Source organism: Colossoma macropomum, unplaced genomic scaffold (genome assembly GCF_904425465.1).
Source record: "Colossoma macropomum unplaced genomic scaffold, Colossoma_macropomum, whole genome shotgun sequence".
In the NCBI taxonomy this organism is placed as follows: Eukaryota; Metazoa; Chordata; class Actinopteri; order Characiformes; family Serrasalmidae; genus Colossoma; species Colossoma macropomum.
Window position 1 is genome coordinate 15,075,217 of NW_023494801.1, and position 72,089 is coordinate 15,147,305.

At 38.0% G+C, this 72,089-nt stretch overlaps 4 protein-coding genes across 5 annotated transcripts; all 4 read right to left on the reverse strand.

Annotated features, from left to right (window-relative positions):
- Nucleotides 1–2,512: 2,512 nt before the first annotated feature.
- On the reverse strand, nt 2,513–8,372 carry LOC118821203 (immunoglobulin lambda-1 light chain-like). Of its 2 annotated transcripts, XM_036589706.1 has the most exons (4): nt 8,238–8,372; nt 7,813–8,146; nt 3,804–3,844; nt 2,513–3,068 (listed from the first exon to the last, which is right to left on the reverse strand). In XM_036589706.1, exons 1-4 carry the CDS (start codon nt 8,275–8,277, stop codon nt 2,746–2,748), a joined length of 738 nt encoding a protein of 245 aa, XP_036445599.1. In that variant the 5' UTR covers nt 8,278–8,372; the 3' UTR covers nt 2,513–2,745. The 2 variants fall into 2 exon arrangements, 1 of the variants encoding a protein (XP_036445599.1); XR_005008321.1 differs by lacking the exons at nt 7,813–8,146; nt 8,238–8,372 and adding an exon at nt 4,578–4,674 and having other exon boundaries at nt 2,945–3,068; nt 3,804–4,466.
- A 13,007-nt stretch (nt 8,373–21,379) lies between these two features.
- LOC118821798 (immunoglobulin lambda-1 light chain-like) lies at nt 21,380–30,404 on the reverse strand. The gene is made up of 6 exons (XM_036590526.1): nt 29,744–30,404; nt 28,545–28,631; nt 28,329–28,453; nt 24,483–24,691; nt 22,636–22,676; nt 21,380–21,875 (listed from the first exon to the last, which is right to left on the reverse strand). The coding sequence occupies exons 2-6, from the start codon at nt 28,582–28,584 to the stop codon at nt 21,553–21,555; spliced, it is 738 nt and encodes a 245-aa protein (XP_036446419.1). The 5' UTR covers nt 28,585–28,631; nt 29,744–30,404; the 3' UTR covers nt 21,380–21,552.
- A 2,988-nt stretch (nt 30,405–33,392) lies between these two features.
- On the reverse strand, nt 33,393–37,334 carry LOC118821526 (immunoglobulin lambda-1 light chain-like). The gene is made up of 4 exons (XM_036590190.1): nt 37,238–37,334; nt 36,793–37,126; nt 36,451–36,491; nt 33,393–35,733 (listed from the first exon to the last, which is right to left on the reverse strand). The coding sequence occupies exons 1-4, from the start codon at nt 37,275–37,277 to the stop codon at nt 35,411–35,413; spliced, it is 738 nt and encodes a 245-aa protein (XP_036446083.1). The 5' UTR covers nt 37,278–37,334; the 3' UTR covers nt 33,393–35,410.
- A 9,035-nt stretch (nt 37,335–46,369) lies between these two features.
- Nucleotides 46,370–54,419, reverse strand: LOC118821760. The gene is made up of 4 exons (XM_036590489.1): nt 54,286–54,419; nt 49,563–49,713; nt 48,091–48,214; nt 46,370–47,999 (listed from the first exon to the last, which is right to left on the reverse strand). Exons 1-4 carry the CDS (start codon nt 54,417–54,419, stop codon nt 47,662–47,664), a joined length of 747 nt encoding a protein of 248 aa, XP_036446382.1. The 3' UTR covers nt 46,370–47,661.
- Nucleotides 54,420–72,089: the final 17,670 nt, after the last annotated feature.

The following is a 72,089-nucleotide window of genomic DNA, read 5'->3' on the forward strand; positions in this document are numbered from 1 at the left end:
TAAAACATGAATTACATTAAATGCAACTCAATTCTCACTTAAATAGTTTAGACTGTTGTTGATGATTTGTGTTTCTACTGTTGTCTGAAAGCAGAAGTGAATGTGAGCAGTGAGGAGGTTTTTGTCATGGTGTGAATCACTGTGATACGTACTCACTAACAGAGCTGTCCCATATCTTACAGTAATACACTGCTGAGTCTCCAACCTCCACATTACTGATGATCAAATTACAGTCTGAATTAGATGAACATGTTGATGTGAATTTAGGAGAGGAGAAGCCAGATCCATAGTTAGGAGAGCTATAACTAAGGTGATTCATTAACATATACTGTGGAGCTCCTCCTGGAACCTGTTTATACCAACGAGCAGCTTGATTAGTAACAGTCCCCAGATTACAGTGCATAGTGGTCTTCTCTCCTTTAGTCGCTGTGAGAACAGGAGGCTTCTGTGTCACCACAGTTACACCACTGACACCTGCAATAAAAGCAGCATCCATGTTACATTTGTTGATGCTCACATTAGATGTAGGCGAATGCTGAGGAGCTCCAGTGTTGTGAGATCTTACATGAGAGAGCAGTGAAGAGAGAGCAGAGTGCTGGCAGCATCTTGTCAGCGTGTGATGACTCTCTGTGCTGAGTGAAGAGATGAGCAGCTTGAGGAGCAGATAAAGGAGAGAGTGCAGGGATGTGCTATAAGAGAGACAGGAGGGGGCAGAGGGAGGGGTCACTTAACAACACTCATCATATGAGACCACCTACATCAGATTAATAACCTAGAAAATACATTGAGATATCATCTACAAATATCTGTTAAACATTTTCAAGTCTTTTAGCAAACCATCAGCACACTGATAATCTTGACACCTTTATGTAATACTTTAAGTTTCTGTATTTAGTTTGTACATTCTTTGTTTAATTCACAGCAAAATAATTATAACTCATTTTCTTCGCATAGAATTATTTTAAATGTTTTAGCATTATTCATTTATTTATATGGAGATGCTATTTTAATACATTGACATACTGCATTTGTTTCTCTGTTATTCTGAAGTGACTCAGAGAAACTTTCTCATTTACACAGAGCTAAAATGACAGAGTGGTGCAGCAGGTGTATCCTGAGTGAGAGAGGAGGTTCACACTGATTAGTGGACTGAATCGTCTCTTGGGGAAATCTCCACGTCAGTGCAGCTCTCTCTGATCCTTCACTGCCACCTACAGTCTCTCCTCTCACACTCACTTTAACACAAACACTCTACAGAGTCTGACTGTGAGAGAAAGCAGGAGAAGAAAATTTAGATATAAAAATCTGATTAATTAAAACAGCATCATCATTTAAACACTGTGTAACAGGATTAAGCAAATCAAACTGCTGTAGAAATATTATTTAATTCAATAAGAAAATATGTGACTAACATCACAGCAGAGCAGAAACTCTGACCATCAGAACAGAATGAAATTAAACACTAAAAAAAGCAACTACGCGTGACTAAAATTGAGCTTAGAAGCAAGTGAACTGTTTTACAAATGAATACTTCAGTGTAATTAAAAGTGTTTTCAATTAAAAATACTCAGAAAAGTACAAATCCACCAAAATTTCACTGAAACTCATCAAACTCTGGTCTTCTCGCGCTACTGAGTGATCCTCTCTCCTGCTGAATAGTAGACTGCAGTTCATGCTTCTGCTGACAGGTGGCACAACATTCCCAAATCCCGCTCCACATCCACTTTACTCCGCTCTCCATACGAGGCCTTATTCATTCACTCCTTTAGTTACAACTAACTGCACATCGATCAGAAACTCTGATATATTTTAAATCAACCACATACATTTTCAGTGGCATCAACACTGATGATAAACACACAATATCTCACTGTAATTTAGTCTGAAACGTCTTCCACTAATCAACCTCATCATCTGTTCATCATTCTGTAGGAGCCATTTTCCACCTTTATCTCTTCCTGCTGTCTGCAGATTTCCATTTGAACCGCTTCCTTTGAGAAATCTCCTCACTCACACACATCTCTATGAGCTCCTTCACTTTCTCTCATATTTTAGTGTGTGTATCTGTTGTGTCAGTGCCAGTAAAACCTCAGTAAAAGCTCCACAGTGGTTTGATCTGAACTTCAGTCTTTTTGCTCTTGTTCAGTTTAGTTTAAGCCTCAAGATCTGAATCTCTCACAGGAGAATTCCATTAGAATTCCCTCTCTTTACTGCACTTGTCTGGACAGTGATCACTGACTCTGATCTGCTTTAGATCATCCTTTTACATTTTCAGTGGCATCATCAGTAACCATAGATATCACACCATCTCCTTATAACTGAGTCTCCAAAGCTCTGTTCACTATACAGCCAGAATAGAATCTGATCATTTTATAATGCTGTATAAACCTGTTTCACTCTTTTAGTCGTTCTCACTGTTATTCTTTACAACTACATTTGTTTCATTATGCTGGTTCTGTGCTGAAGTCTCTCTGATTTAATGTCTAGAACATTATACTGGTTCTCCATCACCATGAAAAATGGACAACAAAGTTTTTTAAGTTATGCATTTTATTAAAGTTCATCAAACAGCTTTGTTCATAAACATAAAAGTCAAATGACTCCATAAGCAGGAAATGATCCAGTTGTTGTTAATGAAATCAGCATCTTTCACTACACATTAAACTACTGTTTCTATGAAGCTCTGCCAAGTAGTAACTGTTAGTTTGCATGAAAAGAATGAAAATGTATCAGATGTGATCAGGTTCAGTCGCTGCATTCAGACTTCTTAATCTCTTTAGTTGTGGCTTTTGAGGCAGCAGACACTTCACATGTTATGGCTTTATCTTTATCCCACTCTGATCTCTCAATGGTCAAATAGCTGCTCAGTCTGAATTTCTTATTGGGTTGCTGCTCTGCAGAGCCAGTGGTCACTCCACTGCTGACCGCCTTTCTGTCCACCAGCCAACGCACATCAGCAAAACCACTGGACATGTCATTGACCAAACACACTAGAGTGGCTTTGTTAGACTTCAGCTCTTCACTGGATGGAGGGAAGATGGTCAGAAAAGGAGCCGGGAGAGCGGAGTCTGATTAGAGAGACAGATAAATTATTCACTAAATAAGATACAAATAATGACACCATGAGAAAGTTTAAATATATGTTTAGACATGTTCAGTTTGTTGATAATTAAAGTATATTTCTGTGATATCGGAACAAAAAAAAAACAGCTTCTTAAAGCCTTTATATTGATTTTATAAAGAAACATGGAGCAAATTAAACTTTCTTGATTTCAGATAATCACAACTTTCTCTCAGTGACTGTATATTGAATTTTCCAAATGACTCACAGTTACAGTGAGAAACATGAAGATAAAAACATGGTCTTTCAGCACAACATTGTATCATTAATCAAGTCATTAAATCAAGTACATGTTAAATATTAAAATTTGTTTTACGAATTAGTTTACTTAATTATGTACATATAGAGTAAAATGTGACTGAAGTCATGGCTGGCGTAAGGCTGATTTTTCAAATATCAAGTATTATGCCATTTTTCACAGTTTCATTTTGCTACCACAAAAAAAAAAACAGAATAGAGAAAAACATGAACATGATTTAATAGAAGTACATTAATTGATAATTGAATTGAATTTTTATATGACTGTTAGTAACATTAATACTGTCAATACTGAATGTTTTGGATAAACAATAAAAAACACAACAAAATCCTTATTCAGTGTTATAATGTAATCATTTTTCTCTTAAAGATGAGTTTCAAACATTAAAGAAGTCTAATGTAGATGAAGAGAAAGGTTTCTTACCAGTGACGATCAGCTTTGTTCCTTGGCCGAATACCACAGTGCTTCATTTCATATCCTCACCCGTACAAAAACCTCCTCAGTTTCAGAAGTGAAAGTAGCGGAACTGAAACGTCGTCTAGACTTCAGCTCTCTCTTCTACTGTCTATGATCAGCACTGAGTCCTTACACATCCCATTCCAGTCTCTGTGAATTCCACATCTCTGTTATCCTGTGATTTCTTCACACGTCCTGCTGAAGAGAACTGCAGCTATTAACTCAGCTTTTCTGCTCCAGGTGAGAAATGAGCTGAATGAAATGGAGAAGTGAATGTGAGCAGTGCAGGAGCTTTTTGTTATGATCTACATCACTGTGATACCCACTCTTTAGCAGAGTTGTCCCATGTTCCACAGTAATACACTGCAGCGTCTCCTACCTCCACATTATTGATTATTAACTAGTCGATGCTTGAAGAGGCTTTAGATGTGAAGCGTGAAGATGGAAAATTATCTCCATTTTGTTTAGGAGAGCTGTGAGAATAATCAACACAAACTGAGGAGATGCTTGTGGAATCTGTTTATACCAGAAGACATATTTATTTTCATCTTTTGCGATGTTACAGTCCATGCTGACAGTTCTGCTGTGGTCAGTTAGGGGTTTGTGTCAGAACTCTCTGTGAACTGACCCCTAAAACATAAAGCAACATTGGAGTTCATGAGCATCAACATCATTTTAAACACAATCCTAATCAAACAGATCTCATCAATGTACAGAGAAAAGCAGGAAGAGAGATCTTACATGTCAGAGCAGGGAGGAGAGCACAGAGGGTTGGCAGCATGTTGTCTGTGTGATCAGCAGAGTGATGAACAGAGTGGAGGATGAAGAGAGGAGAGAGTGGAGGAAGCTTTCACAAGGAGCTGAGGGAGGAGCCTGGATCTCTAACCAGCCAATCAGCTGATACTTTGTTTTGAGACAGTATGTCAGTCACATGATCGTATCTAACATACTGAAGAACAAATATGTGTAGAATGTGGACTAAACTGTTGAAACTATTTAGTTTGTCTTTACTAAGAGTGCAATGTATGCAGATATTGATGAATGCAAACCCAAAATATAGAGCGAATATTCGAATGAAATCTCTGATGTCGGTTGTCGGGGCTGGCTACCAGTATTGGCCATTTAAAGTATCCCACCACACTATTAGAACTCGGTGGAGGCTGACTTTTTAAAAATGGGGTGGCAGACGTGGGCTGGAGGTTTGGGAACCAGCACTATGATCAGACGGCATCTGTTTTTGGCGCCAGTTGGGGAATGAGCTAGAAAATATGCTTAAACGTCTGTTTTCCTTTCCTTTTCTCACTTTTATAGAGCTATGGGCAGTTGCAGCAAAAATAATCTTAAAACGGATTGTGTATGTGTGTTTGCAGGTATGTTGTAGTCATATTGTCTTGGAATTAGTTGTACAAATGTATTATCTGTTCTGTGAAGCTTCCCCACTGTGCTAGGTACAGTTCATCCACTATACGATCACATATAACTAAATGTACTATATATGCTATATGTTGTTTTTGCTTTATTTTATTTTCATGAGTAAATATGCACTTGTAGTCAGCCCCAGCAGCACTTTATACTGTGTTGGAGAGCTATGGGCAGTTGCAGTAAACATCTTAAAACGGATTGTGTGTGTATGTATGTATGCAGGAACAATAAAGAGACAGACAGAGAGGGAAGCCATCGAGTCAGCCATTTTCTGTGTGTCCATCCCTTTAATGCAAGCTCTCCGGTATCACCCGACCGTTACATAAGTACTTGTTTATGTCCCGCTCCAATCTTTCCTATCAGACACACTGGCTGCTTGCACTAGTAGGAGATACTCTACTCTAAGTCATGCTTACTCTTGAAAAGGTAATTTTATACACCTCAACACAAAACACCATCATGGTGAGAGTAACAAAAACATGTAAAATGCATGAAACTTTACATTTAACAGAAATAACATTTCCACACTCTTTTCCAAATGAACTAATCTGAACTAGATTTACCTCAGTAACTCAGGATTATACAAGAAATAATAAGTGTTACTAGATTTGTATGAGTAATTTTAACAAATTAGTAAAGAAAACCAGAAACAATTAAGGTAGTGCAGTTATTATAGTGTGTCTTATAGTGTGTGGTAAACCACTCAGACCTGGATATTTCCATCATCCTATAATTGGGTGAAAGGTCACCTTTGGCCCAGCAGAGAGTGACTCTTGCTGACATCATGAAGAGAGACACCGTCTTTGTTGACTGAATCTCACCAGTGAGACTGTGTTCAGTTTTGTTTCTCAACTCATACAAATCTGTATTATATAATATTTGAATTGTAATGATGAATCAGCTGTTTTTAGCAGACATACTGGAACAATTCAGGGCCAAAGAGCTGAAAAACAGATGTTTGACACTGTTCCATTGTCTGTGATGTTTAATGTCATCCAATGTTCTTTTATCTAGTCAGTGGGATTAAGTTTTGATAAGCCTTCATCACCAATTGTAGAAGATAAAGAGAGTATTGATTTTAATATAGCAGATCAGAAGTCATGTATTTAATTATGTGTGATTTAAATATAATTTGCATAAAGGTATAACTGCTTTGACCAGTTCTGTATTAGATGGGGAAGACACCTGTGGGTACTCTAACCCCAACCCTTTTCTCTTTCTTTGTTTCTTTCTCCTTCTCTCTCTCTCTCTCTCTCTCTCTCTCTCTCTCTCTCTCTCTCTCTCTCTCTCCCCTTCCCTCAGTTTTCTCTCTTTAAGATTTTGCCTAATTTAAGTCTTTGTATGTGAGATTTTGTGAGTTTGTATGAATGTTTTGACCTGTTGAGATTATTTTACTTCTGGAATGCAGTATGTGCTCTTTACCCCTTTTATTCTCCACTGACAGAACCAAAGGTACTGTATGAGCACAGTTTTGTTCACAGAGGTACAAACAATGTAAATGTATCCTCAAAGACCTCAATGGTCATAAGATTCAGTTGTGTATGTTAAATGAGGTTTAAAGGTACACTACATTCACATTCCCCAAGGAAAAGGGCATCAGTAATTTTATACTGATAAAAAATGCTTTCATAATCTAATAACATTGTGTAATATTTTAAAATAGAACAATACACAAAAAGCCTGGAGTCAAGACAGAGTTGATTGGGGTAAATGTAGTCTAAAAATATATAACTTCAACATAATATGGTACATTTATGTTTACTAACTAACTGTATTTAGTAGTTACCATTGAAGGTACCATTCCAGTGAACTAATAACTAGAAATATAACGAGAGGAATAAACCTCATATATCAAGAACAGAAGTAGATTTACATTTTGGTCTTAAAAATGGTGATTTCTGATGATGATATTAGGTCCTAACAACATGATGAAATAAAGATGAGCAATATTTGTTAAAATATTATCTAGTCTAAATATGATCTTCATCTGATCAGGTTATTCTATTATTTTCTTCAGTGCAGTTGGTGTGTATGTTTCAGCAGCTGTTCTTTTGTGCTGGTGTGCAGGATGTTGTATCTCCTCACACTGTATGGAACCTTCTGCGTGTTATAAAGCATTTGATGTGGTAGAGATTCTACACAATCCTATAGACAAACACTTTCAGTATCCACTTCTAATTTATTATTTGTTGTGTGAAGTTCTTGTGTTGAAGTTCAAAGATGAAGAAACATCACTCTGTTGCTGAATTTGTTACATTGTTGTGTAATCAAACAGCTCTATGTGCAACACAAACAGCAGGAAGTTTCTGATTTAAACTTTTACAAATTACATGTAAAAGCAAGGATGAAAAGCTTACACAGCAAAGTCTCCTACTGTCACATTATTAATGATAAATGTGTAATCTGATTTAGATTAAAGTGTACACTGATGCTTTCTCCATTATTCACTGTTAGAAAAGGCTTCTGTGACCATGAGGTTTTTGTTATTCTTGTGTTGTGTGAAAGCAGAAGTGAATGTGAGCAGTGAGGAGGTTTTTGTCATGGTGGGAATCACAGTGGTACGTGCTCACTAGCAGAGCTGTCCCAGGTGTTACAGTAATACACTGCAGAGTCTCCTACCTCCACATTATTGATGATCAAAGTGTAATCTGATTGAGATGAATGTGTTGATGTGAATTTAGGAGAGGAGAAGCCAGATCCATAGCTAGGAGAGCTTAGGCCATGATAATTCCTTAATACATACTGTGGAGCTTCTCCTGGAACCTGTTTATACCAACGAGCTGATTGATCAGTAACAGTCCCCAGATTACAGTGCATGGTGGTCTTCTCTCCTTTAGTCAGTGTGAGAACAGGGGGCTTCTGTGTCACCACAGTCACACCACTGACACCTGCAATAAAAGCAGCATCCATGTTACATTTGTTGATGCTCACATTAGATGTAGGCGAATGCTGAGGAGCTCCAGTGTTGTGAGATCTTACATGAGAGAGCAGTGAAGAGAGAGCAGAGTGCTGGCAGCATCTTGTCAGTGTGTGATGACTCTCTGTGCTGAGTGAAGAGATGAGCAGCTTGAGGAGCAGATAAAGGAGAGAGTGCAGGGATGAGCTATAAGAGAGACAGGAGGGGGCAGAGGGAGGGGTCACTCAACAACACATATGAAATGAAACCATCTACACAGCCTCATGTGCTTATAGAATGCTAACAAGTTCATACACATTTTAGAACATTAGAGTAGGTACAAATTCATACAGATAAATATTTTCATTTATAAATATTCATTATCTAAATATTTTCTTTTCAGAAACTTATTTCAAATTAATTAAAAATGTATTCATATAAATGAAAAACTGTATTGTTTAATTTAATCACTTACAGTATGTGTTTTTGTTCCACTCTAAGAAGAAACAGCATCATCTTCATTTGCGTAAAGCTAAAATTACAGTCTTGGTCAGCAGGTGTTTCCTGAGTATGTCTCTCATAATATATGAAGTATCAGTGTCAGTGCTGACCTATGAAGACTGACAGAGTCATGCAGTCGTATGTAGTACAGCTGCATCTACAGAATATCCACCTGAGTGCTGCTGATTCTGGTGCTGCAGTCTTGAAAACAAGACTTTAAAAACATGATTTATCTTAAGGATGTTTAGAATTTCAGCCCAAGTTCTGCTCTGTCATTCAGCTGAGCTGCACGCTTTTTGTGCTTGGTATGGCCTTGAAACTTAGAAGGGACATATACAGTAGAATTTGTTTTGAGGGGGAAAAACAGAGTTGTACAGTGAACTTTTTTCCAGTCATGCTTTGCATTGTGTTTACATTTCATGATGAACAGACTGATAGAAATCAATGACATTTACTTTGAATAAAATTAACCGCTTCGACTGACATTAAAAGTTAGGAATATTTTTTTTTCTCCTGTAAAAGTAGCAATTAGAGATATGAGATGTTGTTCTGACAGTATCAATATCCAATTTAATGATTCAATTAAAATAAGATCAAGCTGTACAAATATGTACACTAACTGTATTTGTTGTGTATCAAACACATTTCTACCCTTTCATGAACATTTTGCACAGTCATACAATTTTAAAATCACAGAGTTTAATCATCCTCTTAAATAAAAGAATATAAACAAAACCTTCCTACTAAACATAACAGTGGTTTATTTAAGGGTTAAGAAAAATAGTCATACTTGACTGAGGATGATGGCTAAAAAAGGCTCATGAATTTACTCATGAACAACATCTCTGAGGACAATTCTTGATGTTTCTGAAGGATCAGGCTCATGTTTTTTTATCTGTTGCACAAACAAAGAGAAAACATACCAAAAGTACTTCCCCTTTTCTTATAAATCATTTATTCTCCATTCACCATCATAAAACAGCCTTCCAACTAACCACAGACAGCCTAGAGGGATTTATGACATAACGTTTGACAGAAGGGGCCGATAAACTGACATGCAGATTCGAGTGATCACAGTTTTAGTGTGAGCTGTGGAGGCAGTTGAGTGTTTAAATAGTTTTACAAGAGAAACAGACTTACAGAAAAAAATGGTAGGACACCATCAGGGAACAGTTCTTATACAACTATGAAATATCTTTTTTCAGTCAGCGTTCTGTGACTATAAGCCGGAACCAAAACAACAGTTAAGAAAATAAAACATTTACACAGTAGAACTGTTGATAGTGTCTAGGAGTAAATCTGGTTAAAAGATGTAACATTGTATTACTTCTTTAATCAGCATCAGATAATCTGTGTTTTGTAGTTGTATGAATTATAATGGGATGAAGAATTTGAAGACATGAACACCAAAAATAGAAAACTGTGTTTAACACATTACAAGGGTTATTAATGTTGGTGAGTTCATAATGATTTGTAATCTATTTGTCATTCTCTAGCACCAAAATGTGACATTGAAACTGATCTACATGATCTAAAATAACTTTAATGAAATTGTGAAGGCAGAGTTTAGAGAACAGCTCACTCTGTTTATCTTTCAGTTTAATAACTGATCAGTCAAATGACACTGCAGGCAGCCTGAAACTGGTGTTCCATAATCATTATACAGAGAAAAATAACAGCATGTAGGATTTCTAGTGAGAAAAAATAAGAAATTGAAACAACAAAAAAAATCTGTTTGACTAAGTGCTCTAGTCATGGGCCCACTTTGGCAAAAGTTATGAGGGTGAAATTATGAAACATAAATGACATTAAATGCAACTTATTTTCTTCAGTAGTGCAGGTTGTTGTTGAAGTTTCTGTGTTTCTGCTGTCTGAAAGCAGAAGTGAATGTGAGTGGAATTTGTTTTTAGATATTATGTCAGGCGTATAATCTTATCTAACATGCTAATGAACAAATATGTGTAGTATGTGGACTAAACTGTGGAAACTGTTTAGTTTTCTTAAAACTTTACAAACATTGCAATGTATGCAGATATTAATGAACATAAGCCCAAAATACAGGGTGATACAAAAAGATTCATCCGATTTCAAATTGAAGGCGCCTAGGAAACAATCACATAGCAATTGAAAGAGGGAGTCATAGAGTTTCTGACTGTCACCCGAAGATGGCTCCTTTCAGTCTGCGAGGAGATGGCGACCCCTGAGCAGAAAGCGTTTTGCATTCTCCACATTAATAAGAGTGAATCCGTCATAACTGTGCAACATGATTTTCGTCAGCAGTGAACCTCCAACAGCTCAGAGTGTTCGTCGTTTGTTCCACAACACTGGATGATGTCCAAAATTGCACTGAAAGAGCTGTGAATACAGTGACACCCAACATGCTCAATCGAGTATGGGATGAATCTGTTGATGTTGTTCGTACAGCAGGATGAGGTTCATATTGCGCACTTGTAAAATTACATAATAAACTTTATGCTCACTTAAACCATTTACAATGTACTGCATTGTTCTGTAATGATTTACAAGTGAAATAAATCATTTTGAAATCGGATGAATCTTTTTAAATCACCCTGTACATAGTGCTTCATATGAAATCTCTGATATTGGTTGTTAAAATCTCAGATGTCTTTTTTACATTATTTGAAGATTTTCACCCTGTTGACCAAGTCTTTATTGCTCACATGAGAAATAAAATGCAATCAGAATCCAGTAATTCAATGACACAATCATATATTTACTGAAATGAGGTCTGTAAACATTTGACTGTGATTGATGTAGAAACATAGATTTACATATATGATATGTATTTTTATGTATTTTATGACAGCACTGATTTTAATATAGCAGATCAGAAGTCATTTATTTAATTAAGTTTGATTTACATATAATTTGCATAAAGGTATAACTGCTTTGACCAAGTCTGTGTTAGATGGGGAAGACACCTGCGGGTACTCTAACCCCCACCCTTTTCTCTTTTCCTCCTCTCTCTCTCTCTCTCTCTCTCTCTCTCTCTGTCTCTCTCTCTCTCTCTCTCTCTCTCTCTCGCTGCATGCTGGGAGTGGGCGGAGCGTTGGCGAGTGCGTGTGAGTGAACGGTGGTGTGTGTGAAGGAAAGTGTGCCTTTTCTTTTTCCTAGTTTTCCCTGGTTTTGGGGGTTTTCTATATTTCTGACTGGTCACTCTTCACTGTAGGCCGTTTTAACCGCCAAGGGCGGCGAGTGGGTGGGTCATGGCGTCTCGCCTTTCGGGGGGGACGCCGTCTCTCTCCCGCTCGAACGGGTTCAGGTGTGTCCCGCCGGCTGAAGCAGCAGTCGAGGACGTGCTGCTCGCGGTGGGGGAGAAAGTTGGTTACGACCAAATCTGCTCTGCATCTAGAATGAATAAAGCAGTAGTGGTGTTTGTGAAGGAGGCGCGCTTAGTGAATGAACTGGTGGAAGGGGGAATCTGGGTGTTGGAGACTTTTGTGCCGGTGTCTCCGTTAGTGACGCCGGCAACGAAGGTCACCGTCTCCAATATTCCTCTTTTCATCTCAAATGAACTGACTGCCAAGGTGCTGAATCGCTTTGGAAAGTTAGCGAGTGAGATTAGGTCGATTCCGCTGGGCTGTAAGAACGCGGCACTGAAGCATGTCCTGTCCTTCAGGAGGCAGGTGTTTATGTTCCTGAATAGCGCGGATAAAACACTCGAGGCCGCGTTCCGTGTGTCTCATGGCGACGGGTCATATATGGTGTACGCCAGCACGGACGATCTGAAGTGCTTTAAGTGCGGGAGCGTTAAGCATAAACGGTTTGAGTGTCCGTTAAATGAGCGGAGGAGCGCGCAGGAGAACCGGGCCTCCACTGCAGCGGAAACGAGTGGGGCCCCGGAGGGGGGTACTGAGAGTACCGCTCCTGAGGAGCCAGGTGAGGGTTCATCCACTACTGCAGCGTCAGGAGCAGAGCGTGGACAGGAGGTGAGTGAGCGCTTGATGAACAAGTTTTCAGATGATGTGGGTGTTCAGCAGCAGGCTGACCATGGTGAAAGGGTGGTTGATGATGGGGTCAGGGGTCAGGTGGGTGCTCAGGTGAGTGACGAGTTTAGTGCTCACTCAAGCAGAGGAACAGGTGAAAGTTCAGATTGTGGGTTTCAGAATGGTGCTCAAGTGAGCGGAGAGGCTAGTATTCAGGTGTGGGGCAAAGTGGGTGCTCTGGTAACTGGTGAGGCTGGTGATCAGGTGTGCAGAGAAGATGGTGCTCAGGTGCAGGTTGGATTGAAGGTAGGGGGGAGCAGTGCTGAAGAGCAGGAATCTGAGCCAGTGAGTGATGCTCAGTAAGGTTTACTTGTGTCTCAGGAGGAGGGTATGGAGGAAGACAGGATGTCTGAGGTGTCTGATGTGGGAGGAAGTCAGTACAGCAGTGAGATATTATACTCTGTTGATCAGATTAACTCTTTCTGAAACCAAAACCAAAGGTAAGTCTGTAGATGAAAGAGACTTTTTCCCTGATTTGGATAGATTTGTGTGTTCGGCATTGAAGGTGCAGAAGAGTGTTGGTTATGACATTCTCCCAAAGCAGAAGCGGTTCCATTTAAAAAAGCATATAACCGCAATCAGAAAGGCAAAATGTGTAAAGATGGGCGTGCAACCCGTTTTGGACCAGGACAATGTATGAGCACAGTGCACGTAGGGGGAAGGTTTTTCCTGCTTTCTCAGCCTGTTTTCTGCTTTACTGCTTTCTCTCACTTTTCCCTGTCTATATGGGGGTTTTTAGGGTAGACTCCTTAAATGTTAATGGGTTCAGGGACAGATGTAAACAGGCCCTCTTTTCTGAACTTTGTAGTTTAAAAAAAGTTAAATGTGTGTTTCTTACAAGAAACTCACAGTGATGATAATACAGCTTCTGAATGGGGTTTATGGTGGGAGGGGGAGTTTTTTCTGAGTCACGGTTCAAATGTTAGTGCTGGTGTTGCCATCCTGTTCTCACGATCAGCTATGGTTAATGTACTGTCTGTTAAGGAGGTTGTAGCGTGATGCTTACTAATGCTAAAAGCAAAGGTCTATGACCATGTCTTTGTTTTTATAAATGTGTATGCCCCAAACAGGGGACCAGATAGAAATGAGCTGTTTATTAGACTGAACCAGTTGTTGCAGTCACTCCCCCCAGAAGACACTGTGGTGTTGGGAGGGGATTGGAACTGCACTTTAGACTTTGTTAAAGACAGAAATGGAGAAGAGCCACACCCTCAATCTGCTCTTACTCTAGCTAACATTGTGTCCCATTTTGATTTAATAGATGAATGGTGGGAAAAATACCCTTCTGTGAAACAGTATTCTTGGGTTAAAATTGTTGAAGGGGGAGTTTATGCAGCACGCTTGGATAGATTTTATGTCTCGAAGGGTGCCCGGAATATGGTAAGTCAGTCTAGTATTCAGCCCACTTCTTTCTCGGATCACCACTTGTGTACCGTGGAATTTTCTTTTACATTTCACACTTCTGGAAGTTGTATGTGGTATTTCAATAAGGTACTTTTACAAGATAAAGGTTTTTGTGAAAATTTTAAACTTTTTTGGGGGGAATGGGTTGGAAAAAACAAGAGTGTGAGAGTCTAATGCAATGGTGGGAAGTGGGGAAGGCTCAGATTAAGGTATTCTGTCAAGATTTTACGGCTTATTCTACTTCCAAACTGAGGAATGCAGTTGGTGCTTTGGAAAGAGACATTACACGGATACACAATGAAATGATAAATCAAAATGTTTCTGATTTGCGGACAGAGCTCACAATGAAGTTACAGGAGCTGAGTGACATTTTGTATGAGAAGGCAAAGGGAGCTTTGGTTAGATCCAGGTTCCTGTCTGTGAAGGATATGGACGCTCCCACGGCTTTCTTTTTTAACTTGGAAAAGTCTTCCACCCGCAATAAGACATTGCTGTCAGTTCGTAGAGATGATGGTACAGTCACAACAGACCCAGTTGAGGTGAGGAAGCTGGCTGTACAGTTTTACTCTGAACTGTTTGCAGCCAGTGCCCTGGATCAGCAGTTTTCCCAGGCCCTGCTTGAAGATCTGCCTCAGCTGGATGAACAACACAAGCAGGAAATGGACAGTCCATTGACCTTTGATGAAGTCACCAAGGCTGTTTCTCAGCTCACTTCTGGGCGAGCGCCTGGTGTGGATGGTTTGCCAGTCGACTTTTATAAGGCGTTCTGGGGGATCATCGGGAGGGACTTGTTTGAAGTTCTGCTGGCTAGTTTTAATGCTGGTGTGCTTCCGAAAAGCTGTCAGCGTGCCGTTTTATCTCTCATACCAAAGAAGGGAGACCTCTGAAGAATTGGAGACCAGTGTCACTTCTATGCTCAGATTATAAGATTCTGTCACGCTGTATTGCAAATAGACTAAAAAGAGTTCTGGGAATGCTGGTAAATGAAGATCAGTCCTACTGTGTACCAGAAAGATCTATTTATGATAATCTGTTTTTAATCAGAGATTTATTTGATTATGGTAAAATGTCTGAATTGGAGTTTGGTTTAGTCTCCCTTGATCAAGAGAAGGCTTTTGATCATGTAGATCATAACTATCTGTTCGACACTCTGACGGCTTTCGGGTTTGGGAATGTTTTTATGTCTTGGGTCAGGTTGTTGTACACAGGCGCCTCTTGTCTAATTAAGGTGAGAGGGGGTTTGAGTGTCCCTGTTCTAGTGCGCAGGGGGATTAGGCAGGGCTGCCCATTGTCTGGACAGCTGTACTCAGTTGCAGTTGAGCCCTTACTCAGTTTATTTCGGAAAAGTCTGGCAGGTCTACAGATTGATAATAGTCTAATTAAGGTCTCTGCATATGCAGATGACATTACTGTAATAATATGCCACAAGCAAGATGTTGTATCCCTGAAAAATGTTTTAAATATTTATAGTTTAGCTACTTCAGCAAAACTAAACTGGGAGAAAACAGAGGCTCTTTGGTGTGGTGCTAGTAGTAGGAATTTTACATTACCTTCACATCCAGGTGGGGTTCAGTGGAATAGGACAGGGCAAAAGTTTTTAGGGGTATGGTTGGGCACTGATGAAGCAAAGGCTAGGAACTGGGAAGGGCTAGTGGAGAAAGTCCGTGCCATGTTGTCAAAATGGTCTTGGATGCTACCCTGGCTATCCTATAGGGGTCGAGTCCTGGTCGCAAACAACCTCATTGCATCTGCTTTGTGGCACAAGCTCACTGTCCTTAATCCACCAAGACAACTGATCCACGATGTTCAGAAGGAACTGTTAAGCTTTTTCTGGAATGGACAGCACTGGCTGAGAGCTGCAGTCCTGTATCTTCCTGTGCAGGAGGGAGGACAGGGACTAATAGACATTCGGTCCAGAGTGGCTGTTCTGCGTCTGCAGGCGGTGCAGTGGTTGCTGTATCATGGCCGTCACAGCTGGATGGATGTTGCCTGTGCTCTCCTGAGGGCTGCTGGAAGACTGGGCCTGGACAGACACCTGTTCTCTCTTTCTTTGAGAGCAGTGGATTTAGGTGGACTGACTGCTTTTTACTCAGCTGCTGTGGAGGCATGGCAGCTCTTCTCATTTTCTAGGGACAGTGGTGCTACACCGTCTATGTGGATTTTTGAAGAGCCTCTGTTTTTTAACCCGGTGTTTCCAGCGCTGAGCCAGGTTTCAGGGGCTCTGAGAGTGGCCCTGCTGGAAAGAGGCATCTCCAAAGTCCGCCACTTACGGAGAGGTGTGGACTGGGTGTCAGCAGCACAGCTGGCGGAGATGGGTGGCTTCAGGTCAGTGCGACTGGCGCTACAGATGTTGAATCGGCTGAAGTCTGATCTGTCTTCTCCTGTGCGGGACTACCTGGACATGACCCCTGTAGACCAGTGCCAGAGTGAAGAGCCTGTGTTTCCTGAACTGGAGATAGATTTGAGAGATTCGGAGATGCAAAACTGGCAGGAGGGTCAGGGGAAGCTCTTGTCTTTGGGAACCCTGACTCTTGGTCTCTTTAGCTCTCTCACCAAGAGGGCTTTGTACATTGCATGTACTAAAGTACTGCACTTTCACAGCTTGAAAGACGTGCGAGAGTCTAAATGGACAGAGGTTGTTCAGGCTGGCTCTTCCCCGAAAGGTAGCTGGCGGTCCCTGTACAAAAGACCCATCGAGAAGAGGGTGGGTGACCTCCAATGGAGGATTGTACACGGGATTTTAGCTACAAACAGGCACACGGCGCGGATTGATCTATTAGTGGGAGATGGGTGTCCTTTCTGTGGGACGTCAGAAACAGTTTTTCATGTCTTTCTTCACTGTACATGCTTGGGCCCCATTATGGGTTTAATTAAGGAATGGGGTTTGAAGTTTTTAGGCTTTTTTAACAATGTTTTATTTATTTATGGTCCAAAGTACACTGTTTCAAAAAGAAACACGGTAGTTCTTTTGAATTTTTTGTATGGTGCTGCTAAGTTAGCGATCTGGTGTACTAGGAGGAATAGAATAGAGAACCGTGGGGGTACTGACCCAGTACTGATGGTCAGAGGATTGATCTTGAAAAGACTCCTTGTTGATTTTACCTACTACACTCTTATTGACAATGTGGACTATTTTTTTGCTGAATGGGGGGGAGGGGGGTTGCTTTGTGAACCTGATGAACTCAGTGGGTTTGTGTTGAATGTGTGAACTGATCTCTGCAGCTCCGCTGAGCTGGTTTTTGTTTTATTTGCTTTTTATTTGCTATTTGTGATTTTATTTTGAGCTGGTTGTGATGCTCTTATGCTGTGGACAATGGTTGATTAAAGGGGTTTTAAAGTCAAAAAAAGTCTCTCTCTCTCTCTCTCTCTCTCTCTCTCTCTCTCTCTCTCTCTCTCTCTCTCTCTCTCTCTCTCTCTCTCTCTCTCTCTCTCTCTCTCTCTCTCTCTCTCTCTCTCGAGTTTTAAGCCTGCTGATGTTCTTTAAACTTTTGCCTTAGTTAAGCGTTTGTGTGTGAGGTAATGTTGGTTCGTTTGCATGTGCTGACATGTTGAGATTATTTTTCTCTATTTTTATTTATTGTTTTACTAATGTTTTCCTTTTCCTACTCCTGTAATCCTGAAGATCATTTTTCTTATTAAATTTTATATTATAATTCACTTCTGAAACTTAGTGTGTGGTATTCTCTTTTTAGTTTTTGGGATATGTTGCATTACAGAAATTATGAATGGATGTTTTAGTACATTTCTTGGCTTTAAATTATTCATGTTGTTAGTTATACACTTCACACGGATAAAAAACATTTATAAATAAAAACATCTAACAACATTGTATAACATTTAAAAATGTAAAAAATAAACAAAAAGCCTGAATTCAAGACAGCATTGTGGTAAATTTAATGTAAATATATATAAATTCAACAGAATATGGTACAATTATGTTTCCTAACTAACTGTACTTAGTAGTTACCAAGGTACCATTCCAGTGAACTTTTACAAGAGGAATAAAACTCATTTATCAAGAACAGAAGTAAACTATACCTTTTGGTCTTGAAAAATGACAAAACTCTTTCTAACTGGTTGTACAGCAAATACATAAGTGAAGCATATAATTTGCTCTTTAAAATATTAGGTCCTAAAAACATATTGAAATGAATATAAAATTAAATAATATTTGTTGAAATATAATCTTATCTGTTCAGGTTATTCTATTATTTTCTTCGGTGCAGCTGGTGTGTATTTTTCTGCAGCTGTTCTTTTGTGCTGGTGTGCAGGATGTTGTATCTCCTCACACTGTATGGAACCTTCTGCATGTTTTTGAGTGTTTGACGTGGTGAGTAGAGATTCTACACAATCCTATAGACAAACACTTTTATCCACATTTAACTTCTTATTTGTTATGTGAAGTTCTTGTGTTGGAGTTTAGAGATGAAAAAACACCACTGTTCAAACAGTCACTGTATACGTTACATTATTATGTAATCAAACAGCTCTGTGTGCAACACAAAAGAGCCTGAAGCTCCTGATTTACTTTCACATTATTAATGATAAATGTGCAATCTGACTTAGATTACAGTGCACATTAATGTTCTCTCCTTTTTCACTCTTAACAAAGACTTGTGCAACGTCAGTATAAAGGGAGGTTTTTGTTATTCTCATGTTGTATGAAAGCAGAAGTAAATGTGAGCAGTGAGGAGGTTTTTGTCATAGTGTGAATCACTGTGATACAGACTCACTAGCAGAGAGGTCCCATGTGCTACAGTAATAAACTGCAGAGTCTCCTACCTCCACATTACTGATGATCAAAGTGTAATCTGATTGAGATGAATGTGTTGATGTGAATTTAGGAGAGGAGAAGCCAGATCCATAGTTAGGAGAGCTCCAGCTCTGATAATTACTTAACACATACTGTGGAACTCCTCCTGGAACCTGTTTATACCACTCAGCACCATTAGTACCAGTCCCCAGATTACAGTGCATAGTGATCTCCTCTCCTTTAGTCGCTGTGAGAACAGGAGGCCTCTGTGTCACCACAGTCACACCACTGACACCTGCAATAAAAGCAGCATCCATGTTACATTTGTTGATGCTCACATTAGATGTAGGCGAATGCTGAGGAGCTCCAGTGTGGTGAGATCTTACATGAGAGAGCAGTGAAGAGAGAGCAGAGTGCTGGCAGCATCTTGTCAGTGTGTGATGACTCTCTGTGCTGAGTGAAGAGATGAGCAGCTTGAGGAGCAGATAAAGGAGAGAGTGCAGGGATGAGCTATAAGAGAGACAGGAGGGGGCAGAGGGAGGAGTCACTCTACAACACTCACCGTATGGGACTCCATCGTCCCTAGTTTCTTTTCCACCCTGAAACATACTGTGTCGGGTTCCAGGCATGGAAGGAACCTTAGGCTTACCTAAGCTGAAGCCTAAGCCCGTGTGCATGCTGACCATCAATGAAACAAACAACAGCTATTTTGGTAGATTTATCAAATAATCATATAATGTTGATGCACATCAAACTGTTAGGTTTATAATGACTCTGTGGTATTGTTGCAGTAAAGAAGCATAAAAAAAAAAACACTCCCAACTCAAACTCAAAAAAAAAGCCAACATTGCAGTCCAAAACCTTAATGAAAAACCATCATAAAACAATGTGCTATTTACACACTATCAATGAACATCATAATACTGAGCATTTTTGATACTCTGTATTTTTAGCATTACCATTATTACCTTATATCTTAATTTAACTTACATTGCAATGTAAATATAATCAAATAAATTCATAAAATAAATGGAATCATATTTCACCGCAGGATTTATTATGTATGAAATAATATTACATGTTCACATACATCTCATACATTAACATACTCATTTGTATCTCTGTTATTCTGATATGACTCAGAGAAACTTTATCATTTACATAGAGCTAAAATGACAGAGTGGTGCAGCAGGTGTATCCTGAGTGAGAGATGAGGTTCACACTGATTAGTGGACTGAATCGTCTCTTGGGGAAATCTCCACGTCAGTTCAGCTCTCTCTGATCCTTCACTGCCACCTACAGTTTTCCTCTCACACTCACTTTAACACACACTCTACAGAGTCTGATACTGCAAGGGTACAAAAAAGAAATACAGCAAACTAATTAAACATCATCTTTCATTCAAACACTATGTTCAACATTATTAAGCCTTATCAAAATGTTGTTCAAGCATTATGATCTAATGAAATAGGGAGAGATGTGAGTAACACCACATCAAAAATGAAAAACTACGTATGAAGAACTAAAACAAAACTTAGAAACAAGTCAACTCTTTTACTAACAAGTACTTCAGTGTAATTAAAAGTGTTATTACTTAAACGTCTGGTCTTCTCGCGCTACTGAGTGATCCTCTCTCCTGCTGAACAGTAGATTGCAGTTCAGGCTTCTGCTGACAGACGGCGCTCTTCACAACATTCCCAAATCCCGCTCCACGTCCACTTTATTCCATACAAGGCCTTATTTATTCACTCCTTTAGTTACAACTGACTGCACATCGATCAGAAACTCTGATATGTTTTAAATCAACCACATACATTTTCAGAGGCATCAACACTGATGATAAACACACAATATCTCACTGTAATTTAGTCTGAAACATCTTCCTCTAATCAGCCTCATCATCTGTTCATCATTCTGTAGGAGTCATTTTCCACCTTTATCTCTTACTGCTGTCTGCAGATTTCCATTTGAACCGCTTCCTTTGAGAAATCTCCACGTTCACACACATCTCTATTAGCTCCTTCACTTTCTCTCATATTTTAGTGTGTGTATCTGTTGTGTCAGTGCCAGTAAAACTTCAGTAAAAGCTCCACAGTGGTTTGATCTGAACCTCAGTCTTTTAGCTCTTGTTCAGTTTAGTTTAAGCATCAAGATCTGAATCTCTCACAGGAGAATTCCATTAGAATTCACTCTCTTTACTGCACTTGTCTAGACAGTGATCACTGACTCTGATCTGCTTTAGAGGATCCTTTTACATTTTCAGTGGCATCATCAGTAACCATAGATATCACACCATCTCCTTATAACTGAGTCTCCAAAGCTCTGTTCACTATACAGCCAGAATAAAATCTGATCATTTTATAATGCTGTATAAACCTGTTTCACTCTTTTAGTCGTTCTCACTGTTATTCTTTACAGCTACATTTGTTTCATTATGCTGGTTCTGTGCTGAAGTCTCTCTGATTTAATGTCTAAAACATTATACTGTTTCTCCATCACCATGAAAAATGGACAACAAACTTTTTTTAGTTATGCATTTTATTAAATTTCATCAAACAGTTTTGTTCATAAACATAAAAGTCAAATGACTCCATAAGCAGGAGATGATCCAGTTGTTGTTAATGAGATCAGCATCTTTCACTACACATTAAACTACTGTTTCTATGAAGCTCTGCCAAGTAGTAACTGTTAGTTTGCATGAAAAGAATGAAAATGTATCAGATGTGATCAGGTTCAGTCGCTGCATTCAGACTTCTTAATCTCTTTAGTTGTGGCTTTTGAGGCAGCAGACACTTCACATGTTATGGCTTTATCTTTATCCCACTCTGATCTCTCAATGGTCAAATAGCTGCTCAGTCTGAATTTCTTATTGGGCTGCTGCTCTGCAGAGCCAGTGGTCACTCCACTGCTGATCGGGTTTCTATCCACCAGCCAACGCACATCAGCAAAACCACTTGACATGTCATTGGCCACACACACAAGAGTGGCTTTGTTAGACTTCAGCTCTTCACTGGATGGAGGGAAGATGGTAAGAACAGGAGCCGGGAGAGCAGAGTCTGATTAGAGAGACAGATAAATTATTCACTTAATTTAATACAAATAATGACAACATGAGAAAGTTTAAAGAAATGTTTAGACACGTTCAGTTTGTTGTTAATGAAAGTATATTTCTGTGATATCGGAACAAAGAACAGCTTTTTAACGTTTTTATATTCATTTTATAAAACAATCATGGAGCAAATTGAACTTTTTTTAATTAAAATAAACACAACTTTCTCTCAGTGACTGAATATTTAATTTCCCAAATGACTCACAGTTACAGTGAGAAACAAAAAGAAATACAACCAACGTAGTCTTTCAACACAACATTGTATCCTCAATCAAGTAATTAAATCAAGTAAATATTAAATATATTAAAATTTGTTTCAAGATTTAGTTTACTTAATTATGTACATCCAGAGTGATATGTGACTAAAGTCATGGCTGGCATAAGTCTGACTTTTCAAACAGCAAGTATTTTGACATCTTTCACAATTGCAATTTGCTCAAGCATTAAAACAATAATAATAACATAATAGAGAAAAACATAAACATGATTTAAAAGAGCTACATTCATAGATAATCTAACAGAATTTTTATATGACTGCTAATAACATTCATTCTGTCTGATTTTTTTGGATGAATAAAAAAAAAACAAACAAATAATAATAATAAATAAAATTCCTTATTCAAAGTTATAATGTAATTGTTTTTCTCTTAAAGATGAGTTTCAAACATTAAAGAAGTCTAATGTAGATGAAGAGAGAGGTTTCTTACCAGTGACGATCAGCTTTGTTCCTTGGCCGAATACCACAGTGCTTCATTTCATATCCTCACCCGTACAAAAACCTCCTCAGTTTCAGAAGTGAAAGTAGCGGAACTGAAACGTCGTCTAGACTTCAGCTCTCTCTTCTACTGTCTGTGATCAGCACTGAGTCCTTACACATCCCATTCCAGTCTCTGTGAATTCCACATCTCTGTTATCCTGTGATTTCTTCACACATCCTGCTCAAGAGAACTACAGCTATTAACTCAGCTTTTCTGCTCCAGGTGAGAAATGAGCTGAATGAAATGGAGAAGTGAACGTGAGCAGTGAGCAGGTTTTTTTCATGATCTACATCACTGTGACACCCACTCACTAGTAGAACCATCATGTGACTGACAGTAATACACTGCAGCGTCTCCTACCTCCACATTATTGATTATTAACTGATAGTCGATGCTTGAAGAGGCTTTAGATGTGAAGCGTGAAGATGGAAAATTATCTCCATATTGATCAGAAGAGCTGTCAGAATGATAAAATCTCAACACAAACTGAGGAGCTGCTTGTGGAATCTGTTTATACCAGGAGACGTATTGGCCTTCATCCTTTGCGATGTTACAGTCCAGACTGACAGTTCTGCTCTGGTCAGTTAGTACTGAAGGGGTTTGTTTCAGAACTCTCTGTGAACTGACCCCTAAAACATAAAGCAACATTGGAGTTCATGAGCATCAATATCATTTTAAACACAATCCTAATCAAACAGATCTCATCAATGTACAGAGAAAAGCAGGAAGAGAGATCTTACATGTCAGAACAGGGAGGAGAGCACAGAGGGTTGGCAGCATGTTGTCTGTGTGATCAGCAGAGTGATGAACAGAGTGGAGGATGAACAGATTTAACTTTAATGTCATAAAATCTTTTTTCTTTTTTTATTTTCAGATAAATAAAATTGTATCAAATGATAATTTAAAATGGTTTTAAAACAAGCCGTAGAACCTTAGCTGATATTAAACACATACCAGTCTTTGATAATCATTCATCATGTTAGCCTCTGCTCTTAACTGTAGTCCAAATAACACATAAACAGAGCTCATTGTACACATAAATATTCTTATAATTTGGTTAAATGAAATCTGTGTTAGTTCCATAAAAAGTGTAGAACTGCTAATATCCAATAGTGACATTATTTAAAAAATAATTCACACATCAAGGTGAAAGTACACGCTTTATAATTACATTATAAACAGTTAAAGAATAGTTATTTATATAATGTGAACACTAAAAATAGAAAACTGTGTGTAAAACAAGCCAAGTGTTAAATATGATATTGTATCAATAATAACACACACAAAAATTTCACATTCTGTAATCTAGCAGCACAACATGATGCTGATATTGATCTACATAATCACAAAATTTCATGTGAAATTGTCATGATGGTGTTGAGAGAATATTTCAGTACATTCACTTTTCAGATTTATACACAGATAATTTACATTGCATACATCCTGACACTGATCTCTCATGAGCATCATAACACATAAGACATAATAGTACATACAAGAAATCAGCTGTATTTCTCAAGAGAAAATGGAATATACATTGTACAAAAAAGACAAATCACTTTAGAAAACAAAGTTATTTAGAAAAGAAATCAGTTCTTTCAGGAACTGCTCTGTTTATTTGCTCAGTACATAAAAACTTATGAGGTGAAACTTTGAAAAATAAATAACATTAAATGTAACTCAATTGTGTCAGTATACTACTGTAAGATTTTGCTGAGGTTTTTGTGTTTCTACTGTTGACTGAAAGCAGAAGTGAACGTAAGCAGTGAGGAGGTTTTTGTCATGGTGTCAATCACTGCGATACCCACTCACTAGTAGAGCTGTCATATGTCTTACAGTAATACCATGCAGAGTCTCCTACCTCCACATTACTGATGATCAAAGCGTAATCTGATAGAGATGAGTGTGTTGATGTGAATTTAGGAGAGGAGAAGCCAGATCCATAGTCAGGAGAGCTCCAGCTATGATAATTCCCTAACACATACTGTGTAGTTCCTCCTGGAACCTGTTTATACCAACGAGCTGCATCATTAGTAACAGGGGGCAGAGGGAGGGGTCACTCAACAACACATGCCATATGGGACCATCTACACAGTCTCATGTGTTATAAAATATGTTGATGAAGAATATGGTAAAGAACTGACTTCTCATGTTCCTCAACATTAGTACAAAAGCATAAGATCTATATATTGATATAGACAAACAGGTTTCTTTTTAGTCACATTATATAAATGAATTCAAAGTAAACACTCATTGATTTTTAATTTACAAGTTCATTAGAATTTCTTTTACTCATTTAAATGGCAAAGTGCATAACTTCAGCATCATTGAGAGACAACACCACGTCTCACACCCACAACTATTGCTCTTCAGCTAGCTATAAGAAGCAGCTAGCTTGGTAGTCCCAGCATGGGCATCATGGTAGAGGCTGTGAAGAAGCTGAAGAAGACATTCTTGGAGGAAGCAAGGAAACAAAAAAGAGAGATTGACCAAGCAAGTGTAAATCTTGAACCTGCTTTTACTCATTAGCGAGAGCTAAGACTAATGGGAAAACAGAAAGTCCTTCAGCAGAGTGTAAGTTACATCCCTGCCAATGTTATTTATGAAATATTGCAATGAAGGCTATAATCTTATCTGTGTCATCTCTGTCTCAGGACGTTTTGTAGTTTTTCGGGTGCCAAAAGTCATCTAACCTCAGTCTTGTTTCAGGCTAGCATGCAAAGAAATAAACCGGCCCTAAATGTTACGGAGCCCCCTCTTCCTAAATAAAGGTACATTTCGGGCTCCCGAGTGGCGCAACCGTCTAAGCGTTGGCCCTATCATCAGGAGATCGCGAGTTCGATCCCTGGTGATGCTACAGCCATCCGTGGCCGGGAGTCCGAGAGAGCACAACTGGCCTCGCTCTCTCTGGGTGGGTGGGATGGCTGCCTTTCTCCCCCCATACTCACTAAGCGCGATGCTAGTCAGCGCAGGCGTCTGTTAGCTGACGTAACAGATCTGGCGGTTGGCGCTTTCCTCCGAGCGGGTTCAGCTGTCCAAAGACAATGCAGTTTGAAAAGATGCGGTGGCTGGTTTCACAGGTCTCGGAGGAAGCCTGTGTTAGCCTCGCCCTCCTACCGTTTATAGCGTCGTGTGTGATTGGGGGAGCCCTAACTAGCGGGTGGAATTGGCTACGACAAAATTGAAAAAATAAATAATAAAAAATAAAGGTACATTTCTAGTCTAAATGATCTATAGTTCATTCTTATTCATAATATACTGTAATAGTAGGGCACAATCTGAAAGAGCTAATGCAGCTCTGCTTTTGCTGTATAAGATTGACTAATGTAATGTTTAGCCAATCATATAAGACCTCATATGTTGTAAATCAATCATATCAGACCTGGGGGAGGGTCTCTGTTCATGCACTGCAAAGTAATCGGTAACTGAGCTAAAGACAGGATTTTGGCTAAAAGCTCGCTAAAATAAACATTAGATCTTATTCAAAATCTGTAACATACAGAGTGAAACAGTGTTAAACAGAGTGAATGTATCCACCTATAATATGGATTTGTGTATTTGCCAGTATAGTTATGGTCAGTATAGCTGGATATCTGTTTTTTTTTTTAATGGTTGCTTAAGTTTAGCTAGCTAACTTTAGTTAACTTTGGGTTTGAGTGAGAAAACGAAAAGAGGTTAAGCTAACACTTACATTAGCTAGCTGACAAGCCAAATGGTTTAACTTCACTTCATAGCTATTGAAAGCTCTTTTTATTCTTTGTCTTTAGATTTCTCTTCAGCATTTGGAAGCAATAACACCAGTATTTGCCTTAGATTGTTGTTCAGTAAGTTAACATCAGTGAAAAGGATGAGGCTGAAGTTGGCTTCCTATTCTCCACAGTCTTGTTTGAATTCTTTTTCAGATTCTTATTGTTTTCCTGTTGTGAGGTGCCAGAGTGTAACTGCTTCAGCATTTGAGGTGGAATGTACAATTCAAACAAGAAGCTGACTTCAGCTTTCTGTAAAAAGGTCATTATAACACAGTTTTTTATCCCTCAATTCCTCAACCTATAGATGGAAATAAAGAGGCAGCAGCTCCATCGAAGGCCAGTCAGATGAGAGATTTTTACCAGTTAAAAAATGAATTGATGATCATTTCCTTGCATTGCTGTAAAGCTGAGTTTAATAAAATGAATGTCTTACTAAACACAGGAAGAGAACGAGAAAGAAGCTGAAGGAGACTGACAGGCCTGAAGGAGCAGATCTGATGGAGGTTAGTGATTGAGAAGAAAGCGAGGGAGAGTTATATATAAGCTTTCTGTTAAAATTAATTTTACATTTAATTGAACTTAAATGAGAAAATAGAATGTTTGTCACTGTGACCATAAAATTGTGTCACCTAGCTTATTAAACATGCCTACAGTGCAAAATCACTCTCTTACTGATTGCACCAACTGACTGAACTGATCTATAATCTGTGTGTTTGAATAATATATTTAGGATCTTACAGCTTATCGAATAGAGAAAAGATAGCATTGCTTGACTTCAGTACCTTTGACTGATCTGTGCCTGTTGTAAGTGGATGGATACAGTGTTTGTTATATTAGCTCTGGGTTTAATACAAACTACAAAGAGACTCTACTGTGTGCCAAATTTGACCAAATAACCATTTTTTGATATACTTAACACGACTAATGTACAGGACATTTTTGGCTGTTGCTACTACTAAATGCATTGTAAACATTTTGGGGCCATTAAAAAAAATGCTCTTTGGGGACCATGCCCCCAGAGACCCCTAGTACAGGCTTAAGCCCCTGATCCATGAACCTCTAGTGATGCCTCTAGTTGTTTAGCATGATGCACAGCTAAAAACACATGGCCTCAAGTGGCACACTTTTCTAAAATGGGAACAACATACAATATGAAAAAATACTCAAATGTTCAATTTTTTTTTAATATTAATCACAATAGTTTTTCTTCTAAGTAATTACAAAGTACAAAGTACAAATCCAACTCAGAAAAGCTTACTTAATATTTTACATTATGATTTTTATTGATATACAGTATTTCCAAATCTGATGTCTTCTACACATTCCAAAAATGTTGGGACAGGGGAAATCGGAGGTTTGGAGAATGAACAAAAACATCTGTTTTGGACCTTTCCATAGGTAAAAAGGTAAATAGATAAGAGGTGATGGTATCATAATTGGGTATAAAAGAAACATTCACGAAATGCTCACCACTTTCCGAAAACACTGTGTGAGCAAATAGTCCAACAGCATAAGGGTAATGTTTCTCAGTGCACACTTGCACGGAATTTAGCAATTTCATTGTCTACAGTCCATAACAATATTAAAAGATTCAGTGAATTCTGACATGTTACAGTTTCTACAGCTGTCTGAAAGCAGAAGTGAATGTGATCAGTGAGGAGGTTTTTGTCATGGTGTGAATCACTGTGATACAAACTCATTAACAGAGCTGTCCTTTGTCTTACAGTAATACACTGCAGAGTCTCCTACCTCCACATTACTGATGATCAAATTACAGTCTGATTTAGACGAACATGTTGATGTGAATTTAGGAGAGGAGAAGCCAGATCCATATCTAGGAGAGCTCCAAGTCAGATGACTGCTTAACACATACTGTGTAGTTCCTCCTGGAACCTGTTTATACCAAACAGCTTGATAAGTAGTAACAGTCCCCAGATTACAGTGCATAGTGGTCTTCTCTCCTTTAGTCGGCGTGAGAACAGGAGGCTTCTGTGTCACCACAGTCACACCACTGACACCTGCAATAAAAGCAGCATCCATGTTACATTTGTTGAGGCGCACATTAGATGTAGGCGAATGCTGAGGAGCTCCAGTGTGGTGAGATCTTACATGAGAGAGCAGTGAAGAGAGAGCAGAGTGCTGGCAGCATCTTGTCAGTGTGTGATGACTCTCTGTGCTGAGTGAAGAGATGAGCAGCTTGAGGAGCAGATAAAGGAGAGAGTGCAGGGATGAGCTATAAGAGAGACCGGAGGGGGCAGAGGGAGGGGCAACTCAACTATACACATCATCTATAGAGTGGCCATCTCCTGTGTGTTATAGAGTGTGTTAATGAAGACTATGCTAAATAATTGACATCCTATGTTTCAATACACTTGAACATTACTTCTGAACTGAGCATTAGGACACGTCAGGACCTGTGATTGACAGAGACCCTAAAAATTATTAGAACATTAGGTCATTTTTTCAGGATAACAGTATTAAATATCATCACTAATGGAATATTAAAAGTAAAATGTAGCCATAAAAATAACAGTTTCTTTTTCTGTATTGCCCAAGTTCCCCTTTATTTACCCAAAATGTTTTGGTAATCAGGCTTTAATGGTACTGGATAGCAGTGACTTGCGAGTGAGGAGTGGAGCATCATGTTGCTAAAGAAACTTGCTAAAGAAAAATCTGCCTTCTAAAAACAAAAAGAAAAAAGGAAGACAAGAGAGAAGGGTGAGGGTATGTCGCCCATTTTTTCACAAACAGAGGTGGGTGTAGTCTGTGAGTGTTCAATCCCCATATCCCTACCAATGAACCAGCCCTGTCTCCTCTTCAATCCCTATACCCCTACTAATGAACCAGCCCTGTCTCCTCTTCAATCCTCATACCCCTACCAATGAACCAGCCCTGTCTCCTCTTCAATCCCCATACCCCTACCAATGAACCAGCCCTGTCTCCTCTTCAATCCCCATACCCCTACCAATGAACCAGCCCTGTCTCCTCTTCAATCCCCATACCCCTATCAATGAACCAGCCCTGTCTCCCCTTCAATCCCCATACCCCTACCAATGAACCAGCCCTATCCCTCTCTTCAATCCCCATACCCCTACCAATGAACAATGAACAGCCTGTGGTGGTAGGGCCTAATGTATCTTCTCATGAGGCACAAAATCCCTGGTGGCGCCTCTGGACATCTCTCTCTTTTTCTGATTTTGTGATATGAATAGAAATGAACCCAGTCTGGAATCAGAGGAGATCTCACAGAGGCAAACTCTTCCTGGGAAATTGTCCTCCTTTGAAACCTCCTCTGCATCCAGACTGACCTGAACATGTTCATATTGTAGCAGACATTTGATGACGGCTCTCGTTCAGAAACTCCAGCATCTTCCTCTCATTCCAGCCTTTGTCAGTTTGGTGACACAAACTCAGCTTCTACAAAAGAACCGACAAAATGAAGAGGCGTCGTCTTTGTGCCTGAAGTGATGTAAAACCAGCACAATTATGTTCCGTAAATGTAGTAAACATGTTTACACTCACACATCACTGTTGGTGTCACTCGAGCATGAACACACACACGTTCACTCACACCTGAATGGGACTCATTTTGTCTTAAAGCCTGACTGAATATCTGATGTTTACAAAATGTAAATCATCTAAAAATAATTTTACATTGTTGTGTGAAATTTCATTTTTATTGCATGACTTTTTTTTTATTAGGATAAAATTGAATTCTACAATAATTTAAATGGTTTCAAAACAAGTATCTTGGGTGAATTTTAATACCAGTATTTGATAATCATTTGTAATGTTCATCTCTGATCTTTACTGTAATCTAAATAACAGATAAACTGAGCTCATTATACACAGTTATAAGACATAATATTAGTTAAATGAAATGTAAACCAAACATACATTAAGTTTAGAATTTATGATAAATTCTAGTAGTTAATTGGTTTAAAAAGGAATAAAACAACTTCAGGTGATGATAAATGTTTTATAATTATTTCATAACCATCATAACGGTGCCCCCATTTTAATGTGAACACTAAAAATAAAATAATGTGTGTAACAGAACGAATTACTTGAATATGTTGGTGGTTCCATAACGCAACGAGCATTTTTCTCTTTAACAGCACAACATGATCCCAACATTGATCTACATGATAGCAAAAAATAATGTGAAATTGCAATGATAGGGTTCAGAGAAAATTATTTTTTTCATATTAAAACTGCAGAAAAATTCTACTACATGTAGCCAGAAGCTGATTTCTAATAAATGCTCAAAAAATCAAAATACTTAGTTTCCACTTTAGTACAGCTGCTGCTGTCTGAAAGAATAAGTGAATGTGAGCAGCAAAAGGTATTTGTCATGGTGTGAATCACTGTGATACTTCTTCTCTAGCAGAGCTGTCCCATGCATGACAGTAATACACTGCAGAGTCTCCAACCTCCACATTACTGATAATCAAACTACAGTCTGAATTGGATGAACATGTTGATGTGAATTTAGGAGAGGAGAAGCCAGATCCATAGTTAGGAGAGCTGTAGGTATGATAATTTCTTAACACATACTGTGGAACTCCTCCTGGAACCTGTTTATACCAAACAGCTTTATCAGAAAAAGTTCCCACATTACAGTGCATAGTGGTCTTCTCTCCTTTAGTCACTGTGAGAACAGGAGGCTTCTGTGTCACCACAGTCACACCACTGACACCTGCAATAAAAGCAGCATCCATGTTACATTTGTTGAGGCTCACATTAGATGTTGGCGAATGCTGAGGAGCTCCAGTGTTGTGAGATCTTACATGAGAGAGCAGTGAAGAGAGAGCAGAGTGCTGGCAGCATCTTGTCGGTGTGTGATGACTCTCTGTGCTGAGTGAAGAGATGAGCTATAAGAGAGACAGGAGGGGGCAGAGGGAGGGGTCACTCAACTACACTCACCATATGGGACCATCTACACAGTCTCATGTGGTATCAAATATATTGATGATTAATTTACATATCTCTCCTAAACACATTCGAGTCTACTAACTGATGCACAAGATTATATTACTGACAAATTTAAAATGATAATTGTTTTCAATTTACATTAATATTCTAAGTTACAGCACAATGGCCATGTTTTGAATTCTGGTTCTTAAGATGGAATTCAATCAAAATAGTTCAATTTATTTGGAATTTTTTTTTATACGTTAACATACTGCTTTTGTTTCTCTGTTATTCTGAAATGACTCAGAGAAAAATTTTACACAGAGCTAAAATGACAGAGTGGTGCAGCAGGTGTATCCTGAGTGAGAGAGGAGGTTCACACTGATTAGTGGACTGAATCGTCTCTTGGGGAAATCTCCACGTCAGTTCAGCTCTCTCTGATCCTTCACTGCCACCTACAGACTCTGCTCTCACACTCACTTTAACACACACACTTTACAGAGTCTGTCTGTGAAATAAAGCAGGAGAAGAAAAATTAAATACAAAAATCTGCTTAATTAAAACAGCATCATCATTCAGGCTCCATGTTCAACAGTATTGATATTAAACAGTAAAAAGAGGGTCCGTGTACCTTCTGTTCATTTGATTTTCATTTTAAAAGCCAATATTGAAAAACGGCAAATGGGTTGATTCTCGTTTTTGGTTCTGTTATTGTCAGTGGAAAAATTAAGGAATAACTTTGTTTTACAATTTCACAGACTAATCATAAAATCAAACAACAAACAAACAGCAATGGAATAAAAGGTTGTATTTTAGTGATCCAAACGTAAAATTTCCCATCATAAGCGGAAATAAAAGGTATGGAAGCTCAGAAATCAGGCCTGTGGATCTGGTGTACTGGTTGGCTATATTACTTTTTGTATAAGCGTTTCTATATTTGACGTGTACAAACTACATGAGAAAGAAACGACATAGGGAAGAAACTGAACTCCCACCATTTGATGGGGGCTTTGTGCTCCCCAGATTAGCTGCTGATGCGCTCAAGTTCAAGAAGTTTTCTGTCGGTGTTGTGCCGAACTCCCCTATGCGTGCGCGTGCATCAAACAGGCATATGGACACTAGATTACATTCTGTCTTTCAGTCAAAATGACCAGTACTGTGGTTGTTGCCCTCAGGACAGCCGTGACTAGGCAAAATCAGGAGGTGCAGCATCCCTTGTACCATCCATTTCAACAACATGAGTTCCTCACACACTGCTTTGGGTTTCCTGGAAGCACACAAACAAACAGCAACAGCATCAGTAGACACACACACACACACACACACACACGCACACAATCTAAACCACTTATGCTTCTGGGTCGCAGGGGCGGAGGTGCTGGGGCCTAACCCAGCAATCATTGGGTGGAAGGCAGGATACACCCTGGACAGGTCGTGAGTCTATCGCAGGGCAGGCGATCATACAGATGAATTAAATAATCTTACTGAACATTTTCGTCATACACTGTAAAAGGCTACATCGGTCCCTGCCCAAATAGGGTCCTGTAACTCTAAAAGGAGTGATGGATGCTAGTCGTTTAAAGTGGGAAAGGGAGTCTTCACTTTGAGTTTGACCCATTCAGCCTGATGTCAACAGTTCTGCTCAAAGCTCTCCTCTCAGAGCTCTCCTCTCAGAGTTACCCTATTTTAAAGTCACTAAGTTCATCAGTACAACCCATTCTATTGTCAGTGTTTGTCTATTGAGACTTTATGGCTGTGTGCTTCTTTTTTTCTGCCTCTTAGCAGTGGGTGTGGCTGTGACCCTTGAACTCAATGATTACAAGGTGTGTACCAATACTTTTGTCTGTATAGTGTCTCTGTCTGGTGTGATCAGAAATGAACTGAGTGTGGAAACTCCAGCATCTTCCTTCACATACCATCCTCTCCCAGCACACCTCCACATCTGCTCACCATAAAAGATCAGATAAAAGAACAGACAAAAGGAGAAGATGCCAGTTCTTTCCCTCAGAGGATGTAAAATAAAGCACCATCATTTACAACAAATGTAGTAAAAACACATTTATCAGTGTTATATCACAATATCAAATTGATATCCTAGAAAATACATCGATAAATCATCTACAAATATCTGTTAAACATTTGCAAGTCTACTAACACACCATCAGCACACTGATAATCTTGACACCTTTATGGAATACTTGTATTTAATATTTACATTTTTTGTTTAATTCACAGTAAAACAATTATAACTAATTTTCTTCACATGGCATTGTTTAAAATGTATTAGTATTATTCATTATTTTGTATGGAAATGCATTTTTTATACATACTGCATTTGTTTCTCTGTTATTCTGAAATGACTACATTTGTTTGTGTCTAATTCTGATGTGATGCAGAGAAACGTCCTCATTTACACAGAACTAAAATGACAGAGTGGTGCAGCAGGTGTATCCTGAGTGAGAGAGGAGGTTCACACTGATTAGTGGACTGAATCGTCTTGGGGAAATCTCCACGTCAGTTCAGCTCTCTCTGATCTTTCACTGCCACCTACAGTCTCTCCTCTCACACTCACTTTAACACAGAGAAAACAGGAGAAGAAAAATTAGAAACAAAAATCTGATTCATTAAAACAGCATCATCATTCAAGCATTGTGTTCAACAGTATTAAGAAATTCAAAGTGCTGTAGAAATATTATGATTTAATTCAATAAGAAAAAAAAATGTGAGTAACAGCACAACAGAAACTCTCACCAACAGAACAGAATGAAATTAAACTCAAAAAGAAATGAGGAACTATGTGTGAAGGGCTAAAATGGAACTTAGAAACAATTGAACTCCATTATTGACTAATATGTCAGTGCAATTAAGAGTGTTATCACTTGAAAATACTTAGAAAAGTACAAATCCACCAAAATGTCACTGAAACTCATCAAACTCTGGTCTTCTTGCCCTACTGAGTGATCCTCTCTCCTGCTGAACAGTAGACTGCAGTTTACGCTTCTGCTGACAGATGGCGCTCTACACAACATTCCCAAATCCTGCTCCACATCCACTTTACTCCACCCTCCATACGAGGCCTTATTTATTCACTCCTTTAGTTACAACTGACTGCACATCGATCAGAAACTCTGATATATTTTAAATCAACCACATACATTTTCAGTGGCATCAACACTGATGATAAACACACAATATCTCACTGTAATTTAGTCTGAAACCTCTTCCACTAATCAGCCTCATCATCTGTTCATCATTCTGTAGGAGTCATTTTCCACCTTTATCTCTTCTTGCTGTCTGCAGATTTCCATTTGAACCGCTTCCTTTGAGAAATCTCCTCACTCACACACATCTCTATGAGCTCCTTCACTTTCTCTCATATTTTAGTGTGTGTATCTGTTGTGTCAGTGCCAGTAAAACTTCAGTAAAAGCTCCACAGTGTTGTGATCTGAACTTCAGTCTTTTAGCTCTTGTTCAGTTTAGTTTAAGCCTCAAGATCTGAATCTCTCATAGGAGAATTCCATTAGAATTCACTCTCTTTACTACACTTGTCTAGACAGTGATCACTGACTCTGATCTGCTTTAGATCATCCTTTTACATCATCAGTAACCATAGATATCACACCATCTCCTTGTAACTGAGTCTCCAAAGCTCTGTTCACTATACAGCCAGAATAAAATCTGATCATTTTATAATGCTGTATAAACCTGTTTCACTCTTTTAGTCGTTCTCACTGTTATTCTTTACAGCTACATTTGTTTCATTATGCTGGTTCTGTGCTGAAGTCTCTCTGATTTAATGTCTAGAACATCATACTGTTTCTCCATCACCATGAAAAATGGACAACAAAGTTTTTTAGTTATGCATTTTATTAAAGTTCATCAAACAGCTTTGTTCATAAACATAAAAGTCAAATGACTCCATAAGCAGGAGATGATCCAGTTGTAGTTAATGAAATCAGCATCTTTCACTACACATTAAACTACTGTTTCTATGAAGCTCTGCCAAGTAGTAACTGTTAGTTTGCGTGAAAAGAATGAAAATGTATCAGATGTGATCAGGTTCAGTCGCTGCATTCAGACTTCTTAATCTCTTTAGTTGTGGCTTTTGAGGCAGCAGACACTTCACATGTTATGGCTTTATCTTTATCCCACTCTGATCTCTCAATGGTCAAATAGCTGCTCAGTCTGAATTTCTTATTGGGTTGCTGCTCTGCAGAGCCAGTGGTCACTCCACTGCTGATCGGGTTTCTGTCCACCAGCCAACGCACATCAGCAAAACCACTTGACATGTCATTGGCCAAACACACTAGAGTGGCTTTGTTAGATTTCAGCTCTTCACTGGATGGAGGGAAGATGGTCAGAACAGGAGCCGGGAGAGCAGAGTCTGATTAGAGAAACAGAAAAATCATTCACTTTATAAAATACAAATAATGACACCATGAGAAAGTTTAAATATATGTTCTGTTTGTTGTTAATTAAAGTATATTTCTGTGATATCGGAACAAAAAAACAGCTTCTTAAAGCCTTTATATTGATTTTATAAAGAAACATGGAGCAAATTAAACTTTATTGATTTCAAATAAACACAACTTTCTCTCAGCGACTGTATATTGAATTTTCCAAATGACTCACAGTTACAGTGAGAAACATGAAGATAAAAACATGGTCTTTCAGCACAACATTGTATCATTAATCAAGTCATTAAATCAAGTAAATATTTAATATTAAAATTAGTTTTAACATTTAGTTTACTTAATTATGTACATATAGAGTAAAATGTGACTGAAGTCATGGCTGGCGTAAGTCTGACTTTTCAAATATCAAGTATTATGTCATTTTTCACAGTTTCATTTTGCTCAAGCATTAAAAAAACAGAATAGAGAAAAACATAAACATGATTTAATAGAAGTACATTAACTGATAATTGAACAGAATTTTTATATGACTGTTAGTAACATTAATACTGTCAATACTGAATTTTGTGGATGAACAATAAAAAACACAACAAAATCCGTATTCACTGTTAAAATGTCATCATTTTTCTCTAAAAGATGAGTTGAAACATTAAAGTCTAATGTAGATGAAGAGAAAGGTTTCTTACCAGTGACGATCAGCTTTGTTCCTTGGCCGAATACCACAGTGCTTCATTTCATATCCTCACCCGTACAAAATCATCCTCAGTTTCAGAAGTGAAAGTAGCGGAACTGAAACGTCGTCTAGATTTCAGCTCTCTCTTCTACTGTCTATGATCAGCACTGAGTCCTTACACATCCCATTCCAGTCTCTGTGAATTCCACATCTCTGTTATCCTGTGATTTCTTCACACGTCCTGCTCAAGAGAACTGCAGCTATTAGCTCCACTTTTCTGCTCCAGGTGAAAAATGAGCTGAATGTAATGGAGAAGTGAATGTGTGAAGGAGGTTTTTGTCATCATCTCAATCACTGTGTTACTGCGCCTCTAAAGGAGTCGTCCCACGTTCCACAGTAATACACTGCACAGTCTCCTACCTCCACATTATTGATTATTAACTGGTAATCGATGCTCGAAGAAGCTTTAGATGTGAAGCGTGAAGATGGAAAATTATCTCCATATTGATTAGGAGAGCTGTGAGAATGATAAAATCTCAACACAAACTGAGGAGCTGCTTGTGGAATCTGTTTATACCAGGAGACATAGTTGCTTTCATCCTTTGCGATGTTACAGTCCAGGCTGATAGTTCTGCCCTGGTCAGTTGGTACTGAAGGGGTTTGTGTCAGAACTTTCTGTGAACTGACCCCTAAAACATAAAGCAACATTGGAGTTCATGAGCATCAATATCATTTTAAACACAATCCTAATCAAACAGATCTCATCAATGTACAGAGAAAAGCAGGAAGAGAGATCTTACATGTCAGAGCAGGGAGGAGAGCACAGAGGGTTGGCAGCATGTTGTCTGTGTGATCAGCAGAGTGATGAACAGAGTGGAGGATGAAGAGAGGAGAGAGTGGAGGAAGCTTTTATAAGGAGCTTAGGGAGGAGTCTGGATCTCTAACCAGCCAATCAGCTGAGACTTTGTTTTACTGGAAAGAACATTATTTGTTCAAAAACAAACATATATGTGTGCTAACCTGTGGAAACTGTTTTTAAGTGCAGTGTATGCAGATATTTATGAACTAAATTATAGTGCTTGATATGAAATGTATGAAGTTGGTTTTAATTCAAGTCTAAAACCAACTGTGTTACATATCTTACATTTTTTATATCTCAACCTTTTGACTAAGTTATTATTGCTCACATGAAAAATAAAAAGAACTTGACACTGATCTATTTACTGAAATGAAGTCTGTAATCATTTTGACTGTGTTTGGTCTACAAACATGGTTGCACATTTCTAATTTTCATTTTTAAAGCAAAATACGTTACAGTTTCCTATAAGCAATATTGATGTCAATACTTCTTTTCCAAAGGGAATGTGTGCTGCTGCTGCATTACTTTAACCCTTTTATTACATTAAGTGCGTTGCATTTCAATGTAAAATATCCCACTTTTCTCTTCATTATTTTTATGGAATGTGTTGATGCTCATTACTCTAAAGTGGAAGAAAACTGGACTGACTAAAATATCTGAATTAATGTAATTGAAGCAAAAGAATTATCTCACAGCATTTTACTGGCTGATTTGGTTGACCTGTTGTACACACATAGCAGCTACAGTGATTCAGCTCACTGTAATGAACATACAGCACTGACTTAAACAGTGCAGCTACTGCAGATTTTGAAAGCTTATAAATAAAACACAAAAAATACAAAGTCCTATCTACAAAAAGCACACACATATGTATTTACTACGCTGTATATTTTTTTATAGTTCAGATATTTTTAAAAATTATTTTAAGCAGTTGCATTTGCATCCTGAAATCTGGGGGTGCCGCAAGCCTCTCAGCACTGCTTCATCCCGCATCTCTGATAGCTTCACAGTGACAGCTTTAATAAGATCTATGCTGTGTTACCTGTGGAGGTCAGAGCTGTGTGTTTTTAGTGTGATTTTCTGTATTATTGAACTGGGTCATTGCTCTTTATCAGCATGCAAGAGAAAAAACACAAGCATCACTGAATCTGAAAATGTAACCTGTTTCTGATTAATGCCATTTTTAATAAACAGGAACGTTTAACTGTTTTTTAAGCTTTGTTCTTATTTACCTCTGCAGCCACAAAGGTCTCCTGAATGTCCTCAAATGCGTCTCCAGCTCTGAAACAGGCTCAGGCCTTGGCTGGAAGGTGGCTGAAGATGCTGTTTTAAGTCAGCACAGGTTTCTTTGGGCCTTGTCTCTCCGTCAGTGGGTCAGACATCATAACTCTTTTAATAAAAGAGGGATGTGATGTTCAGAGAGTGGAGCTGTCATCACCTGCTCAGACTACCATTATTACTGCATACAAAGAAATTCCACAGCATTGTCTCAGCCGAATCATGATGAAGTGAGTGTACTGGCTGCCTTGTAAAAGTGCTGTATTAAACTGGCTAAGTGGGTTTTGGGTGGTTTGTTTTAGCACTGGAGCCTGTCTCCCTGTGTATTATCTGGTTGTGTAACATGACAGAACTGGCCAGATGTTTGCGGATAAATTGAGGAAAATAGGCTTTACTAGTTATAACGTGATCCAAACTCATAGTCAGAAAACAGGCACAGGTCAAATACAAAACAAGCCAAAAACACAGAGGGACAAACATAACAAAAACAGGCAAACAAAAGGACAAGGCAACAAGGCAAAGTCAAAAATCCCAAAAAAAGACCAATACACAGGAAGGCAAAATAAACACAGGGAGAAACGTTAAGTAGCTCAAATGAATGAAGCAGTTCTTCATAAAGACTAAACTAAAACCAGGGCTTTAAATACTATCTATCACAAGTCACGTGATCATCAAAGGATTTCTGGGAATTGGAGTTCTGTAAAGAGTCAGTTCCAGAGTCAGTGACAAGTTGTAAATGAGTGAGCCAGTTTCACTTCTATGGAACAAAAATGATAAAAGCATGATTTACAGTGGAAATTCAGTACATTAATTTATTTTCATTTCAGCATAACTGTTAGGACTATTTTTTTCTACTGGCAGAATAATGTAGCAAAACTTTAAAACATATATTACGTTCAATGTAACTTTGTTTCAAATTCAATAGCATTTCTTTTTGTTGACTTTTTGATGTTTCCACTGCTGCCAGAAACAGAAGTGATTGTGAGCAGTGAGAAGGTTTTTGTCATGGTGTGATTCACTGTGATACCCACTCACTAACAGAGATGTCCCTTGTCTTACAGTAATACACTGCAGAGTCTCCTACCTCCACGTTATTGATAATCAGAGTGTAATCTGATTGAGATGAGTGTGTTGATGTGAATTTAGGAGAGGAGAAGCCAGATCCATAGTTAGGGGAGCTCCAGCTATGGTGATTCATTAACACATACTGTGGAGCTTCTCACGGAACCTGTTTATACCAAACAGCTTGATAATCAGTAACAGTCCCCAGATTACAGTGCATAGTAGTCTTCTCTCCTTTAGTCGCTGTGAGAACAGGAGGCTTCTGTGTCACCACAGTCACACCACTGACACCTGCAATAAAAGCAGCATCCATGTTACATTTGTTGATGCTCACATTAGATGTTGGCGAATGCTGAGGAGCTCCAGTGTTGTGAGATCTTACATGAGAGAGCAGTGAAGAGAGAGCAGAGTGCTGGCAGCATCTTGTCAGTGTGTGATGACTCTCTGTGCTGAGTGAAGAGATGAGCAGCTTGAGGAGCAGATAAAGGAGAGAGTGCAGGGATGAGCTATAAGAGAGACAGGAGGGGGCAGGGGGGGGGTCACTCAACAACACTCATCATAGGGAAACCTCTACACAGTCTCAAGTGACACAGAATATGTTAATGAGGAAACTGCTGAAAATCTAATGTTCATACAGATGAATATTTTTCCTTTCAGTCACAGGATTTATATAGATTTCAACTTCAAATAAAAAGTCAAACTGTTATCAATTTCAATAAATTACAGTGAAGGTTTTTGTTTCACTCAAAGAAGTAATTGTAAATGATCTTCATTTGCATAGAGCTAAAATTACAGTGTTGGTCAGCAGGTGTTTCCTGAGTGTGTCTGTCATAATGTGTGATGTATCAGTGTCAGTGCTGAACTATGAAGGTTTACAGTGTCATTGAGTTCAGTTAATCATGTGGATTGTGTGGGGTAACCTTGAATCCACTGGATATCCACCTCAGTGCTACTGATTCTGGATGCGGTCTTTAAAAAGTGACTTCAAAAACATCATTTATCTTGAAGGGTGTTCAGAGTTTCAGCCAAAGCTCTGCTCTGTCATTCTACTGAGCTCCTCATTTTGTGGTTTGCATGGGCTTGAAAGTTAAAAGGGACACATACAGTAGCGGTGTGAACAAATGGGGTTAATTTTTAACTTATTAACTTTTTTGGCTGATTTGAAAACTCCAGTTATCCTGTATTTTGTGTTAATATTTCATGATGAACAGACCGATAGAAATGGACGACAAGTAGTTGGAATAAAATCTGACTACCTAAGCTTCCATTAAAAGTTAGGAATTTTTCCCTTCTGCTTTAAAGTCACCAATTTAAAGATATAAGGTTTGTTTCAATAGTGACAATATCCAGTTTAATGATTCAATTAAAATATTATCAAGTTGTAGAAATATGTACTTTAATTCTTCATTAATATTTATAAGGCAGATTTCTAACTATTGCCAAAGATTCTGGTAAGTTCATCATATAACATTTGACACAATGGGCTGATGCACTGACTTGCAGAACGGGTGATCACAGGCTGTTGTTTTAGTGTGATGTGTGAAGGCAGGGGAGTGTTTGAACTGTTTTATCATAAAAAAACAGACCCATGGCAAACAAAAAAGTAGGTTGCCACCAGGAAATGTTCATATACAGCTTTTTTTCAGTCAGTCAGTCTTTGAGCTTCACCTTTTTTCAGGTTAGTGTCTTTGGGTCTGAACCAGAACAACTGTCCTCATTTTGCCTGTATTACAAGTGTAATTGAAAGTCATGCTTTAACTTTCCTAAAAGTTGGTTGAGGTGTGTCTCCATCATTCCTACCTAAAGCTGAGTCTGTGGGTGATGGTACATTACTGTGATCTCTTCTGCTAACCACAGAAAAAGAAAAGAACATTGTTTTAAAGGTTAGAAAGATTTTCTCACTGAATATCTTTATATTGTGTGGAAAAATAGTACCCAAATAAAACAATTTATCATTGTTTAATCATCACTAGCATTATATATACAACTCAGATGAGTTATGTAACTGCACTGATCATTTCAGATAGTAATTAAGAAGGCTATATTGTAGACATCAAGGCCCCTCCTTCCTATCAGCACAACTGTAAAGTAATCTGGACGAAATCTGGGTCAACACATTTCTTGACAAAAAAACTCACAGCAAATCTCTCCAAATGACTTTGTTTACATGTCAGTACCACTTTATACAGATCAGTAAAAAGGTCTGTAATAATATGGTAATATTATTGTAACAAGTTGTACTAACCGAAAAATGACACGCTAATTTTCTAGCTGCTACTAATTAATAAGTTAGTAATTGTTGTGAGTAAAGTTCAGTAGGAAAATAGAAAAATACTGATAATAAACTGTAATTACCTGTACACAAGAACTACATTTTCTAGTTGATAAAAAATGTCAGTAATACTAAAAAAAAATTATTCTAGCTCCCATTTTGGATTTTTACAGTTTATAATATTTTAATGTGATACGGAGACCAGCTCTTACAGCTTTATATCTGCTTAACCAACATTACTTCTATTCTTTTGAATCATTATATGGTTTTAACAATATTAGAGTTTTTTCCCCAAAAAACAGTGATGCAATTCTGCAGAAATTTGGAGTTTTTAGAGCTGAAAAATATTAATTCACATTTCTACTTTGTTTCTTACCTGTTATGTCTATAAATGGTCTGGCGCAGTGTGATGTACAGACACAGTTACAGGATGTAATACTGTGAAACTAAATGCTATTAGAACTGTAAAATACAAGCTTAATTCTTTCCATTTTGTTTCTCAGTTACTGTATCATGTGCTAACATTGATTCTTCAGAATAAGATGGATAACTGCACTGAAATTATGATATTGTTACACAAGACAACTTGTTACTATAATATTACCCACTTATTACCTGTAAAGTGCTACCAGTGAAACTACAAGATAAAGGTGAAGATAAAGAAAGTCAACATACACTCACTCATATAGACACAGAAACATACAAGAGAAAAGAGAAGAGAAAACTGGTGATGAGTCAGTGTGAAGAAAGTTCTAGACTATATTACTTCTTTAATCAGCATCAGGTGATAATCTGAGTTTTATAATTGTTTGAATTATAATGTGACACCTAATTAAAGGACACAATAACCAAATATAGAAAACTGTGTTTAACACAATCCAGGATAAATATGATGGTGGCTTCATAATGGTTTGTAATCTATTTGTAATTCTGTAGCACCAAAATGTGACATTGATACTGATCTACATGATCTCAAATAATTTTATTGAAATTGTCAAGGCAGAGTTTAGAGAACAGCTCATTCTGTTTATCTTTCAGGTTAATAACTCATCAGGTCTATGATAATGCATGCAGCCTGAAACTGATCTTCCATAATCATGATTATATATGAGAAAAAAAAGAAATTATAACAACAAAAATAAAGATCTACTGTTTGATTAAGTGCTCTAGTAACTGCAAAAGTTATGAGGATGAAATTGTGAAACCTATAAATGACATTAAAAGTGAATGTGAGCAGTGAGGAGGTTTTTGTCATGGTGTGAATCACTGTGATACATACTCACTAGCAGAGTTGTCCCATGTCTGACAGTAATACACTGCAGAGTCTCCTACCTCCACATTACTGATGATCAAAGTGTAATCTGATTGAGATGAGTGTGTTGATGTGAATTTAGGAGAGGAGAAGTCAGATCCATAGCTAGGAGAGCTCCAGCTATGATAATTCCTTAACACATACTGTGGAACTCCTCCTGGAACCTGTTTATACCAATGTGCAGCACTACCAGTAACAGTCCCCAGATTACAGTGCATAGTAATCTTCTCTCCTTTAGTCGGCGTGAGAACAGGAGGCTTCTGTGTCACCACAGTCACACCACTGACACCTGCAATAAAAGCAGCATCCATGTTACATTTGTTGATGCTCACATTAGATGTAGGCGAATGCTGAGGAGCTCCAGTGTTGTGAGATCTTACATGAGAGAGCAGTGATGAGAGAGCAGAGTGCTGGAAGCATCTTGTCAGTGTGTGATGACTCTCTGTGCTGAGTGAAGAGATGAGCAGCTTGAGGAGCAGATAAAGGAGAGAGTGCAGGGATGAGCTATAAGAGAGACAGGAGGGGGCAGAGGGAGGAGTCACTCAACAGCACACACTTTATGGGGTCATTAGTACAGTCTCATGTGCTTATAGAATATGGTAATTAAAAATATGCTACACCCTAAATCCATAAACACTTAAGAACATTAGAATGTTTACAAATTCATATAGGTAAACATTTTTCCTTTCAGTCATAGCAAATGGATTTTTGGTAACACTTTATTTGGATGGTCCACTGTAGATTCTTTGTAAATGTTCAGTATATATTTAAGTAACATTCAACTGTCTAGTCATTAAATGCCACTGAACTTGAAGTTGAATGTAACTTAGATGGTTCACTATAGATACTTTGTAAATGCTCAGTCTGCCTTTCAATAACATTCAACTAAATACCCATTAAACCTAACCCTAAACCTAACCCTAACCTTAACCTCAAGGCAAAACCTACATCTACTCCTAACCCTAATCCTACCCATAATGTTGTTGATAATCGACTGAGGATCACCAGAAAGTTTGTTAATGATGTAAGTAGCTGTAGAGCATCTACAGGGGACCATCCAAATAATGTGTAACCGGATTTTCTCTCAAAACAATCTTTATCTAAGTTTCTTTTTTCAAACTTGTTTTCAGATTCTTTAGAATTGCTATTATTCATATAAAAGAAAAACTCTCATTTAATTTACTAACTTACAATGTTTGTTTTTGAACCACTCTGAGAAAAAGCAGAAAATGGTCTACATTTGCATAGAGCTAAAATTACAGAGTGTTGGTCAGCAGGTGTTTCCTGAGTGTCTCTCATGATGCATGATGTGAGATGTTGTTTTTACAGTGTTAATATCCAATTTAATGATTCAGTTAAAATAAGATCAAGCTCTACAAATATGTACACTAACTGTCATAGAGTGTCACCACATGCACACAGCACTGCTAAACAACAAGAGTTACATACATGTACAGATGAATGAAAGATGCACAATAATTAGATTTTTGGAGACTCTGTCGTTGCTGTTCATCAAGCACATTCCTATCCTTTAATGAACATTTTGAACAATTTTATTTAGTTCAAAATCTCAGAGTTTAATCGTCCTCTTAAAACATAATGATAAAGCAGTATTTAAGCAATGCCTTCCTGGTAAACATAACATTGGTTATTTAAGGGTTAAGAGAAATGGTCATATCTAAATGAGGATGATGGCTTAAAAACTCTTGAATATACTTGTGAACAACACATCTGAGGATAATTTCTAATGTCTCTGGATGAAAATCAATCAGACTCGTATATTTCTATCTTTCGTACAAACAAAGAAGAGACATACTAAAAATACTTTCTCCTTGCTTATAAATCATTTGTTCTTAATTAATCATTGTAAAGCAGCCTTCTAACTACCCACAGGGAGTTGGGTGAGTTTCATTTTGTAATTTTTAACAGAAGGAGCTGATAAACTGACATGCAGAACGAGTGATCATAGGCTGCTGTTTTCATGAGACGTATGGAGTCACTTAAGTGTTATATAAGATATATATGCCTATAATACAAACCTAAAATGAAGTTGTGTTTTATCTTTCCTAAAAGTTACTTGTGGCATGTCTGTACTATTCCTACCTAAAGCTAAGCCTGTGGGTGATGGTACAAAACTGTGATCTCTTCTGATAATCATAGAAATAAGAAAAGAAAAAAAAAATGGAAATATGAAATGCTCTCTAATTGTTTAACACCGAATATTCTTTTATTAACGTTTTATTCTCCACAGTGGTGTTATATTCCAATTTTGACATTTTTATCTATATTGAAAAAAATTCTGAGCACAAAGCTGCAGTTGCAAATGTCATTTCTCAGTTTTTCACTTTTATAATGACAATATACTCAACACAAAATTAAGAGTTTATTTGTATAATAAATGCTTAAGCATAGTGTTTTTAAGAGTGGGAGTAGTAAAATAGTGAAAAGTGATGATTTGATGCATGTTGTCCATGTATTAAACAGACATTAAAGGAGAATTCCACAGATTTTACAAATTTTCTACAACCGCATTTCCAAAAAAGTTGGGACGCTGTATAAATAAAAACAAAATGCAATGATGTGCAAATCATATAAAACCTATTTGAAACTGAAAACAGTGCAAAGACAACATATCAAATGTTGAAACTGAGAAATTATTTTTTTTAAATATATGCCCATTTTGAATTTGATGCCAACAACATGTTCCAAAAAAGTTGGGTTGGGGGCAACAAAAGGCTGGTAAAGTTGTGGAATGCTAAAAAAACTGGTGGTTAATTGGCAACAGGTCAGTAACATGATTGGGTATGAAGAGAGGCTGAATCTTTAAGAAGTAAAGATGAGAAGGGGTTCACCATTCTATGAAAGACTGCACAGGCAAATAGTGCAACAATTCAAGAATAATGTTTCTGAACAGAAAATAGCAAAGAACTTTTGCTTTTTATCATCTACGGTACATAATAGAGAATCTGGAGAAGTCTCTGTACTCAATGGACAAGGCCAAAAACCAGTATTTGCTGGCCATGATCTTCGGGCTCTCAGGCAGCAATGTATTAAAAACAGATATGACTCTCTAGTGAAAATCACTGCATGGGATCAGAAACACTTCTAAAAAACCACTTTCTGTGAAAACAGTTCATCACTGCATCCACAACTGCAAGTTAAAACAGGATCCAGAAATGCTGCTGCCTTCTTTGGGTCCGAGCTCATTAAAAATGGACTGAGGGGAAGTGGAAAAGTGTCCTGTGTCTCAAAGTCTCACACCGCAACTACGGTGCATCACACAGGATGCAAGCTCGGGAAGCCTCGAAGGCCGAAGATGTCCTTTGCCACAGATGGGTAGCATTTTTGTGCAGCCGAACACCACCAGTCCAGGCAGCCTAACAGCCTAATTACCCAAGCAGCCGGCCCGAGAGGCCTCGTAGCTGCGGCTTTGCGTTGTTCATGCAGCCAAACACTACCGGTCCATAGAGCCCCACAGCTGCAGTGCAGCATCAACCAAGCAGCCAGCCCAGGCTGCGATGTCACATTGATCGGGTCCCCAGTCCAGAGAGCCCTGGGCTGCATAATAGTTGAGATGTAGTGTCACCCAAACAGCCAGTCCAAAAAGCCTCTGAGCCATAGCTGGCAAGTCACTCTGGGTCGCTATCTCGGTGGATATGATGGCAAACTTCTCAGGCAAACATCAAAACAAACATACAAAAAGAAAACCAATGTAAAGCGGCAGCCATATTGCATCAGCGTACTTACAGCGGAACGCACGCACACACACACACACACACACACACACACACACACTACATCTTAAGCACTTAACAGATTTTTTAAACTGAGGAATTTGCCTCCTCTGCTGACTACAAACAAATTATTGTTATCATATAATGTCAGACGAAATCCAGTCTTCAGTCCACTGAACATGTTACAGAACAACATACTTATTAATACTGATCAAACATCTGAACACATAAAATTACTTATTACTCCATGAATTTTATGTTATTTATGTAAAGCATCTCTAAGAACAGATAAAGCATAGCAAAGTGATGAGACTGATTTATAAACAATTACAATGGAGCACTTCATTTGAAAAAATTAAAGCCATACATAAAACAACTTTGTTTAACACAATCCAAGGGTTGAATTTGATGGTAGATTCATAATTCGTTCATAATTATGATTATTTAAAAAAAATAACAACAAAAAATCTAAATTTCAAGTTGAAATAAAATAATATACTGCAATGCAGGAAAACTACTGTTTATGTTCTCTGTGTTTTGGCCTACTAAAGCAAAATGAGCATAAAATAGTGAAACATGAATTACATTAAATGCAACTCAGTTCTTACTTCTGTAGTGTGGATTGTTGTTGATCTTTTTGTGTTTCTACTGCTGTCTGAAAGCAGAAGTGAATGTGAGCAGTGAGGAGGTTTTTGTCATGGTCTGAATCACTGTGACACCCACTGTCTAGCAGAGCTGTCATATGTGGTGCAGTGATACACTGCAGAGTCTCCTTCCTCCACATTACTGATGATCAAACTACAGTCTACTATTGATGAACATGTAGATGTGAATTTAGGGGAGGAGAAACCAGACCCATAGCTAGGAGAGCCCCAAGTAATACGAAACCTTAGCACATGGTGGGGAGCTCCGTCTGGAAGCTGCTTATACCAGTTAGCAGAGAAGTCAGTCACAGTCCCCATATTACAGTCCATAACAGCTTTCTCTCCTTTAGTCAGTGTGAGAACAGGAGGCTTCTGTGTCACCACAGTCACACCACTGACACCTGCAATAAAAGCAGCATCCATGTTACATTTGTTGAGGCTCACATTAGATGTAGGCGAATGCTGAGGAGCTCCAGTGTTGTGAGATCTTACATGAGAGAGCAGTGAAGAGAGAGCAGAGTGCTGGCAGCATCTTGTCAGTGTGTGATGACTCTCTGTGCTGAGTGAAGAGATGAGCAGCTTGAGGAGCAGATAAAGGAGAGAGAGCAGGGACGAGCTATAAGAGAGACCGGAGGGGGCAGAGGGAGGGGTCACTCAACTTTACACATTATTCAGAAACCAGTGAGGCCCACCCACTTTTATCATTGGCCTACCAAAAAGGACAGAGTGTTGGTGAGCAGGTGTATCCTGAGTGTGTCCTTTAAGCCTGACAGTGTTTTGTACAGTTTGTCATGTGGACTGTGTGAAGTAAAGTTGCATCTACTGAATATCTACCTCAGTGCTTTTGATTCTGGATCCAGTCCTGCAGTCATAACAGAGGGACTTTTATTTCTCTCGAGGGATGTTCAAAATATCAGCAAAGCTCTGTCCAACCAATCTGCGGATCCTCTAGTTCTGGAGTTGGCAGGGGTAAAGGTCTGACTTTGTGGTGAAATACTGTGTTTTTTTCTGTGATCCACATAAGGAGAGGAAATACGAGGTAACTCTTTCTGGAAATATGGAACACCGGTTAATCATCTTATACTGAATATGTTTGTTTTATTGCTCTTCAATTCCCCACAGTGTGTCACAATTGTATTTTTAAGACAATAGAAAGAAAAAAAAGCAGTGGCATGTCATTTTGGTAATAACATTGCAGTCAGTATATGAGTATAAACATTTCCTTTGAATGTTTATTTTGTATAAGAAAAAAAAACTGTAAAACTGTAAAAGGTACAATATCTTACTATTGGCAGAATTCACTAATGCACTATAAATACACAATCCTGCACTGTAAAATATTTTATTGTCACTTTACTGTGATTGTAGTACTAACTTCACACTAATTACAGACAGTGTGATCTTGTATATCTGCATATGTTTTACACATTAAATCATTGTTGAATGAAATCGTGCATCTTTTGTGTTGACAATGCAAAATTTGAGACAATGCCCTTATTTTTCTCATTTATTTTTGTACAGATTCATTAGCCTTTTTACAGAAACCAACTGTAAATTATACTGTAAAAATTACAATATTATATAATTCTGCATCTCTCTCATCAGAACTGCACTTACTAACTCAGCTTTTCTGCTCCAGGTGAGAAATGGGTTGAATGAAATGGAGAAGTTAATGTGAGCAGTGAGGAGGTTTTTCTTATGCTCTCATTCACTGTGATATGACCTGTCTAGCAGAACCATCCCATGTTCCACAGTATATGTTCCACTCCATATTGATCAGGAGAGCTGTGAGAATGATAAAATCTCAACACAAACTGAGGAGCTGCTTGTGGAATCTGTTTATACCAGTACACAGAGATGCCTTCAACCTTTGCGATGTTACAGTCCATGATTACATGCCTAATCTATTTGATAATTATTAAGGGTGTATTCATTCAAATTTTTCAACACAATCCTAGTCAAACAGATCTCATCAATGTACAGAGAAAAGCAGGAAGAGAGATCTTACATGTCAGAGCAGGGAGGAGAGCACAGAGGGTTGGCAGCATGTTGTCTGTGTGATCAGCAGAGTGATGAACAGAGTGGAGGATGAAGAGAGGAGAGAGTGGAGGAAGCCTTCATAAGGAACTGAGGGAGGGGCCTGGATTTCTAACCAGCCAATCGGCTGTGGATTTTGTTCACTGAACATATTATTGATGTTATACTGTCATATGATCTTAAATAAACAGGACAATCCTGAATTTTGCAACCAGAAAAGCATCCAGTATTGTGGGTGAAAAAACATTACTGAAAGCACTGAACTTTTGTATGAAGATAAAAGTCCAAGTAAGCTTGTTTCTGCACATCTGTCACTCCGGTGAAGAGACTCACTCTTTTGATTAAATCTTGATTGCTCACTTCAGATTTTGTCTAGTGGCACCATGAAAGATTCACTGAAATGAAGTCTGCAGACAGTTGACTGCAGTAAGTCTCATAACACAGATGTAAATGGCTAATTTGTTTGAGAAGATAAATCAGAATTGAAAAATAAAGTATTCACTGTAATTATTTCTGCTGTGTCTCCTTTTATGCTGATGCTACAAAACATTTCTCTCTATTTCATTATACTGCAACAGGCCTGGTGACCTGTCCAGAGTGTATCCTGCCTTCCATCCAATGACTGCTGGGATAGGCTCCAGCTCCCCCCCATGACCCAGTGTGTGTGTGTGTGTGTGTGTGTGTGTGTGTGTGTGTGTGTGTGTGTGTGTGTGTGTGTTTGTGTGTATGCTGCAACAAGTACTTTTGAATATTTGTCATTATTTATCCTGTTGAATCTGGTCCTCAAGTAATTTAACCCCTTAACATTCCAGGTTTATTTCATACAAGGGTTTATTATTCAGAATCTATAGGGACTTCAATGCAAACTAATGAAGCTATTATTAGGTTATAGAAGTGTGTAATAAAACTTTGGCTTGTTAAGGGGTTGAATAATTCTGACACAGAGGTATCTAGTGGAGTCAGTCTGTGTAGCCAGACAGTAGGTCTGCAACTGCGTGCAAATTTCACAATATAGTACATATTGCTGTTGTTGCATTACAAAGCGATACATTTTCAACATAGAATTAGAAAACAATAACACAACTTTCACATTTATTTATTTCTTGGTAAGGCTTTTTAATAACCATTAGTAACTATGAACAAACCATTATCAAAATTTAAAAATGTACAAATGTTTGTAAATGACAGTTCATGTAGTTCTTGATTTGTGTATTCATATTTATAAATGTTGTACATGGTGTTTTTCTGTGCATTTACAAACCTTTTTACAAATAAATAATGATCTGTACAATATCAGCACATGTACACACATCATCACAGTGAATTACTGAAATGCATAACTTTCTCATAGTGACATAGGCTTTACATTCATCCAGTATGTATGTATGATGACGAGGTTACCCTTTTTTAATCCCACAACTGAGAAATTCACCTCTGCATTCAACCCATCTGTGCAGTGAAACACCCACCCCCACACACACACACACACACACACACACACACACACACACACACACACACACACTCTAAGGGCCAGTGAGCACACTTGCCCAGAGCGGTGGGTATCCCTATCCACAGCAGTTGGGGATTAGGTGCCTTGCTCAAGGGCACTTCAGTAATGTCCTGTCAGCTCAGGGGATCAAACCTGCGACCTTCCGGTCACAAGGGCCGGTTCCCTAACCTCCAGCCAACGCCAAAGTATTGTATAGTTAAGCAATTAGATAACTTCTGGGTGAAGTTATAACTCCTGTAAATGGTAAAATATGAATTTATTAGGTGTAGAACTTTTTGCAGTAGTTAAAGTGGACACTGTATACATCACATTTTAAATAGTTTCATTTGTCTTGTATAGCACTGTAATGCTCCAAACAAGGCAGCGTCACTTAATACAGCAGGTAAAAGTGGCCCAAATCTGATTTTTTTTATATGTGACACAGATGTGTTGTCTGTGTGGCAGTGTGAACAGCAAAAAAAACACAGAATCTGACATTTTCAGTTCCAATTTGGGACACTTTGCCCTTGTTCAAACTGCCAGCCTAAATCTGATTTTTTGATGTATCCAGATTGTATTTAGATGGAAATTTGATAGTCTGAACAGAAAAAAAAACACTTGAAATCTGAATTTTGCACATTGGATCCCATTTTCAGATGGTTTGAAATGTGATTCCAGTCAGATTTTTACAGATTTGAAGTTGAATGGAAAATTCAGGTAAGAAGCTGGCAAATAAGAAGCTAACTTCATCTTCATCCAAGATAGGCTAACAAACCCAGTTCTTATCAGTTCTGAGATCTTAAAATCATTTTAGAAGTTGTGACAAATAGAACAATAGAAACCATTCCTGATATCAAGCAGTTTATTGCATAAAATCTAAGTGAATCCTGTACACAGTGCGTATCGTCTTGTGACCTTCATAAAAAAAATAATACTAACATGTGCATTGTGATACCCCTACCAGACACAGCTGTCAACAGTATTTGTTCATACATTAATGCTGTTCTATGGAAAGTTTTTTTTTTACTGAATTTAATAACCTTTGCATTATTATGATGCTTATCCTACTGTTTTACTAATTAAATGTTCTCAAAGGCAAACATTTAAACCTAGCGAGCTAGCTGTATTTGATTTAATATTAACAGTGTTTGTAAGTTTTAATATTATAACAGCGGAATTGTTTAGTGATGTTAGGTAGGAAGGCTGTGACTGTCAGTAGTGTGAGATGCATATTTCTAAAATCCGATTGGATGGCATCAAACACTGGGCAGTAAAATATTGCACAGAAGTGAACAAAGTTCTGTATCTTTATTGACTTTGTGTCTCTATCATGTCTCTTAAAACAAGAGGAAGATCATCCAAGAAGGTAAAAGAACAGGTATGGTTGTTGATCTCAAATGGGTGGCATTACTGATTGGAGCAGTTCACATTGAAGACTTGAAATAATTTTGATGCCAAAACTGACAAACAAGGAATACAGACAATTAAAGCAATTGACTTAAATAAGCCATTAAACTGATAGACTTTTATTTTGAATACCATTTTCTTTGAGGACTATTTTGCCTGCATGTACCTTTTCAACAAAAATGGCTTTAAAAATAAGTTTTAGGCCGAAATCTTTTCAAAATTATCATAAAAACAATATCTCAGACATCAGGCAGTATATTCATAACAATTTCATGTAATATCTTTCTGTGATGTACTGTTTAGAGGCACTGAACTCTTCAGATGTCTGGTTCCTATCACCACCACTGTGAACAACTTTGACTTGGAAAGTGTCACTACAATGGAACATTTCCCATCAAACCACTCTCAATAACTTTATTTCCATCTTAAAAATTGAATTGAATTAAACAGAAAAGCTGTCAAGTCCAAAGCCATATTTGTTGTACAGTGGTAACTTAGGCTGCACCTGATCAAATGACATGTTTTGTTGATGTTAAAACATCCTAGAACACACTTCTCCAAAGTTTAACGCACATTTACTATTTCTTTGCTATATTTAACATATTGGGGAAATAATAAAACATAAAATAATCTGTGCAAACGTTATGGCACATTTGGTATTTCATGTTTTAAATTTTTGAGTATGTTAAACTAAAGTCAAGTAAATAGAAAATAGTAAATTTGCACTAAAATTTGCAAAAACATGCTCATTTATATGCACATTTTGTATGTTTCCAGTAGAGAGTGTATTAACTTACTGTCACTTAGAATAAAACAAACGAACAAACACACAAACAAAAACAAAGAAATAATTTGATTAGGGGCACCTAAACTTTTGCATACTACTGCATCTAAACATGATGCTACATAGGGGCAATGTGTACATGCTAATGTGTTCCTGTTATATATTAATCCCTCCTGGAACAGAGCTGCGTTCCTTTTGTCCAAACTTTCATTTGAATACTTTACACTGCCTCTTTCAGATGTGCTGGTCTGTAGATGTGATTATGCTGTGATGTGGAGAATATCAGCTCACACTGCATGATACCTCTGAACATGTACTGTGGTGAAGAGATTTGCTACAGAGTCCTTCAAATGAACTTTCCTCTGTTATCCTATTAATTCATTTGGAAAAACCTCTTGTGGTAGTATTCAGTGATTACAGCAATTCACTCCATCCAAACAAACAAACAAACATTTTCACGAAATAATGCTTAAAAGAAGCAAAACTGTCTGCCAATAGAATAAAAAAATTGCACCAGATAAAATGACTCAAAACAAGCAAAACAAATCTAGAAACAGTACAATACTGATTATACAGCATGATTTCACTTTCCAAGAAGTCTGTAAACACATAATGTGATTTCAGTTACAGTGCATATTAGTCTGGGTTTGCTGATGGGTTTCTGTTGAGGTTTTTGCTGATTGTTATGTTGTCTGAAAGCAGAAGTGAATGTGAGCAGTGAGGAAGTTTTTGTCATGGTGTGAATCACTGTGATACCCACTCACTAGCAGAGCTGTCATATGTTTCACAGTAATACACTGCAGAGTCTCCTACCTCCACATTACTGATGATCAAATTACAGTCTGATTTAGATGAACATGTGGATGTGAATTTAGGAGAGGAGAAGCCAGATCCATATTTAGGAGAACTCCAGTCCTGATAGTTCCCTAACACATACTGTGTAACTCCTCCTGGAACCTGTTTATACCAACGAGCAGTATTAGTAACAGTCCCCAGATTACAGTGCATAGTGGTCTTCTCTCCTTTAGTCGCTGTGAGAACAGGAGGCTTCTGTGTCACCACAGTCACACCACTGACACCTGCAATAAAAGCAGCATCCATGTTACATTCGTTGATGCTCACGTTAGATGTAGGTGAATGCTGAGGAGCTCCAGTGTTGTGAGATCTTACATGAGAGAGCAGTGAAGAGAGAGCAGAGTGCTGGCAGCATCTTGGCAGTGTGTGATGACTCTCTGTGCTGAGTGAAGAGATGAGCAGCTTGAGGAGCAGATAAAGGAGAGAGTGCAGGGATGAGCTATAAGAGAGATAGGAGGGGCAGAGGGAGGGGTCACTCAACTATACACCTTATTTAGATACCAGTGTGGGCCACCCACTTTTGTCATTGGCCTACCCAAAAGGACCACTCAAATTTATCCAATACTAACATTTTATGACTACATAACCAAAAAAAGAGAACATGACAATGCTCTTGCTAAAAGTATGCCATGTTCAAAATTCTTTTCATCTTCAAAATTGCTGCTTCTTTTTTTTGTCAAAGTATTGATATTGATCAGTGTAATCATTCTCTGAATTATATTCTTTATTGTCTATTCATTTCAATATTTATTACTCATGTATTTAAAAAACAATCATTTCTTTTATGAATTTACAAGGTTTGTACATCTGTTGTTTAGAGAACAAATGGAGAATCCTCTTTATTTGCATAAAGCTAAAGTTATAGAGTGTTGGTGAGCAGGTGTATCCTGAGTGTGTCGCCTGACAGTGTTTGTACAGTTTGTCATGTGGACTGTGTGAAGTAAAGTTGCATCTACTGAATATCTACCTCAGTGCTTTTGATTCTGGATCCAGTCCTGCAGTCATAACAGAGGGACTTTTATTTCTTTTGAGGGGTGTTCAAAATATAAGCAAATCTCTGTCCGACCAATCTGCTGATCCTTTAGTTTTGGAGTTTGCAGGGGTAAAGGTCTGACTGCTGTGCTGACATACTGTGTTTTTTTTCTATGATACATAAAGAGATCTTTATGGAAATATGAGGAAAATCTTACTGTAAATATGAAACACTGTTTAAACATCTTGTGTTGAACATGTTTTTTCTTTTCTATTCAACATGGTGTTTCACATTTGTAATTTTAAGACAATAAAAAGAAAAAAAAGCTGTGTCATCATTTTGTAATGTGTTATTTGGTAATAACATTACTGACAGCATATGAGTAAAAACAGTTCTTTTCGAATGCTGTAAAACTATAAAAATGTCTATTATGTTACTATCAGCAAAATGACTTGTAATATACAATTATTACACAATTGTGGACTGTAAAATATCTTATTGTCATTTTACTGTAATTGTACTGTTAAATTGGCAGTATCTATTGCAACCACAGGCAGGGTGCTCGTTTATATCTGCATAAGTGTTATGCATTAAATCATTGTTGAATGAAATTGTGTCTGTTTTGTGTTGACATTGTATAATTAAAAACAATCGCTGTATTTTCCCCATTTATTTTTGTGGAGATGTATTAACTTTTTGCAGGAACCTGCTGTAAATTATACTGTAAAAATTATAATAATAAAATAATTCCACATCTCTGTTATCCTGTGATTTCTTCACACATCCTGCTCAAGAGAACTGCAGCTTTTAACTCACTCTATTAACTTTTCTGCTCCAGGTGAGAAATGAGCTGAATGTAATGGAGAAGTGAATGTGAGCAGTGAGGAGCTTTTTGTCATGATCTACATCACTGTGATATGTACGAATTAGTAGAGTCAGCCCATGTTCCCCAGTAATACACTGCAGAGTCCCCTACTTCCACATTACTGATTATTAACTGGTACTTGATGATTGAAGAAGCTTTAGATGTGAAGCTGGAAAATCATCTCCATAATGACTTGGGGAGCTTTGAGAATGGTAACATTTTAAGACAAACTGAGGAGCCGCTTGAGGAATCTGATTATAGCAGTACTCAGAATCGCCTTCATTCTTTGCAATGTTACTTAAAGATGATGATGAATCCATAATTTTAAAGACAGTAGTCTTAGATTCTGTAATCTAGTAGTTCAACATGATGCTGATATTGATCTACATGATCTCACATTCTCATGTGAAACTGCCATAATGATGTTTAGAGAATATTTCACTGCATTCATTATTCAGATTAATACTTGTATAGATAACAGTGTGTGCAGTGAGAAGCTGGTCTCTCATAAACATCATAATACTCAGTTAATAGAACACAAAACAGTAGCTGGATTTCTGGTTATAAAGAGAACAATAAATTTTAAAAAGTACACAAGGCATTTTAGAACAACTAAAATGCTGCTTTTTCTAAAGTGCTCTGGTTATTGGTCCATTATAGCAAAACATATGAAGGTGACATTGTGGAACATAGATTACATTGAGTGCAGCTTAGTTCTCACTTCAATAGTGCAGGTTGTTGTTGAGGTTTCTGTGTTTCATCTGTTGTCTGAAAGCAGAAGTGATTGTGAGCAGTGAGGAGGTTTTTTGTCATGGTGTGAATCATTGTGATACCCACTCACTAACAGAGCTGCTCTGTGTTCCACAGTAATACACTGCAGAGTCTCCTACCTCCACATTATTGATTATTAACTGGTAGTTGATACTCGAAGAGGCTTTAGATGTGAAGCGTGAAGATGGAAAATTATCTCCATATTCATCAGGAGAGCTGTAAGAATGCTAAAATCTCAACACAAACTGAGGAGCTGCTGGTGGAATCTATTTATACCAGGAGACGTATTGGCCTTCAACCTTTGTGATGTTGCAGTCCAGACTGACAGTTCTGCCCTGGTCAGTTAGTACTGAAGGGGTTTGTGTCAGAACTTTCTGTGAACTGACCCCTAAAACATAAAGCAACATTGGAGTTCATGAGCATCAATATAATTTTAAACACAATCCTAATCAAACAGATCTCATCAATGTACAGAGAAAAGCAGGAAGAGAGATCTTACATGTCAGAGCAGGGAGGAGAGCACAGAGGGTTGGCAGCATGATGTCTGTGTGATCAGCAGAGTGATGAACAGAGTGGAGGATGAAGAGAGGAGAGAGTGGAGGAAGCTTTCATAAGGAGCTGAGGGAGGAGCCTGGATCTCTAACCAGCCAGTGAGCTGATTAGAGATACAGCTGTGAGTTTGTTCACCACAAAGAACATTTACCTTTTCAGTATGTCAGTGTTTCTCAGTGTTTTCAACTCCATTCAATCTAAATAAGGTCTATACAGAGGATCTCTTGAGTTTTCTGAATGCTTTGAGGATTGTACGGCTCTGATTATTTGTTACATGGCTAACACCATGTTCTAACAGGAAGTGAAGTGAGTGACAACAATAGAATGAAAAGGCTCACATTATAATCAACGAAACTGTCTACACCAGCAGTGAGTGGCGAGCGAAAGACAACCTGCCGTTTTTGACAGACGCCTTGTTTCCGTTTTTGACACGTCGTGCCAGTCTGCACTTCCACTTTAAAACGGATGAGAAACAGCCAGAGTGCTGGAAGAAACCTTCTTTCAGAGTTAGAGGTGACAACCTTTGTTTTGTGCAACATAACTAGTTAGTAAAGATACAAGTTAGTATAACTGAGCTGCCAAACACCAGGGCTGTATAATGCTGTGTAATTTAGACCACTGATGCCGAATGTGGGGATAAAACAAAATCTGTTACAAACTCTATTTGCCCCAAACCACCTCACCTTGCACAGTGTTTGAGTGTGATTTGTGGTAAAGAAAGATTCTGCACACTTACATGTACCTTGTTCATTCTCTGTTATACCATCACTTTCTTTAGACCTAATTCTTCTGATGGGATTCAGAGTGTACAACTCACTCTGTCCACTCAATCACAAACATCACACTATTCTGCACACACACAGCACTGAGTAGCTGAAAGAGGCTAAATCAGTGTTAAATTGCTTCTCTGAAAATTCATATAAACCTCAGATGAAGCCATGACAGTGAAATTTTACCCAAAGTTTATCACTTCACATTATCAATAATAAAAGTATAATCTGGTTTAGATTACAGGCAAATTGTCCTGCCCTGCTTAATGCACCATGGGAAAAGTCATCTGTGCCATATGGGTTCCTGTTGAGATTTTTGTTATTCACATGCCGTCTGAAAGCAGAAGTGAATGTGAGCAGTGAGGTTTTTGTCATGACGAGAATCACTGTGAGACGACCTCACTAGCAGAGCTGTCCCATGTGTTACAGTAATACACTGCAGAGTCTCCTACCTCCACATTACTGATGATCAGAGTGTAATCTGATTGAGATGAGTGTGTTGATGTGAATTTAGGAGAGGAGAAGCCAGATCCATATTTAGGAGAGCTCCAGCCATGATAATTACTTATCACATACTGTGTAGTTCCTCCTGGAACCTGTTTATACCACCCTGCAGCTTGATTAGTAACAGTGCCCAGATTACAGTGCATAGTGGTCTTCTCTCCTTTAGTCGCTGTGAGAACAGGAGGCTTCTGTGTCACCACAGTCACACCACTGACACCTGCAATAAAAGCAGCATCCATGTTACATTTGTTGGTGCTCACATTAGATGTAGGCGAATGCTGAGGAGCTCCAGTGTTGTGAGATCTTACATGAGAGAGCAGTGAAGAGAGAGCAGAGTGCTGGCAGCATCTTGTCAGTGTGTGATGACTCTCTGTGCTGAGTGAAGAGATGAGCAGCTTGAGGAGCAGATAAAGGAGAGAGTGCAGGGATGAGCTATAAGAGGGACAGGAGGGGGCAGAGGGAGGGGTCACTCAACAACACTTACTATATGGGATCAACTGCTTTACGATCAGGTGTCCAAAAATATATATTCAAATATTCATCTACATACATCTCTTAAGCTTTTTCAAGTCAGTTAAAAAGCCATCAACTTACAACACAATACTGAGCAATTTATAAAGGTAAGTTATTCTGAATTTCAAGCAATACCATTTATGTTATTATTTTTTTTACTGCAATACAAATATTATTAATCATATTCAATAACTGTATTTATTACAAATGCTATAAAATTACATATTCACACAGACTGAAATATTTTCTAATACATTAACGTCCTGCATTTGTTTCTCTGTTATTCTGATATGACTCAGAGAAACTTCCTCATGTACACAGAGCTAAAATGACAGAGTGGTGCAGCAGGTGTATCCTGAGTGAGAGAGGAGGTTCACACTGATTAGTGGACTGAATCGTCTCTTGGGGAAATCTCCACGTCAGTGCAGCTCTCTCTGATCCTTCACTGCCACCTACAGTCTCTCCTCTCACACTCACTTTAACACACACTCTCTACTGGTCGGCCAATATGAAGCATTAGGGGTGAAAATGATTATTCATTAAAATAGCATCAGCATTTATTCAAGCATCATATTTATTAAATGAATAAAACTGTTGAAAAATGAATTTTTCTCACTGTGTTTGAAATATGAGAGTTTGGTGAAGTATATATTTTTTTTCAAAACACACTGTTCACACTCCAGTAGAAACAGCCTATATATATATAAATGAAACTATAAAAACAGCCTGTTTTGAATTTATTGTTTCTGTGATGTCACAAACACCATCACATTTACATTCATCTACCTATTTAGCAGATTATCTCCACTCATGTTAAGGTTATCAGGAGTGTTTCAGCCTGGACTGCTTTTTGAATCAGGCCCAATGCAGGGAAACCAATCAGAACAGAGATCATTTACATACATCAGTCTTAAAGGCACAGTGAAAACAACAGCCCTGTATTTTCCATCAAGATGAAAAATGTACAAAAAATGTTTTGTTTTATTAGTTATGCATTTTATTAAACTTCATCAAACAGCTTTGTTCATAAACATAAAAGTCAAATGACTCCATAAGCAGGAGATGATCCAGTTGTTGTTAATGAAATCAGCATCTTTCACTACACATTAAACTACTGTTTCTATGAAGCTCTGCCAAGTAGTAACTGTTAGTCTGCATGAAAAGAATGAAAATGTATCAGATGTGATCAGGTTCAGTCGCTGCATTCAGACTTCTTAATCTCTTTAGTTGTGGCTTTTGAGGCAGCAGACACTCCACATGTTATGGCTTTATCTTATCCCACTCTGATCTCTCAATGGTCAAATAGCTGCTCAGTCTGAATTTCTTATTGGGCTGCTGCTCTGCAGAGCCAGTGGTCACTCCACTGCTGACCGCCTTTCTGTCCACCAGCCAACGCACATCAGCAAAGCCACTGGACATGTCATTGGCCAAACACACTAGAGTGGCTTTGTTAGACTTCAGCTCTTCACTGGATGGAGGGAAGATGGTCAGAACAGGAGAGCAGAGTCTGATTAGAGAGACAGATAAAATATTCACTTAATAAAATACAAATAATGACAACATGAGAAAGTTTAAATATATGTTTAGACATGTTCCGTTTGTCGTAAATGAAAGTGTGATGCTCAGTCTGAATTTTTTATTGGGTTGCTGCTCTGCAGAGCCAGGGGTCACTCCACTGCTGACCGCCTTTCCGTCCACCAGCCAACGCACATCAGCAACAGAAACAGAACAGAAACAGCCTTAAAGCCTTTATGTTCATTTTATGAAATAAATATGAAGCAAACTGAACTTTGTTGAATCAAAATAATCTTTCTCTCAGTGACTGAATATTTGATTTTCCAAATGACTCACAGTTACAGTGAGAAACATAAAGGAAGATAACAAACATAGTCTCTCAACAGAACACGGTATCATCAATTAAGTCATTAAATCAAGTAAATATTACATTTTAAAATTTGTTGTAAGGTTTTGTTTACTTAATTACATATATACAGAATGATATGTGACTAAAGTCATGGCTGGTGTGAGCCAGACTTTTCAAACAGCAAGTATTTTGACCTTTTTCACAATTGCATTTTGCGTCCCATGTTCCACAGTAATTCACTGCAGAGTCTCCTGCCTCCACATTATTGATTTTTAACTGGTAGTCGATGCTTGGAGAGGCTTTAGCTTTGAAGCTTGAAGATAATTATCTCTATATAAAAAATATCTCCATATTTATCAGGGGAGCCATCAGAATAATGAAACCTCAACACAAACTGAGGAGCTGCTGGTGGAATCTGTTTATACCAGGAGACGTAGTAGCCTTCATACTTTGTGATGTTACAGTCCAGGCTGACAGTTCTGCTGTGGTCAGTCAGTACCGAATGGGTTTGTGTCAGAACTTTCTGTGAACTGACCCCTAAAACATAAAGCAACATTGGAGTTCATGATCATCAACATCATTTTAAACACAATCCTAATCAAACAGATCTCATCACTGTACAGAGCAAAGCAAGAAGAGAGATCTTACATGTCAGAGCAGGGAGGAGAGCACAGAGGGTTGGCAGCATGTTGTCTGTGTGATCAGCAGAGTGATGAACAGAGTGGAGGATGAAGAGAGGAGAGAGTGGAGGAAGCTTTCATAAGGAACTGAGGGAGGAGCCTGGATCTCTAATCATCAAATCAGCTGACACCATGTTCACTGGAAACAATAATTGTATGTATTAAATCAGTATGTCAATCAAATGACCTTCTGTAAAGATCTCAAATGTGTGTACTATGCTTATAAACAGGCAACTTAAATGCACCATCAGTTTAGATGTAAATGTTAGTTCAATTGAGAAATTTTATATTTGAATTTGGCAAAACACTTAGTTAGAATTGATAAGACTAATGTGTCTGAAAATAAAATAATCTTTATGTGATTCATTTTGTGGCTTTTATAATAAAACATTTTATGACTGGCATATGGAGGACATACTCTTATTGATTTTCCCTCTTGGATCCATGCTGAGTTCTAAAACCAGCAAGACAGAACTTGGAATGCCTAATATAAGTAACTTTGAAATTATTATTATTTTTTTAATTGGACGTTTACTATCACCTGTTTGTAATAATTTAAATCAATGGAAATGGAAAGATAAACTTGAATATTGTTTAATTTTGGTTACTATATTGTTATTTAGTTTGTCAAAAATGGTTGAATATTATGTTATCACACTGTCCACATTGGATTGTACATGTTTTTGAGTAGTGAACCTACAGAGTTTTACACACTGATACTTTGTCCATGCTCTGCTGTACAGTTACTGGCCTTGAGTAAAATTTTTATGGTGTTCAGAAATTACAACACCTCCGTGTACACTGGATTACAGCAATGTTGCATCATACATACAAACAGCAGTGACAGCAACCCGCATTACAATCTATATAAACTTCAAATTATTACTATTCACAATGCCCATTGGTTTTCTCTCCTATGATCACTGAGAAAAAGGATTTCTCTGAAAGCAGAAGTGAATGTGAGCAGTGAGGAGGTTTTTGTCATGGTGTGAATCACTGTGATGCATGCTCTTTAGCAGAATCGTCCCATGTGTTACAGTAATACACTGCAGAGTCTCCTACCTCAACATTATTGATGATCAAAGTGTAATCTGATAGAGATGAGTGTGTTGATGTGAATTTAGAAGAGGGGAAGCCAGATCCATATTTAGGAGAGCTCCAACCATGATAATTCACTAACACATACTGTGGAACTCCTCCTGGAACCTGTTTATACCATTTAGCAGAGTCATCTGTTACAGTCCCCAGATTACAGTGCATAGTAATCTTCTCTCCTTTAGTCGCTGTGAGAACAGGAGGCTTCTGTGTCACCACAGTCACACCACTGACACCTGCAATAAAAGCAGCATCCATGTTACATTTGTTGATGCTCACATTAGATGTAGGCGAATGCTGAGGAGCTCCAGTGTTGTGAGATCTTACATGAGAGAGCAGTGAAGAGAGAGCAGAGTGCTGGCAGCATCTTGTCAGTGTGTGATGACTCTCTGTGCTGAGTGAAGAGATGAGCAGCTTGAGGAGCAGATAAAGGAGAGAGTGCAGGGATGAGCTATAAGAGAGACAGGAGGGGCAGAGGGAGGGGTCACTCAACTTTACACATTATGTGCAACCCTCTACACAGTCTCATGTGCTTACAGTGAAGAATGTGTCGAAGATTTATAAATTCATAAACACTTTAGAACATTAGAATACAATTTCCTACAGAAAAACATTTTTCCTTTCAGTCACAGCATTTATATTGATTTCATCTCAAAATGTTCATAATCTGAACAATTAATTAGAATTCATTTTATTTATATAAATGAAAAACTGCATTCTTAAGTTCATTAGCTTATAGTATTTGTTTTTATACCATTGTAAGAAGAAATCAGGAATCATTTCCAAGGAGCTAAAATTACAGTGTTGGTCTGCAGGTGTTTCCTGAGTGTGTCTTTCATAATGTATGACTGACAGTATCAAACATTTTGATATATATTATGTGTGGGACAAAGTTGAATATATTGCATATTTGTGTCAGCTCTTCTGACAGTGACAAGATCTTTCCCACTATAGGAAATGCAATGAATTAAAGGAAATATGTAGAATTTTGTAATCAATATGAAGCACATTTTAGTCATCTCTGTCTGCTAAGTCTTTGCGCTGTGTTTAGAAATGAAACTAGTCTTGAATCAAGGGAGATTTTACAGGAGTGCATTTATTCTGCATCCAGACTGTCCTGATTTTTGTTCACATTGTAGTAAACTTCTAATGACTGCTCTCATTCAGACACTTTAACCTTACCCAAAACCTAACCCTATAACCCTGACCCTAATCCTACAGCTAACCTTAACCTCAACCCAAAACCTAATCCTAACCCGCATATGTTTTTGACATGTTACTGAGAGTCTGTTAAGTGTTTGTTTCATTTAAAAAGGACCACTCAAAATAAAGTGTCACCACCAATTCAATCACATGAATTTTAGATGTTCACAAGTGTACTAGTTTTGAAAATGGTTTTCCATTGTTGTTTGAAAATTAACTTTTAACTTTAAGTAAAAATTGGTATTTTCCTCTTCTATTTGGATAAAATTGTGTTGAATGACAATTTGAAATAGTTTTAAAATAATTATCCTTAATGAACTTTAACAGATCCCAGTCTTTCATAATCTTTCATCATGTTTGTTTTTCATCCACATAAGCTGAACTGCAGGCTCATGCAAGAGGAAGACACTTTAAGAGGAACCAAGACTCAGAAGGGGAACCCATCCTCCTCTGGTCAACACCAGATAGCAAACAACGTTAGTATAAAATATTAAAATACAGAAACGGAGAGAAACAGGTGAAGCAATGGTTATAAATAATAGTTTCGGTCTGTGCAGCAGTAGCATCATCAGGAGGGTCAGTTTATGCAGGTGAGGTTTGCACAGCGTTGTACAGCTGGAAGCTCCATGGTGGTCAAACTGGTTTAGGAGACGAGTGAGCAGTGGGCTCCCGATCAAAGCAGAAGAAGCAACAGTATCAGCCCGCACTGGATGGGCAGTTGTTCAACTCAGCAAAGAAAACACACAGAGAGTCAGTTCTGTTAATAGAGACTAATTACAGTACACAGTGTTAACAGTACAGCAGAGACTCTGCCAGGTCTAGTTATTACAGACTAACTAAAAGGGAGAACTAGAAAGGTAACAGAGACATGAGGGATATCTGAAATGTCAGCGCCCCTCTGCTCCACCGTCAGCGAATCTGAGTGAACATGTGAGAGCAGTGGGACAACAGCACCAACATTCACATTTACCATAATACTCGATGTCCATGAACCCCCAGATCTGCACCTTTTATCCAACTGGAAAAACTAATTACCAAAGGCTCAACTAAACAAGTAGGTTTTTAGCCTAGACTTGAAGACTAAGTTTGTGTCTGAGTCCAGAACACTGACTGGAAGATTATTTCAAAGCTGGGGGGCTTTCTATGAGAAGGCTCTCCCCCTGATGTAACTTTATTAATTCTAGGCACTAATAGTAAACCAGCACCTTGTGACTTGTGATCTAAGTAGGTGTGATGGTTCATAGTATGAGAGAAGTTCACTCAGGTACTGAGGGGTGAGGCCGTTTAGAGCTTTATATGTCAGTAAAAGAATTTTGTAATCAATGCGAAATTTAACTGGCAACCAGTGTAGGTTTGATCAAACTGGGCTGACGTGGTCAAACTTTCTGGTTCTTGTGAGGACTCTGGCTGCAGCGTTCTGGACTAGCTGAAGCTTATAAAACTTTGCTGGAACATCCAGACAGCAGGGCATCACAGTAATCCAGCCTTGAGGTAATAAATGCATAAACTAGCTTTCTGCATCATGTTGAGACAGTGCATATCTTAATTTAGCAATACTGTGGAGATGTAGGAAAGTAATTCTAGTAACATTTGTTACATATGCATTTTAAACAATTATGGGATGCTTAATATTAATAAGTGAACATTAAAAATATAAAACCGTGTATAATAGTCCAATCAGGAATTTTACATTATGTAATCTAGCAGGACAACATGATGCTGATATTGATCTACATAATCACAAAATTTCATGCCAATTTGCAGTGACGGTGCTCAGAGAATTTTTGACTGCATTAATTTTTCAGATTAATAACGAATCTTTAATAGTGTGCAGATAAATGACACTGCATGCAGCCTAAAACAAATCTTTTTAAATCATCTTAATACTCTACATGTATTGTAATGATAAATGCCATAGTAAATTGCAAGATAGTAACTAGATTTCTTGTAAGGACAAACAAACAATAAACTGGATTAACAAAACAAAACAAAGCACAAAACACAACAAATCACTTTGCAACAATGAAATTCCATTTCCAAAGAAGACTGCTGTTTTTTGAAGTTCTCTGTCCTTTTTCCAAGTACAGTAATTAACTCAAGTAACTCAGTTCTCACATCAGTAGTGGAGGTTTCTTCTACTGTCTGAAAGCAGAAGTGAATGTGAGCAGTGAGGAGGTTTTTGTCATGGTGTGAATCACTGTGATACCCACTCACTAGCAGAGCTGTCATACGTCTGACAGTAATACACTGCAGAGTCTCCTACCTCCACATTATTAATGATCAAAGTGTAATCTGATTGAGATGAGTGTGTTGATGTGAATTTAGGAGAGGAGAAGCCAGATCCATAGCTAGGAGAGCTCCAGCTGTGATAATGTCTTATTACATGCTGTGGAGCTTCTCCTGGAACCTGTTTATACCAACAAGCAAGTCTATCAGTAACAGACCCCAGATTACAGTGCATAGTGATCTTCTCTCCTTTAGTCGCTGTGAGAACAGGAGGCTTCTGTGTCACCACAGTCACACCACTGACACCTGCAATAAAAGCAGCATCCATGTTACATTTGTTGATGCTCACATTAGATGTAGGCGAATGCTGAGGAGCTCCAGTGTTGTGAGATCTTACATGAGAGAGCGGTGAGAAGAGAGCAGAGTGCTGGCAGCATCTTGTCAGTGTGTGATGACTCTCTGTGCTGAGTGAAGAGATGAGCAGCTTGAGGAGCAGATAAAGGAGAGAGTGCAGGGATGAGCTATAAGAGAGACAGGAGGGGCAGAGGGAGGAGTCACTCAACAACACTCACCATAAAGAACCATGTACACATTCTTTTGCTCAAAGAATATGCAAATGAATCATTGTATATTATTATATAGTACATCTCCAAACTTGTTCAAGTTTTAAAACACACTTTCAACAAAAAAGACAGTATTGAGTTATTTTTATTATCTTACATTTCACTTATTTACAGCATTCATTTAACTCACAGTAGAATGATCGTGTGTTGATGCTTTTTTGTCAGATGAACCTTTTTTCAAAAGTACTCGCTTTATTTATTCGCTTTAATACATCAACAAACTGCATTTGTTTCTCTGTTATTCTGATGTGACTCAGAGAAACTTCCTCATTTACACAGAGCTAAAATGGCAGAGTGGTGCAGCAGGTGTATCCTGAGTGAGAGAGGAGGTTCACACTGATTAGTGGACTGAATCGTCTCTTGGGGAAATCTCCACGTCAGTGCAGCTCTCTCTGATCCTTCACTGCCACCTACAGCCTCTACCACAAAAAGAAATGCAAAACAAGGAGGAAAGCAAAAACTTTGTCACTACATTCCTGAAGCTATTTTTGTTTTCTTCAGTCAAACAAAATGCTACACTGGCTCAGCAGGCTGTACATAATACTATGTTAGTATAGATAGCTTTAGTTTTGGGGTGACTGGTCAAAAATACTCTAATACAAATTACTAATTACTTCTCTAAAAATTTAATGGGAGTACATTGCTTATTACTTCATTGAAACAAAGCAATCTCATTACTCATGACTTTACTTCTGTTACTCTATACCAAATTATCTCACTGTATTGCCAGATGATGTTGTTTGTTTCTAGCATTATTTCTTAATAAAATCAAAATTATCTACAAATATAGAGATAAGTTTACATCATAAAAATACTCAAGTAAAAAATGTCAAGAAATAAAATAAATAAAAAAATCTTATTCTTACAACAATCCCAAAATTAGGAATATTACATATATCAACTAGATTTAAGATGATTTCAGTCACCAAGATAGCAGTCAGAAGCCCAGATCCAGTTTAAAAATATTGTGACAACTACCACAGGGGAGCACTGCCTCTCAGACGTGGCCATGCTGATGGCTGTACAAAGAGGCTCATTATTTATGAAATTAATGTCATCATTCATCAAAGCAATATATTGTTACACACAGCTGTGGTGTTATTAAGGTAATATTCAGTACTGATTACAGGGCCATTGGAACCACAGGGGGTGAGCAAGCATTTGACCCACCACTTTTTGATTAAGTTCAGGACACTTACCTTAAAAAAATTTAAATCTCCCTAAACTTCACAGACCACTGACAGACAGAGACTCAAACCCAGCAACAGAACCCATCAAAATCTCAATTTCAGCTTGAGAATAGGACATTTTACAAACAACAAAACCTTCATGATCATGTTTAGTGAAAGGACTGCAGCAGCTCAGTACTCCAGGAGAAAAATGTTTTTAATGCAGTACACAAGTTAATGTTTGTGGTTGCCATTTATGCTCCACACGTGAAGTTTACTAAATGTTTTATCATTGTTTACTGCTACCTTGCTAAACTAATATATAATGATCTTCAGAGATGCCAGCTAGCTTAAAGAATATGCTAATGATTAATTTACACACATCTCCAAACTTGTTCAAGTCTACAAACACACCATCAACACTCAAGACAGTACTGAGTTATTTTATTATTTCATATTTCATTCATTACCATTTACACCGTTCATTTAACTCACAGTACAATGATCATGTGTCAACGCTTTTTTGTCAAAAAATCTTTTTTTTAAATGTATTAGCTTTATTTATTCACTTTAATACATTAACATACTGCACTTGTTTCTCTGTTATTCTATTGTGACTCAGAGAAACTTCCTCATGTACACAGAGCTAAAATGACAGTAGTGCAGCAGGTGTATCCTGAGTGAGAGAGGAGGTTCACACTGATTAGTGGACTGAATCGTCTTGGGGAAATCTCCACGTCAGTGCAGCTCTCTCTGATCCTTCACTGCCACCTACAGTCTCTCCTCTCACACTCAGCTTAACACACACACTCTGTCAATAAAATAAATCATTCAGAAAAACATCTGATCCAAAAATAAATCGATCCACATAGCTGTGAAGTAATTAAGACCACATGTAGTACTGTACAAATGTGCTCCTTATTTTTGTGTATTTTTGTTGTTTATAAGCTTGACACTCAAAACATAACATAAATCTAATTTTAGTGGTCATTCAATGGAAAATCTAAATCTAAAAGGGGCTGGTCATGTTTATTGAAACTTGCGTTTAGTACTTTGCATGTCCTCCCTTTGCCAACAACATTGAATCTTTTCTTATGTAGCTGAATGAAGACCACGAACACTGTCAGAAAAAAGGGTACATTTTTCTCTCACAAGGTACACATGATGTAAATGTACCCTCAAAGGTATAACATGGTCCTTAAGGTCCGACTGTGTACTTTAATTATACATTACATTCATTTTCAATGGGAACATGTGTATTGTTGTAGCTTTTCATAACGTTTTAAACAGAAAAATAAAATAAAAATCCTGGACAAAGTGTATGGAGTATGAATCCATTACAATTACAGGTTTACTACATACTAAGGCTTATTATTCAGTATCTACAGGGGTTTCTGTGCAAACTGGTAGAGCTATTCTTAGGTAATAGAGGTGTGTATTAAAACTTTGGCCATGTAAGGCGTTAATACAACCTAAAAATATAACTGCAATGAAATACGGCACACTTACGTTCCTTGACTAAAGGTACTGCAAATGAGCCCTTCACAGGCCCTTCTGGTGATGGTTTAGCACCTTTTTTTCTGAGAGTGTAGAACATCTAAAACCATGATTCTATACAAATTCTCACCGTTTCGTTCAGAGCACTTGGCAGGCCTGGTTTCAGATCAAAACCCCATAGGGTATACCAGAAATAAATAGAGGTACTCATAGGAAAGTATGTGGTTTTTCAAAGATGTAACAAATGTGTGACTGGCATTTGTTCATGATTACATGACCAAATTTAAAAATGAATTAATAATAATAATCATAATAATACTTTCAACATGTAACAGGCTTGAAATGTTCATTTTGTGAAATGTACAGATCATTCATTTTCTTTACGGTGACTCCAATTCCACAAAATGGGGTGCTATTCGCAGTCTAGTTCCATTTTTTCTGCATCTTTGAGTATGAGGAAACCCAGCATGTATGGTTTCTCAATTTCAAAACAGGAAGCCTAAGAGTTTGTAACTTAAAGGTAAGGCTCAATGTTATTTAATATGGGAATTCTTTATGTAATCAGCCTATTTTATTATATTTTTAAAAAAAGGTATATAGGCTAAATATAGTAAAGGCAGTAGGCACAAAAGGGGCTGCTTTAGCTCTCAAATCCAGCGAAGTCTTCTGTGATTGGTTTTTAGCAGGTAAACTGTACATTTCAAAATCATTGCTGGCTATGTGAGATTATAGTCCCAAACTGAGCAGCTTTTAGGCATTTTGTACTTTGCAAGACCAAATGTTTGTTTACCAAAATCTAGATTTGTTTGCTAGTGTTACCTAATGGACTACAACTACCATAAACTTTAGACCTTAACCTACACCAAACATTAGTTGGTGCTCCTGAGCGACTCCAAAATGAATGGATTATTATGGAGCCATAGTTTGCAAATGCTTATACATTTTCTTTTAATTTTAAAGAATACATTTGTTTCCTGAACACAGAACAGCATAAAACATTTTAACACTGCTTTTATTTTTTATCAGTGCTTTTGAATTCTATTTACAGGACTTTATAATGGTCCTCATGTACATTCGGTGGCTCCAAACTGATTCGCTAAACCAATACGCTGCTCTACTCGCCAACAAATCAGCACTCCATAGCAGTGATCCTAGCGTCCTGTTGCCCAAAACCAGTTTGATGTAGAAAAAAGGAACTATGCAGGCAAGTTTTCCTTGATTTTTTTAGTAAAATACATCCTTCTACTTTCTGAAATTAAAGGAAGGACATGGACAAGTGGTGACTATTTTAACTTTTTCTTTTTAGCTATTTAGCTCCATTCACCCCTATTTGTTCAGGACTCACTCACGGATGCCCTCATAGATGTTTTTGATTTAACATGAGAACAGGAAGTGGTCAGGCTCCACTTAAACCAGCTCTGATATTGCACATATCACACAGATAAATTAGCTTACAAATGATTAACTATGAATGACTGATTATGACTTCTATGGGTACTTGGACTTGTTAGTTGAATGAAGATGTACACAACAGTCTATTTCTGTATTAATTCCTCCAAGCATGTGTGACAGTATTGTGGCATCAGCAAAGAATAAAACACGAGGGTAACCATGATGCTGCAAGAAAGTGCTCTTTTATGACACACCAGCAGAAAAGGCACAGCAGAACACCAACCTCATAGGGGAGGCAACCTCTAGCTACACATTTCTCTCAATGACCATCCTACACAAATACCCACACAATAAGGCCACTTCCTGACACAGATTGACACATTAACACATACACGTACCTAAACTGACATACAATGATGTTTACACAACATCTAGTCCCTTTTACTAGGGCATGCTTACCACGAGGCCTCCCCAGCTTGTTGGAGCCAACACCAGCCAGTAGCAGGTCACTACAATATTGTTGCATTGTACAGCCCTGATAACACAATGTAATAGTATGGTTCCTCTTTGGGATATTCAAATACTACATGTTTTCTTAAAAAACAGTGGAAGGCCCTACTTGTTAGCTATGTTTGATTACTTTCCCTGAACATTAGTGAACTTCCAGTATGCATTAGTGAACTTCCAGTAACAGCAGAGGATTCTTAGTCCTGCATAATACACTGTTTACAGTGATCACAGCACCTTTCCAAAAATCAACTTGAATAGATGTTCAAGCATACCAGGTCAAAAGCATACTAAAGTACATATAGAACTGCAGTGGATCTCTGATGGCCCCAACTCCTGCAGTTGTTCAGCTGTCATCCTGTGAGCGCTGGAGAGTTTTTTTCCAGGCAGAATCATCACAGCTTCAGTAGTTTGATTTAACTACTGCTTCAACAGATGGGCGCATATAAAGGAAACATGATTTTTCTTCCTTTTTTACATAAAAGCACATAAACATTGTAAAAGTTTCAAAATGTATAATCCATGCCCCAGTTCATACAGTCCATATCTGGAAACTAAGCAGCAAAAACAGCCTGTTTTGAATGTGATCACAGAAACATATTTACATATATCCACCTATTCAAGTTGAAGGTCTCTTCAGGCCCTAAATATATTATTCAAATGCACAGATAATACATACATTCTTAGTTTGTGCAACCAAATACAGTGTGAT

Coding starts and splice junctions, on each gene's coding strand:
- LOC118821203 (XM_036589706.1), bottom strand. CDS start 8,277: ATGCTGCCAGCACTCTGCTCTCTCTTCACTGCTCTCTCAT. Junction 8,147..8,237: donor TCTCTTCACTGCTCTCTCAT/GTAAGATCTCAC, acceptor CTTTTATTGCAG/GTGTCAGTGGTGTGACTGTG. Junction 3,845..7,812: donor GCTAGTGAGCACGTACCACT/GTGATTCCCACC, acceptor TATGAAATGAAG/CACTGTGGTATTCGGCCAAG.
- LOC118821798 (XM_036590526.1), bottom strand. CDS start 28,584: ATGCTGCCAGCACTCTGCTCTCTCTTCACTGCTCTCTCAT. Junction 28,454..28,544: donor TCTCTTCACTGCTCTCTCAT/GTAAGATCTCAC, acceptor CTTTTATTGCAG/GTGTCAGTGGTGTGACTGTG. Junction 22,677..24,482: donor ACTAGTGAGTGGGTATCGCA/GTGATTGACACC, acceptor TATGAAATGAAG/CACTGTGGTATTCGGCCAAG.
- LOC118821526 (XM_036590190.1), bottom strand. CDS start 37,277: ATGCTGCCAACCCTCTGTGCTCTCCTCCCTGCTCTGACAT. Junction 36,492..36,792: donor TTTAGAGGCGCAGTAACACA/GTGATTGAGATG, acceptor TATGAAATGAAG/CACTGTGGTATTCGGCCAAG. Junction 35,734..36,450: donor AACAAAGCTGATCGTCACTG/GTAAGAAACCTT, acceptor TTCTCTAATCAG/ACTCTGCTCTCCCGGCTCCT.
- LOC118821760 (XM_036590489.1), bottom strand. CDS start 54,419: ATGGATGCTGCTTTTATTGCAGGTGTCAGTGGTGTGACTGTGGTGACA. Junction 49,714..54,285: donor GTTACTAATACTGCTCGTTG/GTATAAACAGGT, acceptor TTCCTTATGAAG/GCTTCCTCCACTCTCTCCTC. Junction 48,000..48,090: donor TCTCTTCACTGCTCTCTCAT/GTAAGATCTCAC, acceptor CTTTTATTGCAG/GTGTCAGTGGTGTGACTGTG.